Raw genomic sequence first — 72,089 nt, 5'->3', positions numbered from 1 at the left:
GATGGGCGTCAGTGGCACGATTATGCACTTGTTGAAAATAAGAACGATATATTAATTTTGAACTAAATCTGTTTTGTACAAATGCAGAAATCCTGCTACTCAAAAGTAAAGAAAAACATTGTATTAGAACTATGTTCATTTCGCAAGGTCATTTTAAATTCCTTTTATAGCTGACTATAAATGTTCATGAGCGTATGATTTGCCAGAACAGGAAATAATCACTGGGGACTAAGTCTGGGCTGTACAATGAAATCACCTACTCTACAGCCCAGACTTAGCCCCCAGTGATTATTTCCTGTTCTGGCAAATGAAATCTGAAGGCGCTTACAGGATGACGAGGACATAAAGACTGCCACAGAGGCGTGGTTAGAGGGCCAAACTCCGTTGTGTACAAATGCAGATATCCTGAAGCTCAAAAGTAGAGAAATAAATGTAATTCCTTTTGTAGCTGATTGAATGATAAATGTTCACGAACTTATGCTTAAACTCTCCAGTCAACCAGCAGAAACATCGACTCAGTTAACGTAAATATAAAACGTCAACAGATTCCACTAGGCGTAAAAGGCAAAATAGCTGTGAAAATTATTGGAACGGATCACTGAAAATCAGTGTGACACTAGGTATTCAGGGGTTAGCATGTCCTGCCCTGCCGGTAGAACTCGTTCATAGTGTACATGGTACACAGTACATAGTGTTCATAGTAGGAAAAGGGTCATAACTCAAAACGACCTATTTACCCGTGCAATTATTGCATAATATCAGCTAACATGGTCGAGTCTCATCTAAAATCACTGTACTGTTTATTTTACGACAACGTTTTAATTAAATAAATCATAAGGCAATCTATATTAACATCTTTATCGTGTTTAGGATGTACGAAACCCATGATAAGGGGTTCGAATCCTTGCTGTGTCCAATGAAAGTAAAGTCAATCTAATCTGATCCAAGCCTGCCATTAACAATTTGTATGTCAAACAGGAAACTCATTTCCATGATGGATCTGCCAAAGGTATTTATGACTTGATCGCTGGAGGCTGTTTTCACAACAAATTAATATATCCGTATAATTCCACTCCATCTACATAACGCATGATGTCATCTATGGCTTCGACTTGACTTCACTAAATATCAACATCCATGTAGTTATAACATGGCACTTTTCCAGCACACCAAGTAATAAATGTAACCAATATTACCACGCCATGTTGAGTGTTTTTTCGTCATAACCTGACAAGATTCTGGATGGATGAAACTAAATACACACACTATATATCGTAAAGAAACTGCCTTCCTTGTCAACAACAGAATATAGTTTTTTCCCAAATCCCTAATCAAAGCCAAATTTTGTTAATGGAATTTTAAATTAAACTAGTATTACCCCAGAGTATCGCCCATGTCTTACTTACTGCTACTTTCTGCTTACCAACATCGCAAGAATCTTTCACATCTTCACTCACACCATGTATGAGTAGGTTGCCCTACCTACTGAAGATAGGTATCTCTTGGAGTCCGTGGCATGTTGTATGTACTGTACTAATTTTGACTACTGTACCTTTGACTCTAAAAGGGTTTACTCGATGATCGGGCAACTGGTGTCATAGGTTTTGGCATATTTTCACAAACACTGGTGCATTGACAAGTTCACTAGATACCTCATTGGTCAAGATGACACCATTTCCGATAATTAGAAACACAAAAGGCAGTGCAATCAGTCGAAGGATCATATCTTTGACGGGTGACCCTGTCGAATTGAGGTCGTACAACACAATTCGCATGCTCAAATATTCAATTTTCGACACATATGCCTTCAAGTTATTTCTTACTGCTTCATAAATCATGATTTTATTTTCCTCCTCACAATATAACAACATCTACAACACTCAGATACCGGCTAACCCGGATGCCATACATTAATCATATAGAAAGGAGATTACATTCAAACTATTTTGCAACTTTTCCTGACTGTCAACGACCTTTTGCAACTTACACACCAATCAATAACTATAATATCTAGACTAGGTTATGTATAAATAGAAATCTCTGCAGGTAAAGTTATGACAGAAGCCTTCAAACGTTGCACTTATTATTTAGGAGATAAACTTTACAGGTGTACATTTGTACTGGTGCTATTCAGGTTTTAAATGGAGTTAACGTTTCTATTTTCTATCTCGGTAAGTCGAATAATATATTTGTAAGAATTTGGGATGGATGAAAAAGTATACTTATCAAGAAAAATATCCGAGCTGTGAAATTTCGTTGTTCTCCATGCTACATGTTTCAATGTGAATATATCAACAAAGATACATAACGTATCTTTTGCAGATGTAATTCTGTCTGCACCTAAATATCTCTTTCCCCTCAATTGAATAAGTATATCAGTAATCTACTTATGAGTTAATTCGTTGATTTAGACAATTTTCCCATGTGATAATGTACATACTAGAGCATTATTACTGTCAAGATGGGACACATATTGTAATCAAGGGTGGCGTAATGTTTGTATGTTTTAATTCGCCCACTCGTGAAATGTCAAGACTATCCATATTTCATCTGTAAACCTTTCAGCGATGGTTGAGACAAAGATTTTGAAAACTATGCAAAAGGGGAAAATAAACCTGTTGAACCGGTCATTTTCAAACAATCTGATGATAAACATTATTTCTTCTTCATGCAACACTAACGTGGAGACACACATAAGGAAAGCTAAAGCTTTGGATTTTGTTGAGTGAGTAAGTGAGTTGTGTTTAACGCCGCGTTTAACCGTATTTCAGTTATATCACGGCGTGTCAGCTTAATGTGGTAGGAAAGCCCGAAGTGATGCAGGTCTCAGACGTTTACCACTTCGGTGTAACCCACGAGTACGGGTATACTGCTGACAAACCTAGAAACATAATCGGGGCGAACCTGGATTCGAACCAACAATCATAGGTTTCTGGCGTGCACAAGGGATGCAACTCTGCACAGCAAATCGCAGCGCCTTAGACGACTGGGCCACCCATGCCCCCAATTTTGTTGAGCGCTAGCAATATAATATGTGATATATGCTTGACTCATCAAGGGGAAATACTCTCTTCATTGTAACTGCAGAATAACTGGATTGTGGTTTAGATTTGAAGCCAGATATGATTGTCAACATCACAAACATTAAAGAAAATGACATGTAAAGGTAGAGCTGTAATCTTTTTTCAACTATATCTATTTCGAAAAAGCTACAATGCAGGATATACATACTAACACGTTACAAAGTTGACAATCATGTTATAATATAATGACCGGAGAGAACGCTTCATTGTGTGAGTTTGGTTAATGACCGACCCTACGATAAACATAATAGTCGATAGCCTTTTCTACCTTACTAATGGAGACGTGTGAAACCACAATTTTGCCGTGAATTAGTATACTTGATTCTGATTGGTCACTTAAAGGTTTCAAATGACAGTAACATCCACTAATTGAAACTGTCAACCTACCGGCCACATTACCAGGAAGCTAATAAATTAAGAAAGTGCTGCTTTGTCAGTCGGTCGGTAAGCACATTTGAATGTAAGTTGCAACTAACATAAATGTTCAGAGCAAAATATATTGACAAAATTGCATTTGTCATTTCATGTCAAAACAGACGACAGGAATTTACAGGATGACATTCTTTCATCTTATCTAATAAGTGACGTGCATTAAAGGATTAACTAGATTCCCATTTTCGAATATACTTTCTAGCGAACCCACAACCAAGGGACCCTCGTAAATATCTTTGAAATATTTTATACCTCCATCATTTAAATTCATAACATATTTGGATGAGTGAACACAGTTAATGTTTATTTATTCAGAACGTATTATCTGCACAGTATAGAGATTTACATTTGTAACGCGACATATGTGGGCATATGGGTGAGTGGAGGTGAAGGTCAATATCTGTGAAATTGACCTCAGAACATCATTGTTCACAATGTCTGTATTTATGATTTGGATTCCACAAGATTTTCTTTTCATTTTGGGTGGCCTCTGTTGAAGGTCAAGGTCCCATGCATCCCAACATCAAACAACAGTCAATGAGAAGGCAGTTTCAATGAGTCAGATATTATATTCAGGTATGTCATCACCTGTCATATGAAATAGTGTTCGAGTACGTGACAAGAATACTAATGTGCGCTGTCAGGCAACTCAACAACCTCTTTATGCAAATTGTGTGTGGCGGGTGCTACCGGTTGGGCAGGACATGCTTACCCTTTTCGCGAATACCATGTGTCGAAACTGGCTTTGACGTTTTATATTTACCGTTATACCATTATGTACCAGATCATATGCCTCCTTGTATCATACTACAACTGATAACTCATTCGAAATTGACAAACTAAAAAAAATAGCTAATGATTAAAAACTACTCAAAAGTTTACATATGATATTATATATTTGTTTGGGGCTTGCAGCAGACTGGTGAACAAGAGTTGGGGGACAGTTTGGCAGGAAAAAATGTTTTTAATGTAGGTAAACACACTCGTTATGCTGTAACGTATGATATGAAAAGTGAAAATCCTTTATACTCGAAGTATTTTTAATAAGCATGAATGGGATAATATATTTCAGGCTGTCAATGTTGTTATATGATAAAGTGATTTCCTTGAATGCTTATTTGTGCCGATTGTCACTGACCGTAAATGATTGACTTCAGTCTGAAAGTGTAACAACAAAATAGATAGTTTATTTTACGTTTAATGAGTTATTTTTCTGATATCGAACGTCTACAATTCTAAAAGGTTTTCGCCAGCCATTGTGATATTCATCAATGTATAGACGATCGATGTTTTCATCTGCAAGGTTTTCTGCGCGAAGAGGCTTGTTCAATTTGAGGTGTGAAATACAACTTGGCACCTGATTTTAATCTTATTTGGACCAATTACTGTCAGGGTAAAATATGGTTTGTTGCCTGTAAAACAATAAGTTTACCAAGTGATCTACCTAAGACTTAAGCGTAAATCAAGAAATTAGAAAGAAATGTTTTTAACAATGTTGCCTGTAAAACAATAAGTTTACCAAATGATCTACCTAAGAATGAAGCGTAAATAAAGAAATAACAAAGAAATGTTATTAACAATGTTTCTATAAAATTCAGTTGGTTAACCAATCAATACAAATCACTGCAAAGGGTGGATGTTCAAATTTTAAATTAAAAGGCAGTACAATTACAATTGCAGTATAAAATACAATAGCAGGTTATAGCAATAAAGTCAGTGATAGTAATATTCACCTAACAACAACTGTGGTCAAGCTTTCAAAATTGTCCTTGGCTGGACATCTAGGATGAAGACACGATCTTCACACAACTGCTAGTCTTGGTGCAATTTGAGAGAGAGTCATGCTTTAACTTATAAAGTGTAAATACCTTCTAGAAAGTTCCATACCATGCTGGATTAGTCTACTGCAGTTCTAGACGATTCCATATTACACTTGACTCAAAAAGCATCCAAACATAGTAAGTTCCACACCACCTCTTACACTAAATGGTAATACATTCCTGACAACTAATTATTGTTGAAACACAATGTGTTGAACTTCTACTTAATCTTAATAGAGACAATATAATACAATTACAACTTTGTTTAACAATATATTATACTGCCATAAAGCATGTTCCAACTGTACATCACACAATGTAATATTGTCAGTGTGTCAGTCATACTATATTCCCTCGTTCGAAAAATAAATATACATATTTCTAATAGTAAATGTGTGGTTTTTGTCATAACTCAGTCAGCGAGTACATGCATATTGTTTTATATCCTAATCAGTGTGACTCTCGGGGAAATATGTTCCTACTTGTGCCAGAGACTACAGCTCCCGACATGGTAAGTACATACTTTCGAGTACATGTTATCTACTATAGTTTATTGTCTCGTTTTGAAGTGTCGAAATACGTAATCTTTCATGGCAGCAGTATGTAGATCTCGCATTTTCTATTCTATCAACAGTTGTTTGCATGGGTATTTCTGACAACTTGCTTCATCACATTGGTCGAACGTTTTCCAGCCAAGTTATTCTGTGCGGTTACACCAACAGGAAAAGAGCATTGTCTCTGTAAGCGGCCGTCCGAGTTCTTTAAGTAGGTCTGAGTAGGTACTTGAATCATGATGTGAAGTTTGTCAGTAACGTGTACAGGTCTCGCACATATAGTAACACTAATGCCACCTCTACATAGATGGATATAATCTCGTGCTGTGTAGAGCTGGTACATTAAGAAACAAACTTGTAGTATTAAACATGCATCGAGCCATTTACGCTACGATCTAATAATACGGTTCTAAGAGTAAACAGATATAGTGAAACATCGGGTGCGTTTTTCAAAGTGGAAAGTGTCAGCTGTAAATTCACCAGTTTTGTTGTTGGAATCAAACGGAACCAAATACATATATATGCTTTATCATATAATGGTTTATAAAGCAGGATAAAGCCAACGGATAAAAACGATATCTGTTGGTGTCATATGCGGATAGAGATGCAAATATCAAAGGTCAAGTAGGGACTACTATCACTGTTTATAAACAAACATGGCGTCGCCCTTGTCATTCGGCGATCGAGTCAGAATTAACCATCGGGAATCTGGATAAACTACAGGGATAATTGCTATCATTATCAAAAGAACAGTCTAATATACTGAAAATCTATGTCTAACTGTGACGAAGCTAGGGCATTTTATAAGTTTTGGCAACTTTGGAGATATAAATTTCGAAACAATTTGGCGAGGGCACGAGGCCTAGCCAAGCGGGATCAGTAGCCATATCTGTGCTTGTAGACCTTTTCGCCTTGAAACCTCCTCCAAAAATTAAAATAGTTGGATTTGGACGAAATATGTTTGAATTGTTACCTTGTTTCGTTTTGTCGCTATGTGTACATCTGACTACACTTCTTATCGTTATGACAGGACAGACCGACTGTCAACAACGTCTGACCGTGGCCGTGACGTCTCATAGACTAGGGTTAGAGAAGCTTTCCTTTGACAAAGGGCAGTTACTCTAACGGACAGACCGATGGATTGCCTCGAAAGGCAATTAAAATCAATTGTTGTTTTGCGTATATGTTGCTTCGCCATGGTATAAGAAACAGATTTCAGTTGGAACTATATTGGCTACTGTCACTGTCCGATTGACACATCACTTACCATGTGACGTAATAAATATTAATGCGCGCATTCCAGGAAAACTCGCAATGTTTCGGTAATGCTTATGAGAGAGGGAAAGCGATTTTGAAGCACAGAATTAAAGAATGACATTATATTATAAAGAGGTTATCACGCTTGTGTGTTTGGGGATGGTAAATATCCTGTATTAGGAATAAACACTATGTATTTAGCTCGCCAAGGCTCGCTAAATACAATGTTTATTCCTAATGCAGGATATTTACCATCCCCAAACACATTCGCGTGATAACCTCTATTTCCTAGTGCTGTCATTCTTAGTCGTGTCAGGATCCGATCCAAAATCATGTTCAATGCATTGGCACAAAATCACACCTGTGTTCCAAATAAAATTTGTATGAACGCTAATTCAGTAAATAAAAAAGAGTGAGTAGACGTATAAGATACGCATTACTGTACAAACGATAACAACAAAATAATACAGATCAATTAAATACTTGAATTTACGTTATAATCCATTTTTGTTCAAGCGGGAACTTCAGCAGAGTTAACATGTTATTACATGATTGTATAAACTTTCTTTCAGTGCAATTAACATAGGACTGAGTAAAATGCTTGTTTTGTTTGTTTGTTTGTTGTTAACGTCTTACTCAGCAATATTCCAGCTAAATGACGGCGGTCTGTAAATAATCGAGTTGGACCAGACAATCCAGTGATTGACATCATTGGCATCGATCCACGCAATTGGGACACGATGACATGCATCAACAAAGTCAGCGAGCCTGACCACCCGATCCCGTTTACGACAAGCATAGTCGCCTTTTACGGCAAGCATGGGTTGCTGAAGATCTATTCTACTCTGGATCTTCACGGGTCGAAAGCAGATGTAACACCAATCAAGAGGCTGTATGAAGATGCCCTATCCCCAGTGCCTGATCCAGCCACCGTTGCATACTTTGAAATTGTGAAATCAGGACTCTACCGTCACAGAAGCAAATGGTCCATGTCGGAAGTACAGTTGTGTGTGAATGATGGTGACGATGACAAGCTACTTGTGTAGCTACTAGGAAGCTGACACGTCGCACGTGGACGGAAAGTTAATTGTGTGTATCAATTGTGGGATCAGTCATGTGCAGTTCACTTTTTGGTGAATTCCGACCCAACTAGTCCCAAACACTTTTTAAATGGCCCCACCTCTTGAAGAAACACGCCGGGGATTAAATGTTGGCCAGCTGATGCACAAGTAGGAATGCACATTCCCCGCACCCTACCTTTTGGTTTTTGTAAGAATTTATAAGACGACGTTTGATGAGGGACTCCGGATATCTTTTCAGATGGTGTTTGCCCATAATTATAAGGGGATGTTTGAAATGAACATCGAGTGTCATGTTATCTGACTGTAGATAGGATCTGTGAGCTAAAGAAACACCGGTCGTGACCATGTACTCAAGATCTCATTAGAGTTTTTGATTTTGACAATTGCCCAATTGCTGAGTATTGGTGCTTGAGGATACTAGAAGTAACACTTTCATTAGAGAAAAATCGTAATGAATGCTTAGTAACATGTTTTTAATTCTTTCATCATGTCCAAGGTCTCCTCTTAGCCTTCTACTGGTATAAAAGTACAGAACTATAAAGGTATAGGATAGCGAAATTCAACGTGAAAGAAAATCTGTGACATATTATAACTGGTCACATTTTAGTGAACTTGACAAGTGATAAGTAATATTCAGGTTACTCCAGTTTGTCAAATTGTAAAATAAAACCGTGATATAAATAGTATCATTTTCATATTGAAATGGGGAAATGTTCTACATTCATTAAAACACCATGGAATATTTTCAAGAGCAAAGGAACACAATTTCTTTTTAAAATGTACACGATCATAATCTGTGTTTATACTTCAGAAATGTTCCACATTTGGAATTGAGAGAAGTGTGATATATGTTGTTCCACGTATGAAATGCCCTCAATATGAACGTCCTCCCTCTAAGCCTCACAACTGTGAGATAGCGGAAGAGGAAGAAAATCATGGCAAATATATATAGAGAACGCAATTTCATGAACAGATGCAAAATTCATATGTCGCACCTTTTCTGTCGCGAAATAGACTCTTTGTATCTTCTTTCCTGAGTTAGCATTTACAATCTGATGAGACCGTAAATATGTCAACACAAGTAGAAGCCATCTGATGTAACAGCGCAGGCGCAGAAATTGTACATGAGTTCCAGCGGAAATCGCCGTATGCCCCCTCCCTACAGTCATACGTTATCACGAAAGCATAAAAGGCTTAACTTGTTTCACGAACCTTCTCCAGAAAGAACGTGCTCCTATAATCTGCAAAATATCTTGGAATCACTACCATGTTAAAGATTCTTCTTTAAAAATGATATTGGAATTATTTATATATATTTATTCTGACAGGAATCCCAAACATGACAAACTAGCTAAAGTACGGGTACAATAAGACTCACATGAAAAAAACATTAAAGACATAAAGCGATTACTTGGATTCAACTTATCCCCTCTGCTTATATCATAGAAATAAAATTTTCCTAAAACAAATAATTATTTGAGTGCGGTACACTGCAATGGCAATTACATTTTGAAAGCTCCTTATGAGATACTAATGACCACTTGGAGTTTAACCCTCGTGTTGTGAAAAGTGGGACAGTATGGGCGTGTGTGTCAACACGACAACAAGCCATTGTCGCGCTTCTGGCCGTATTCCCTTTTCGATAGTTTATCACAGGAACACTAACTTGAATGAAAAACTATATTGGAAGGGACTGCACCTCTAAGAACCAAGCTAATGACGCGCAACCAATAACCTGCCCTCCCATGGCTACGTGGAGCATCGTTTGGCTAATAAGGACGTGTGTGATTCTCTCGTTAGGTAAGTTAGCATGCATGTCATCGTGTTGATATAAATCAGTGTAGTGTTAAGGGTGTGTGAGGTTATAGAAATAAATAAATCTATTTCGTATCCAGATGAATATTGAAACTTGGCATGGACTGAACCATGACTACTTTTGCAAAGTCCTTTTTTAATATTCTCTTAAAAAATCCACAATTAGCCAATGATTGTGCTTTCATGGACAAACGGCCTCTAAACAGACATATATGTGAAATATGAGAAGAAATTAAATGATACTTGACACAAAGTAGACTACAGCTAGACATAAGGACAACTTTTTTAGACTTGTTGGCGGATATATTGTATACATGTGATTAGCCTGCATAACAAACACCGCTTTCACATAGCTAAAATATTGCAGAGTGCTGCGTCAAACAACAAAACACAAACATAACAAACACAATCAACACACAGGATGTATTTACCTCGAGATGAGCGACTAATCATTTACGTTATATTTTCATTGCGTTCTTTTACAATGCTTCTTATATACACACACTGTTATAGGAAGTGGACAAAACACTGCACTAAACAAACCAACATGGATGAGTAGTACCAGGAGAGTACAATACGCCCACACAGCGGTAGATGGGGAGACTGACGCGTACAACGAGTCACTGACAATCCACACCAAGCTGAATGAGCCCAGTGCCTGGTGGAAGGTTGACCTTGAGACGGAGGTTCAGTCTCCATTGATCATCCTCTATTTCAGATCTGACTGTAAGTAATGTTGTGTTAAAGATCTGTCTCTTCAGTGCGTTGATAAATAAGCAGTTGATACATTCTGCCACTGATACCTGTAAAGTACGATGTGCATAACGATGATATGCCACTTCCATAGCAATACGTTTCTAAATATGAAGCATATTCGGTTGGAGTGTATGAATACTTTATTATGTTAATTTAGACTTGTTGTGAAAGAAACCAACATTGAAAACAAAACTTAGGGTTTTACTTTTTATGTGTCCAATGCTAGAATTTTTGTGATTAATGACTTTGGACTAATGAACTCGTTTGGAGTGTATAAATACTTTACTGAGTCGGGTCACGTTTTCACACATGTTTGCAACATCGTTTTAATCAAGTTCCTCGTTACGTTATTTAGAAGTTGCAACAGAAGCGAACCGTGAATGAAACACTTAGGGTTTACCTTTTTATGTGTTCAGTTTTAGATTCTTTTATATAAGTTACTAAGGCTAACATTCTGCGAACTGAATTTAAACAAATCATCAATATAGTAAGTGTATGTAATAATATTGTAAAATGTCATCGCCGTGAACAGCTGTATTACTGCGGCGTTAGGCAACATTCACTCACTCATTTCTCAAATACTTAGCTTTTACCTAAATATTTGTTACAATAATGATTTAATTAACTTGAAGCTTACATCCGTTGCAATCATACACGCATATCATAAATATACTGCATGGCGACTGTCATGTTTCTGATCCTGGCTATTACTGCCTGCAGGTTAAGATGACAAAAGAATATCGAACATTTATGACATCCAAGCTTTTGTAGAGTTGTGTTGGTCATTCCCAATAGTATATACATCACAGGCACCGACTGATGCTCTTTGTAATGTAAAGGAACATACTGAAAATTGTTTTCGTATGCATACTCACTTAGAAGAGTAAACAAGTGCATTATTTTCAGACAAGGCTCGCCGTAATGGGATACAATTTTATACTTCGGTTACAAATCCTGTTACTCCAAAAGACGGAAATCTGTGTTACACGGTCAGAGGACGGAGTGACGGCAGAGATATTCCTGATATTCTGAACGTTACCTGTGATGAAACCCTTCGTTACCTGACTCTATACACTGAGACAGCCAATGACCACAGTGGCCCAGTGTTAGACTTTGCTGAAGTACAGGTGTGGAATACGTACGAATCATACAGCCCTTTCACAGGAGATGACGTTGATGATACTTACACACAGTTTGCAAATATAAAGGCTTTGGGTAAGTAAATAACACATAAATTTCACTTTCCCATTCAATTTGTCTACAGTATATTATTATCATGCTTTATAGCTAGAATGGATGGCATTATCATTAAACCGCCCGCATGTTATCAAAAATGAGCAGGCCACTGTAACTTGATAATGCCCTCATATTGCTTGACCTCGGGCTTCTGCACATGATAATGCCCTGACAAATAGCGTTATCGTGATACCAACCTGTCGTGTTTGTGAATGGAGTTCTTGCATTGCATGCTTTAAAATGTGTTCCTGATTTAAAATGTTTGCAATCCTTCAAAAAAATATGCTGCAGAGCAAAAAACATTAAAACATGTTTAACACACGAAAGTAAATGACATCTGAAGTTTATTAAGAAAACAATACGTGAAAAATGTTGGACTTCTTCATTGCAAACATCAATGTCAAATTTGGGGATAATACATTATGGCAAGAAGTAGCTATCCCATAGGCACCAATTGTGCGTCCCTTCTTGCTGATTTATGCATATACATCGGAACTTCTACTCGAATTTTTAAAATCAAAACACGGTAGCAGATGTCCCAACCAGTCCATGAACACATCAGTATTCATTTCCTTATGATATTCACCAGGTTTCTTTTTCTCCACGAAAACATCCATCAATTAGCCCCAGATCACGAATTCTGGGGTGCAAAACATCACGTTTAACTTTACCTGACAGTATCATGGGTGCTTTTAGTCCATCTGACGGTAGCCACATTAAATCAGTGAAAGGAACACGTGAAGATTCGGGTGGGGAATAGGCCTTCAGCAACGCATACTTTCAGTAGGAGGCGGCTATGCTTGTCATAATACGAGGCGACTAACGGGATCGGATGGTCAGGCTCCATGACTTGGTCGATGAGTCATCGAATCCCAATTGCTTAGATCGATGCCCATGATGTCAATCACTGGATTGTCTGGTCCAGGCTCGATTATTTATTGAACACCATCAAATAGCTGAAACAAACAAACAAACAAACAAACAGTGAAATGATTCTTATTCATCCAGGTCCCATCAAGGTAAATGATCTCGAAGCCATGACCGCAATATAGGCATGGATGGTGCGGAGATAATGTGACATCAAAGACAGGATGGAATATTTTCCCCTGAAAACTGCTCAGTCATCGCCACGTGCAGTGTTTCGAAATCCTATCTTGTGGAGAGCAATAATTGATGTAGTCCGTGAAACTTTGTATCTTAAATTTCCTAAAGAATTCTACTACAAGTCGGAGAACCTTCTGCCCAGAAAGCTTGTAAACAGTTCGCCTTATAACCTCTGTTTGAAAGCTGTCTTATATCCTTTTCTGTCCCGGTTTTGTTTTTGGGACGACCCCTTCTTTACTTGTTGGTATAAAAACCCGAGAGCTTGGTCAGTTCGGTAATACACCCTACCTCAACTTATAATTGGTTCCCCTCTATCTCTCTCAAGTATCAAGAACTTATATATATTTCCTACTACAGGCTCCGTGTTGTGCACCATGGCTATGGCAACATGCATCATTGGAGCAGTGTTGTCAAAAACAAACGCTTTGTCGTTATTTTTCCAAGATGCTAACCTAGAATTTTCTCCAATTGACTTTATTCTATATGTGTACTCACACGCAAAAGAAACGCAAGTGGTTTTACGCAAATAGGTAACAAACACGGAACCATCAATTGATACGAGTTTTAGCATGTAGTGAAGCCTGATGGTGTTATCAATATTTTTGGTTGCATTTTGGAAGCCCCGAGTAAAAACGCAACATAAAAAAACGAATCGCAAAAACGCACCATTTCAATGACTATGTGGGTATCATGCACCCATTTTTTGCGAAATCGAAAATGCACGAACTGTCACGAACTGTCACGAACTGTAGTGGGTATAGAATTGTGGCCGATTCTTGGAACTACCACTCCTTGGTCAACAATGCCACGCCTAACTCAAATTCAGAGAAACCAGGCTATCGGACGTTTGTAAGCTGGAGAGTGTGTCCAAGATGTTGCCCGTCATTTCAACGTTAACATAACCACAATTTACTGTCTCCTGCATCGATACAATGCAACACAGACCTTCCTCGGAGCGTTCGTCCTCGGGTCACCACACCTCGACAAGATCGGCAGACACCAGCGACATCCGTTCCTAACTGCAAGTGAAACTGCTCGAGAGACCATAGGAACACATAATCGACACATTAGCCGGGACACTGTGATCCGACGTCTCCGTTCCAACAACCTCAGATGTCGCCGACCAGCACGTCGTCCTGTTCTCCAACCACGGCATCGACAAGCACGACTTCAGTGGGCACAGGGTCATCAGGCGTGGAGGCGTGACATCTTCTCTGATGAAAGTCGCTTTTGTGTCTCCCATGCAGTCAAAAGAGTCAGAATGTGGCGGCGTCGAGGTGATCGTTTCGCTGACAGAAACGTTGTGGAAAGAGATCCATGGGGTCGACCTAGCGTCATGATATGAGCCGGGATTGGACCCATGTGCTTTGTGAATGTTGGTCAAGGTCGGGGATACGGCGTCACTGTTCAGCGGTATATCGACCAAGACCCCACGTTGTTCCATTTTTTGCACAACATCAACAACACATTTTCCAGCAGGACAACGCTCGTCCCCATGTTGCCAGAGCTACCAAGGCCTTTCTGCAACAACACATCCGTGTTCCACCGTGGCCAGCCCTCAGCTCTGATCTGAACCCCATTGAACACTTGTGGGATGAGGTTCAAAGGCGTCTGCGCAATGTGCCCCCAGTCCCTACAACTGCCGAGTAACTACGCATAAATAAGATGTATACTGCATACTCGACTTGTGTTTCTTTGCGTGTGGGTATATTTCGTTTCAGACTTCCCTTATGTTGACTTACAAAAAAACTGAACTTGCTGTTTTCGATCGTATTTTTTCCACCTGGATTTTCGATATAAATTATTGTAACTGAAAAACTTCAAAACATCAATAGTCACTCGATATTTCAATAGCAACAATCTGTGAAACATTCTTTTCATATGATTATTGAAATGATTTATTTATAATTTTTGTTTCTTGTGTACCGCACCCAGAAATAATCCAGCTATATTACGAATGTCTGAACGAGTCTGGACCAAAAACCAAATACGCACGCCTGACCACACAATCTGGTTAGTCGACTCTTATATGATAAACATGTTTTTCAGGTGGCTGCAAACATGTGGTGGAGAAATAGAGGAGAACAATAATTTACATTATTGTCATGTTTTATGGTTAATAAAGTTTTGTCCTTAACTCTTTATGTATGAAAGAAATATATATTGCGAGTGTGCGCAGTCACAGGTAATGGCCGAAACGTTGCACTGCATAAAGAAACATCGATGAGCAGTACAAGGAGAGTTCAGTATTCCCGGAGAGCTGTTGACGGAGTAACTGATGGTAATGACGAGTCAATGACAATACACACCAAGGAAGACAAACCCAATGCATGGTGGAAGGTAGACCTCGAGATGGAGGTACATTCTCCCTTGGTTAGACTCTTCTTCAGGTATGACTGTAAGTAATATTTCATTGAAGAATCAAATATAACGGTTCTTGATATGTATAATTGTTTGTAATTAATATTTACATCTGTATCGATTGAATGTTGTGACAAAAGTATCAGTCTCATCAAGCATGTCATGTGTAACACAAATACTCACATTTATTAGATATGAAACGGCGTAAAGGCATACAGTTCTACACATCACAGACGGATTCCCCTGATCCCAAGGAAGGTGATTTGTGCTACACTGTCACAGGACGTGCGGATGGTAGAGACATTCCGGATGTACTGTATGCGAACTGTTCTGGTGCCTGGCGCTACTTGACCGTCTATACAGAAACAAATAATGATGGAGGTGGTGCTGTTTTAGACTTTGCTGAAGTAGAAGTGTGGAGTAAGCATGTTTTATGAAATTTCAATTTACTTCCAGCAGATTTGACTGATATAGCGATTCACTTATAATTCTATAACGGTTGATACTATGAAATACAATTATATATATATTTCATGTTGGCATCCATATAGAATCAAATCTAATAAATAGAAACAATGTTGCTGGTTGCCTAATTTAGGACATAATGTCCAAAACTGAAAATACCTCAAGACTTATAATGACAACCGACAAACCTCATCTGCAAACCCCACTGTCCTTGAAAAACATCTTGCATGGCATTTTGATGAATATTTTTAGTTTGAGCTTTTTAGTTGCATTCTAATAGTCCTTGGTATTTTTGTTATCATCATACATTTTAGTTAACATTTCGTTGTTTCATTTCTAAAAAAATCTGTTTCAATGTGTGGATGATTCTCGGAATACGTCTTAGCGGACGTCATTATGTTTATTTAGTTATAACTGCATGATCCAAAATTGAAGAAAATCAAAATACATTTCCTCCATTTTTGTCATATTAAATGAGACAAATAGCACAATCTTACATCATTATCAGTCACGTTTTTGCTTATTGTTTAATAGGCTAAACTATTTGGGGGAGCATGCATTGTAAGCAAAACAGCAAATATAGACCTTATGAAATAGGACAATCGAGGATGTGATCATAACACCGTAATACTACAGACCAATCAACTTGTGCTCTTTCAACCTCATCTATACATAGGGTTGTTGTAGGGTTTTATTCCCCAATGAGTTTTTGAATGTTTGATCCAAGATAATTTTGTTAGGAGACTAAGGTTTAAACAATACAAACAGATGGGGTTAGAAACTTGCTCAAAGTTAGTTTTTGTCCTGAAGGGTTAACCATCGTCTTTATTTCACAATGTTATATGTTCAGCTAGTTGCAAGACAGATGAACATGTCCGATAACTTTCACAACATTTTTAAAATAGAACAATGTCATTTCCAGTTGGCTCAATAGAGTCATTATATATTTCAACTTATGAAATACGTTAGTTGTTATATTTAGTTCCAAAGTCAACGTTTACGACAGTTCTCCCAGGCTGTGCGACAGGACAGAGGTATGGACCTAATTGTAGGAAGTCATGCATTGCTCGACACTGTAAAATGGTGTCCAGTTGTGATGTGACACAAGGTGCGTGTGACGGCGGATGCAAGGCTGGATGGCGTGGAACAGACTGCACACAGGGTAAAACTGTCTAATTATCAGCAGGCATGATTTTGGTTGAATCACTGGAAGGCAGCATGATATGACATTCACTTTTTGGAATTCATTTCTGGAACTTGTTTGTGAACTAGTGAAAATGTAAGAGTCCTTCCGAAACTATGTGAAATTGTTAAATGTCAGTTTTAACAGGAAGTATACAAATAAAACTAAAAACACATGAAACATGAGTGAACAAAGGGTCTTCAGGTAACAAAACACATTTTGGAATGGTAGTCTTATGTTTATTAAGTACTATGTCATAATTATGGTTCCTGTAATAGCTTGACTTTTGTACAATGACATTAGTCACACATGACCTGTCGACAGGACCACTGTTGTGCGGCGTAGGCAACAAACAGTTACGTTTTGTATATGGCAGGTGTGAGAGGCAGATGCTACTGTATATAGCAGAATATCCTTACCCTGTCTGCGAGCACCTGGCGTCATCACTAATCTTCAGTGCTCCAATCATGTGGTTTTCACCGCTGTTTTGCCTTTTATGCTCAGTAGTCTAGCTGTTCTCTGGCTTTGGGTTGCATATTAACCCTGTAAAACTAAGTAAATTTACTATGATGTGCCTAGTTTGCCCTGGTGGTGTCTACGGTGTCGACTGCAGCAATGCCTGTGGTAGGTGTGGTAACAACAGTTCGTGTCACCACGTGACCGGAATCTGTCCAGAAGGATGTGAGACGGGGTGGCAGTTGGATCTATGCAAAGAAGGTGGGTTAATAACCGTAACCTACACAACTCACAGTTTAGTCAAAAGCTACAAACAATTGGTTTTGCTAAGACTGAACATGCCAAACCTTGCTCGTCAACTTCAAGCACATTCCATTTATCCACTGGTATTTATTTCACATTTAGCCTGTCCTAAAGGGAAGTACGGAGTGAACTGTCTATCTGCCTGTGGTCACTGTAATGGGACGTGTGACTTGGTGGAAGGGAGATGTCTTCACGGATGCAGTAATGGATACATCGGTCCTCGCTGTCTACGCGCCATTGGTATATTATCCATTTCTCTGGTTTTCCATTGTAACTTTGTCTTAAGTCTGATCAACTTCGCAACAAAGGAGATCATTCGTATTGGTAATGCTCGTTGAAAGTTGTGTCATCAACATTTATTATTGAATGCCACACAACTCGCGATCTAGACTAAGACCACAAAAGTGTGTCTCCATTAAGACTTATCAAAACGTACACGTCGACTCTAATTTCATCTCATATATCAACTGGAACGAGGAAATACTTTCGTCAACTGAAATATAACAAAACTTACATTTTAATCCATTATGGATCACATTCAATTCCATGTACCCATCGAGAGAAACAATATGTGCACATGTATATCAAATGCGTGTGGCAGTGAGGTCAATTTGGTTACACATATTTATAATGTCCGATATAACTTATGTGACAACAGTGTTTCACATTTAGCCTGTCCTAAAGGGAAGTACGGCGTGAACTGTCTATCTGCCTGCGGTCACTGTAATGGGACGTGTGACGTGGTGGACGGGAGATGTCTTCACGGATGCAGTAATGGATACATCGGTCCTCGTTGTCTACGCACCATTGGTAGAGCTCACGATTCTCTGGTTTTCCATTGTAACTTTGTCTTAAGTTTGACCGACTTCACAACATAAGAGATCATTCGTATTGGCAATGCCATTTCAATGTTGTGTCATCAACTACATATCATTTAATGATTGGAAGAGTCAATCTGATATATATTTTCAGAAACCAAGAACATACTTCCCAACAAAGCGACACAATCTTTTACCAACATAACTGGTTTGGGGGTTCTACTTGGTGGACTTGTGGGTATGGTGCTGACACTTCTGCTAGCTGTTGGAGTGTATCTATGTGTACGCTGCCGAAAAAGCGGGTAAGTGTGATAAAGGGCAATGACTGAGGGTATCACGCGAGTGTGTTTGGGGATGGTAAATAACCTGTATTGAGAATAAGCGTGATGACCTCTTTATCATACAATGTCATTCTTCAATTCTGTTCTCGAAAATGTCTTTCCATCTCTCACAAACATTTATACCTAAGCATTGCAAGTTTTCCTTGAATGTACCTTAAAATATATATCGACAGAGGGTAAGTGATTTCACAGTCGGACAGTGACAGTAGCCAATATAGTTCCAACTGAAACCTGTTTCTTATACAGTGGCTTAACTACATGTGTTTCTCCCGTTTAACATGCAGATTGCATTTGAATCGCAGGTCTACGGAGGAGGAGAAGAGTAAAGACACACATGAATCGCATACCATTAACAAAAGAATCGAGACCCGTGTCTAGAACATCTGAAGGCATCCACTGATAGCTATGGGAACTGCAAATAGTACAAGCTGACAAAAGAAGAATTCGTCAGGAATTGAGGAATGTTGAAACTGACAAAGCATGCATTTTATGTAGACATCTCCACCCATTGTTCTAAAACAGCATACTTACAGGTCATGCCATAGTCTGTTTCTCGTCTCGAAATGTTTCATTTACATAGTTTGCTTTCACTGACTGGTACCACCTTGTACCAATTCCACCATGTTACTGCATGTTCCTCATTATAACGTATACCACTAGTCTTAATAACACAGTACTGTGTAGTTGTAGCCCTTGGTCGTACCATCATCTGCTGATCAGAGCTTCAAATCCCAGATTCCCCCTATGTACTTTTTGTTTTAATGTTAGTAAAATGTTATATGAATACCATATAAAATATGCGTGTAATAAAAGACAATAAATTAGTGTGCGCACCGTATTATTTCTTGTTACAAACTATGGCTATGTCCAGTCTATTCTGATGTGTCAAACTTGTGTGCCGTCAATGTTCTTATGAATATCCATTCAGATTTACTTTCCGAGGCATTATACTATCTGAAATGTAAAGCAGCACAGATTCAAAATATAAACATGTTCTATCATTTATAAAATAACTTCTTACTAATTACTTCAAATTGCATGCGGACACATATGCCACATATTATCATTCGTTTTATATGGTTTGCAATATTTCAATCTAAAATGTTCGACTGTGATATTTGAAATAGAAGCCACAGTTTATGGAGGGACAGCATACATGTATGTACTATAGTTACGAAAACCTCTATATTTTCTGACATGCACGGAGAGGGGAAGGAGGAGAAAGGACAATAAATACTATTTTTTTAAGTAGGCGAGGTAAAGTGATATGGGGTTTAACGTCACAGTCATATGTAAAGTGCATGTATTTCTATGTGTGTCTGTATGTAGTAGTCCAGATTAACACCACCAGCCAAGCAAGATACCATGTCTCATTTTAACACGCATAGTCTGTAAGGATAGGAAGCCCTAAATGGCAGACAGTACAAGTTTGTATGCTTCTGGTACGCAACAAGTCGCCCGATACAAGATCCACACTGGTGACAAGACGCACAACACAACACACGGACATATTAACATACTGAATTGTCCACCAGGAAGGCTACTGGCATTGCTATAGTCGCGTGTACACCGCAGTGGACAGGACAATGGTGTGTTTCGCCAAGGATACACCCAACATTAGAATATGCAGTATAGGGAAATTTATCCTACAGGGCTAAAAGTAGGGTACAAATATGCCCCGACATATTTCTTGTCAATGACCTCCACTCAACCGATTATCAGTCATGATGAAATAAAATGATTTGAACCTTTTGATGATCTTTCTAATGCTAAACTAAAGCGTGTCTAGTTTAGAGCAATAATAATGCGATTTATAAATTGAATTCATAAACCATTAATTGTGTCACAAACATATGTAATTAGATATTGCGAAATAACGTGATATGCGGGAATAGAACGTATGTATAAAAACCAATTGAACATAATGACTAAAAGAATATTTGACAAATGTCGATCTTAATTTGGAAACTAAAATATGTTAACCCTAATGTTGCCTTTATATAAACGAGAAACATACCCATAGTTATAAGAACTTTCCACTACAAAATCCCCACTATATGTACAGGTATGTGTCTGTAAATTACTTTCAGATAGTGATAATACCAGGTGTTCGCGAAAAGGTGCACGTATCATGTCTCACCGGTGTCATCCGTCACAAACACAAGCAAGGGCAAGTCAATTGTCCACCTGAACACATACATGAATGTGAGTTGAATGCCTTTTGTTGACAATTTATACAATAATCCATTTCTGCATCTCAATATGAGTATGTCAATGTGTAGACAAAAGAATGTGCTTCTTCAGAAAAATAATAATGGATACGGTTTAAACTTAGTGTTTTAAAAGGAAATATGGTTGTGCTTAATTATGTTCTAGGAATATATATATATATATATATATATATATTGAGAGGTATAGACAAAGTTCTTCCCAAGCCATCTTATGAGTGAATGAGTGAGTTGGGTTTAACGCCGCTTTTAACAATATTCCAGTTATATCGCGGCCTTCTTATGAAATAATTGACATAGCTTTTGCAAATAATGCGAAACACCCCTTTCCATAATCGTACGAAAAACTCCAACTGAAAGCAGAGTCCGTTGTACGATTCCGAATATGGAATACGTATATGTTTATGTATCACAGAGGTGAGCTTATCATGCCCCGTCACAAACACGTGCAAAGACATGTTTATTTACCTGAAGGCACGGACACGTTCAGTGCAAGTCCAAATAGAGAATTTCAACTGACATCATTTGCTGCTGATGCGTCAAATTTGCAAATGGGCCCCACAAAATTAATGTTTGCCATATACGTTTTACGTTTTATAATAGCCGTACTGATGCCTTGAATAGGCAAATAATCGTTTAATTCAGTTATTTTATTCATGTGGCTATACTCAACGGTAACAAATGAATTACTACCGTAGAATGATTAAATCATATATCATTGCCTGGACGATCCTATGTGGCCACATTTTGTACGACAATATTATAATTCACGTTTTGACTCAATGTAATCATCAAATGTAATTAGGACAATACCCTCGACAGAACATCGCTTCGTTAAGTAAGTATTAACGCATTAGATCGACTGCTGAAATATATACCCGTTTCTCTTAATCAGACAGTAGAGTGTACCAGCTTTTCCCTCGACAGTGAATGCATCTTAGTTTCAATGTTAGTTTTTCAGGGCAGAGTGAACATAGAGAGTTTTGCAACAGAACCTGAATTTCGCTGGTGAGTGTGCTCTTAAAAAGAACTGGATCGCGCAAATGCTGTCGTGAGAACTGATCCATGTTCATGTAGGAACGTGACTGGTGGAATACTCGGATGTAATATATTGGTCATTATAAATTAGTCATTAAATAACAACATCGCAGTGCTTGACGGTGCCAAGGTCATTCATGCCTAAACTCCACTATAAAATATTACGACCAAATTGCATAAATTATTTTTTTTTATTGCAAAAAGCAAAGAGTGGCAAATAGACACATTGATAGTAAATGACATTTCTGATATATATAAATATATCCAGTGAGCAATACGTCACATTTACAAATCAAACAATCTATTTTTGGCCAAGCAAACAAAAACAGAATTAATCAAAGAAAATACAACGATTTGATGGTGATGATATTTAAATTATATTTTGGTTTCAATATCAGTACAGACTCATTTTGACATCTTAAAATAGAAGGTTAACCAGCTAAAACACACCTTTACACATCATCATCCGGAATATTACAATCTCTCGTATATCGGATATCTTACTGGAAATCGGGAAGGAGAGGCAAACTTCACTTAAACAAGACATCAGATAAGTTTACAGGCTTGGGCTGAGGTGTTCGGAGGGATGGGGGGTGGGGGTGGTCGTTGGGGAGGTGCTGCTTATGCCCACATCTATACGTACATCTACTATGTACATCCATGAAGAATGTCATTGATGTTGTGCTTACATGACGTACATTATTGATGTGCATAAATAACGTACAAATACAATGTGCATACATTATATACATGTATGATGCATATATACATTTGCAGGGCATTTTATTTTACCTAGTGCAAACAAATGTTAAAAATGTTGATAACCAATCGAAACAGTAGAATGATGTCGGCGTCAATATGTGAACTTATATACATCAATGTTGATGAACAGTTACTTTATACCATTTGTAATAGCTAGCGACAAGATATTTTGTTCAAATTTAGATGAGGGTCTTGTTGGTACCCCATTACAGCATACTGTTCATGACTTTATATTGACGAAGTGTGTAGCTACAGAGTACGTTTGTATGTGCAACTCTGTGGAAGTAGTACGAATGAATGTGCACTTCTGTGGAACTGGTACGAATCTATGTGCAATTCGGTAGGACTAATACGAATATATATGCAATTCAGTGGAACTGGTACGGTTGTATGTGCAATTCTCTAGAACGAGTACGGTTGTATGTGCAATTCAGTGGAACTGGTACGGTTGTATGTGCAATTCCGTGGAACAAGTACGGTTGTATGTGCAATTCAGTGGAACTAGTACGGTTGTATGTGCAATTCAGTGGAACTAGTACGGTTGCATGTGCAATTCAGTGGAACTAGTACGGTTGTATGTGCAATTCAGTGGAACTAGTACGAAATTATGTTAAATCCTGTGAAAGAAGTACGCATCTATATAAAATTATGGATTCCTTTAAAATGTTTATGGATACTTAAAAGGTGATATTCTTTCATTAGATACCATGTTTTGGAGTCGTATTATTTATGGACAGAGTTCGTTTTATACTAAGTTTTTAAGTTGTATCATAGGCATGTGTTTATGAATCACAATCAAATCGTGATGAAACCATGCAGGTGTTTTAAAAGTGGCACTGGTCACGTACACATGTAAAGCCAAGCTAAGTGTTCACACAAATAATTATGGAAATATGTGATACAAGTCAAAATTGGGAATTGCAACACACATCATTTTGTCATTGAAGCGTCAATTCTTGCCGTTTGACCTTTAGTCACTGAGCGTCGTGTCGTAAAAAAACAGGATGTTCATGCCTAAGACTACTCGTCTCCCTATTGTGTCCGTGAGATTTGATTAAGTGATAACAGCTTCATGTGATAAGAGGTGGTATAGTTTGCAGTGAAACAACACAGATAAGACATTTGTTGCAGAGTAACATTGTAAGAATGCATTATGATAATGACACATATAAGATAATACACAACTTAAGGAACAATATAGATAATTAGCAATAATACATATAGGTTAATGGTTTTGCATAGGTAGATGAGTTTCTGTCTAAATAAGAAGTCCATTATTCTCAACTCATATTGAATATGCTGCTAGTCAAGATGCTTATAAATGTGATCATACATGTACAAAGCATCGATTTCTTGTAGAGTCTGTATATACTAGTCTCCGTGACAACACTGGCAATCCATTCCTTTGATTCCTTTCAAGGCACTGTCACTGCAGTAATAATTGTTATAATAATACTATATATATATGTCGGAAGCTATATACGCATATTTAGACTAATAAAACGTTCGTAAATAGGCATCGGTGTTAGCGCACAGCATGGTTTGGTCATTAGTTCGGACCATAGGTGCTGGTGTCATGTGGTCCATTGAGTCAGTGTGCTGTAAAATTCAGATGTTGGCATAGGTATTTGCTGGGTCTGTTCTCAGAATACACTGCTGGGCGAAGTCATGAAACATCTGCACATCACTCTGGAAAAGCAAAACCAAATTCTGGTTATTGAAAGTGGTTTCATCAGACATCTTATGAATTTCTTCCGTTGAACTGCTTTATATTAGATTATTGATGAAATGTATGGCCATAGATAACACTACATTCTACCATGGTTTGAAGCATCATCAAAGGCTACGGCCATCTTGTATTACACAACGGATAGTGTCACACAAACTACACACATGAGTTATCAAGTGGATGTACAAACCACTATGCTCAACATTGAAACATTAGGAATTATATTCGTTCGTGGCATTCATATTCCAAGAAGTTTACAAGTACAGCAACTCTTAAATCTGTCTGTGTCACATCTGTTATCAACTCAGTGTTCCTGGCACTTTCCAAAGCGTACTACGCTCCATTTGCGGGTATACATGTCCTTCATTATGGTCATATTTTGGGAATTCCCATTAACTTTCACTTCAATGTCAATAGACAGAATGAGAATCTTTTGCAGTGGATCTGACTGCACTTCTCAAGTAAGGGCAAGGTCACGTTACCAACGAAATACTTGTTATTTGATTAATATAACGGATAACCAACGTTAACCAGCTGTTTAATGTATTTGAATCAGATGCACGGCCCTGTTTGTGGATATGTAAGAGTAATAGCGATGAAAGTCTCATAAAATCAATTATAGGAAAATAAATGCTTTGCTAGAAATATGTCTGTTGTGCTTTATATCAAAGCTGGGCCCCGTGTTGGATTACACGTGACATATTTTATTTCGTAAATAGAACATATCGGTCAAATGAAGACTCCAGTGTCTCTACCTGGGTGAACTGCAGGCCAGGGGAACATCTGAGGAATGTCCTCACGTGACCGACGACGTCAACACGAGAGTCCTCACGAATACCAGACAGAATATTACCCATAATGCAGAATGAGACAGCAAGCTTTCGGTCATTGTCGCTGCAATTGAATAGATACATTGTAAGTACAATTTCCTGTTGTAGTGTTTCACAATTAAGGAACTGTATATGTAACAGAAAAAATGATATGTTTCGTGTCTGCGGTCAGTCTCACCTGTGAACAACAACAACAGGGTGGGGTTGAGTTGATGCTTCTTGCAGTTGAGCGTGGTTCAACAAGTGTGATGTCATAACTTCCATAGTTAAGTGTGCATTAACGTCGACCATCTTCACTTGCCTTGGTCCGCCTGCCTGTGTAACACATTAGACAAATACATACCAACTATTTAGCATTTATGAGGGCAATACCACGTTTTATGAACCCAACAAAAATCCAAATATCAGTTTCCACGTACGGTCCATAAAGCACGATATTGACTGAAACTTGGTCAATAATTGTTCTATAACTAAAAATATAAATAATATTTCAAATTCAACGATAGTTGAATAAGTGGTCACGGAAAGTCACAGACGATTATGAGCCGCAACAAGCCACGCGTTACACTCTCGCTGATTGGTTAAAACTATTTCTCACCATTGAATCCATTGGCTTAATCACACAAGGCAAAGTATTATTGATTGCTGCACGGCAGTGTTGGTCTCCGAGCAATATTAAGGAAGGTCATGTAACCCTTTCTCAACCAATGAAACAACAGATATAAATTGTAAATGTTATAAATTTCCTTTGACAGAACGGAGTGAACTTCCTTGTAATATACATCGACCGTGCTGTTCATCTACATCAGGATTCGAAGAACCAATTCATACAAATAAAGAGGTGGTTACTTATCAATTGGTAACCTTCGTTAAGTGGCAACTCATGAAGGTTTTACTTAATGCATTCAACTTGGAACCATTCATTTTACCACAAACATGTCAGATACGAACACAGACTGACTAAAGCTTATGTATTGAGCATGAGCTATGTGATATCGTTCAACATTTCCTTCATAAGAAAGCGGTAAAGGTGTCCATATATACTGAAATCATGTTATCAGTAGTCTAATGATGATGAATGCAAGCAATACTCGCCAATCGACAGTGACCAAACACAGTATTCAGTTAACCGATGTATATACTTAATATAACTCATTTATTTATTTGATGCTTGTGGTTAGTCAAGAAAATCTGTCAGTAGACTCGTGTACTAATACTGTAAGCTGATGGAATATTACTTTTGTAGCTAGCTGCAAGTTGTTCATGGTGACGTCTGTCGACAGGCTGGTTTGACTCGTTGTTGTCACAGTAATCTCACCGTACGTCTTTGACCTGCCCTCTGCTTGCACAAGCCCCATCTTAAACAGAAAACCTTCCCAATTTCAGTAACCTCCCAACAATAATAGTAACATCGACATGTATACTAACGGAATGAATGTTCAAACAAATAAAGTTGTCTTCATTCCCACATGGTGCTGGTTATAGATCCACGATAACGTCAGCCAAGATACACACAAAGCTTGTCATCAAAACCGACTTTAAGTAAACATCAAATCCAGAATGAATGACTTTTTACTGCTGTGGAGTTCACGATCGTTCAATCTAGAAATTGATGTACAAGTTTAAAGAACATCCTTCTTAAAAAAAATCAAATTCTCCAATTTACATACATCTGGAGTGACGACGATGATATTGTGGACATCGTTCTCTTCTACCAGTTTCCACAACAACTTTACCAATCCCGGCGGCGGAGCAGTGGCTTGCAGGTACCCCCTTAGACACGTCAGTGACTAGAAAGAGGGATATTTACAGATGCGATGGACAGAAATACATGCGACAAATATTCTCATTCTACCCTAACAGCTATACTGTGCGTGTTATTTCCATGTGTTGGGTCTATAATACATATGAGAAGAGTCATTTGATCAGAATTTCTTTCTTTGAAGTGAAATGTGCATTCAGTTTTGTCTTGCAACTTTACAAATGTCAGTTATTTAAAACATGTTTAATAAAACTATGTTTGGGTGAATATAAATGAAAATATTTGAGATATTGCTGTCGCACATTGTCCACTTACCGGTCCTACACGGACAATGAAGTCAGGGTTACCATCCACCCACATTCTGTGTCGGGTCGGAGCATCTGCAGAATTTTGAAACACAAACAGTAAGAATACAAGAATTGTATAGTCTCCTCAAATAGTTCTCTGTCAAGGAAATGGCCCAGATAGTCTTGTTACCAATAAATACAACGATTTGTTTACATGAGTTCATCGCATAATGGGGCTGTGGGCTAGTCTAGTGGTTAAAGCGTTCGCTCGTCAGACAGAAGGCCTGGGTTCGATTGCCCTCATGGGCAAAATTTGTGAAGCATATTTCTGGTGTCCGCCGCCATGATATTGCTGGAATATCACTAAAAGCGGTCGAAATACATGCTCACTCACTCACTCATAGTGTTATATGTACGTTAACTGTCAACAGAAGATACTGTCTACTAACATATGAATTGGACGATCAGACTTGATTCCATGAAAGTAATTCTTTTCATCTGTTGATGAAACTGTTCTGCAATACGCTCTACGGATTTCCATCGGAATTTATCCAAGATTAGCAGGACACGTCTAAAATCGCTTCGGCCATCCCTCCTACATTAAGCTGATTCGCCGTGATATAATTCAAATAGTGTTTAAATTGCGTTGAACCACACTCACTAAATTGGGGAAAGGCACCTTAACATGAAAAAGCTTGAGATTCTTGAGAAATGGCAGTTTGCACAATAACGAACAATAACATTTGAAGGTGGTGCCAGATGAGCTTTAGAAACATTTAACGAGTCCTTGGAGCTGACTTCATAGAATGCTGTTTTTATCAGATTGAATGTTTGCATTTGACATCATGTGTGTACTGACCTTCTCGCGCCTCTGATACCAGCATCTGTGAACATAGATATATGTACATGTAAACTACAACTTGCTTTTATTATGCATATGTGCAGTTGGAGAGTCACTGATATAGATTGGAAACGCGGATACTATTTTATTTATTACTATACGTAGTTGTATTTACCTTTTGTTTACCACGATTACTTTATCGCGACTCTTTATGATGCATATATTGACTATATGGCTTTGAAACAAGTCTAGACCTTTGTGTCTTGATTTAGTAAACACTTCTATTTCTAACTGGGGTCTACACAAGCTTACATGAGTTAAACGATACTCACTCCTTTCAGAAGCTTATCTCCTTTTGAATTTTAAAAGAGGGTAATTACGATTAAAATTATATTGATTTGGTTACACGCTGACTACCTCTGACAATTGTCTGAACGTCTTTCCGTCCATGGTGGTGTCCATGCCACTGCAGCTGTAGCTGTTGGTGTAGTTGGAGACGTCCATGCTGGTGCAGCCATATTTTGTCATCTCCACCAGACAAAGGAAGACACACTCGTACTGTGCCTGTGATTGTGAAAGACCACACAAATGAAGCGTTGTTATTCCCTTCGTTAGACAGCATTGTAACAACAAATATTTACCTTTAATAGAATACATTTTGGATTTTAAATCTTTCCATCAGTATATAAAGCAGAATGTATAAGTTATGAGGGGCTTATTATAATCACAATATATTTCTCTGTCATGACAATTATAACTGATCAATACACCTACTGGAGTCTGTATCATGTTCTTCCTCTGTCCCCTCATGACGGACACGTACCCCAGAACATCCACCACCCCCTCCCCCTGAGCCTGGTCTACCAGGGAGTCCACGGCGATGTATGTACCTGTACGTCCAATACCCGCGCTGAAAGAGTTTATAGGTATACACGTGTGTTATTGTACATCATATACCGTCTCTGATTTGTTTGGTAAATATGAATATATTTCTTATCAATCTTACCGAATCCACGAATATGTATGTATGTATGTATGATCCAGGCATCATGTCATTTACCGGTGCTGTATGGGGGATGTCTACTGTGGATTTGTTTATAATCTTGCGTGTTTTCCAGACTAATGATCCAGACTAACGAGGCATCTGTGTACGTACACACGACTTAGAAATAGTATCCGTTACATTTCCCACTTTAGTGTGAAGACTGTCTGTCCCCCCCTAGAGTGTCCGAGCAGTGATCCGAGTGACAATCTAACTCAAGACTGCCGTACCTGCAGTGGACGAGCAGTGGTCCATCTGTCTCTGCAACTGTCTGTCTGACCAGCCAGATGTAGTTGACGAGAGCGAGGGTGTCGGGAACACCATGGTCAGGCCAAGATGTGAAGTGGAATTGCACAAGTGACCGACACTCTCCAGTCTGTGGTATAAGATGTGTATGTCTTTAGTGACAACAAACATGAAACAAATGTCAATCATATGTTGCAGTTGCTGCTCGCTACTTTATTAATTTAAATGAATGTAAATATCAACGACAAAAAAAACAACCTTTTTATAAGAAGTCCTTGCTAAAGCAGAGTTGATTGTACGGTTCTGATTCTATTCATAAGCAGGTGTTTATGAACACCTATCAAGTATTGATGATGAAAGGTGTTCTCGAAGAAGCGATTACTTTTCAAAAGCACTCACCGGCAAGTCAATTCAAATAAATAAAAATTAAAATATGGGAACCCATGGTCCAAGTCAATGAGAACTGAATGTGGCATCATTTTTGCCCCTGATTTATGTCAATTTGCGTTCTTCATGTATCTATCATAAAAAAGTTTGATCGCATGACGCTCTTTCAAATCTTCGTGAAAGGCGCATGTTCTATTGTACACATGGAGATACCAAAGCCTGGATCTGCTGGAATACTGCTTGACATAAACTGGAAAGTTGAAGATATTCAGTGTAGTCGGTTTTGTCAGCACTCACTGTTTTGGACGTGACTTTCATGTGTCTCGTTGTGAAGTTCGCGCGGCTTTGTGTTACCTCCACCTCTATTTTGAAGAGACCAATGTCCATGACGCCACCTGTCGGCCAGTATCGTTCACATTTGATCTAAAATTTAAAAATACTTGATGTCACCGTTTGCGTTTCTATATCTAATTTGCTTTGATATTTTGGTTTGGTCAAATTTGAAATTTTAATCTGACATAACATTTAATCTTACCCTAGACTCCTCCACAAGACCAGTCAACATGACCACAGCGCTGCAGGAATGTTCCCAGATCATTCTCCAGAAGTCTCCCACTGTCTTCTTGTTGGGAGCTAGATACATAAAATGGTGGGTGATTTACAAAGAGTAACGCTTTCAATTGATTGGTGTACTACAATACATTATGTCACCTCTTCTGTGATTTCTAAGAACATGATACACATCCATACACATGTCAAACATCCACTTAAGGCTTATTTCCCAATAATGATGAACATTTTAATGATAGTTAGGTATACTATTTTGCGTATAGCTTATACTATCAACAAATCAAGCAACTGTGAAATAAAAATAATACACCCTTACATACATGTACAAACAGCTCACCTTGAGATGCAATATATGTCTTCCTCTGGTTGTAGCTCTGAAACAAAGGAACAGGGCAGTCAGATAGTTAAACCTTGCAGCCATCCAAATGTATCGCCTGAAGATATATTGTACATACCGACAAGTCGCTGCTTTGATGAAGATCTTGTTTCAGGACATTTATATTCAACACGTTTAGTTGTTAATCCAGAAATGTGTTTGTCTCGATTACTTTTTCTGGTGTCAGGATTAACGAGTTCTCAAACGTATCAATATAGTAATTAGGATGAAATACCATTAAATGTAATGATGAGAACATATTAGTAACAATACTGACGTGCATGAGACTTGCGTTGATGTAATCAGACCCGGGAGTGTCTGGGAGGGGCGTCAGGCGGACTCGGTTATGATCGTCTGAAATGTTGAATTAAGCTGCTTAAACTGTTGGTTTCTACATTGTTTGTTTGAGTTTAACCTTACTCTGACTTCTTCCACGTAAATTCACCAATTTTAGTTTACTCACAGGGGTAGTAGCCTTTGAACTTGTTTTTGCCGCTGTTCTCAGATTTCTGGGAGTCTTGATACGGCGCTGTGAACCCAGCTGGTAATCGCTGTGGTGACAATATAACAAACAGAAAGTTCGGAGTCAGAAACCAATAACCCTGTAAAATATAACTTTGCTTCGCAGAGGAACATTGTGGGTAAGAAGTTTATCTTAACAATCCACAAACTAGGGACCCGTGAAGATTCCGGGGTAGATTAGGTCTTCAGCAACCCATGCTTGCCGTAAAAGGTGACTAAAGGGATCGGGTGGTCAGGCTCGCTGACTGCATGTGATCGATCCCAATTGCGTGGGTCGATGTTAATGACATTAATCACTGGATTGTCTGGTTCAGACTCGATTATTTACAGACCGCCATCATATAGCTTGAATATTGCTGAGTGCGGCGTTAAACAACAAACCAACCAACCAACCACAAACTAGGAATGAAATGCAATGAACTTACAGCCAGGAAATGCGCTCAGGAACTCACGTTATATTCTTTTTCAAATCCGTCTTTTCTCTCCTTAAGTGTTGCCACCGTCGCAGCTAGTTCTGACACAGCGACGTCTCTTATGGCGGCATCAGCCTCTGCGTTGTAGTAACAGTTGTCAGGAGACTGAACATCCTCATTACAGTCCTCTTCCTCCTGATCTTTGTCTTTAGAATAACGCTGTTTACCTGACGAGGCAGGTGTGGCAGGTTTGGGCTTTATTTGTGGTTTCTGATTAACTGCCCTTCTCTCATCTAGTGCCACGTTTTCATAGGTGCCGTTCTCTACAGGGATAGAAGGTATACAGTCATCATCACATGAACGAATTACGTCCGGTGGATTGGGGGAATTTGTTATGTTCCTTCATAAAGTCCGTGTGATGTTAAGATACCTTTAACGTGACCCATTACACCATTGAACAAGATATGCTTAAATTAATATTCATTGTCAACACTCAAAGTGCAGGCATAGTGATCTGAAAAGCAAATATCTCTTTCACCACTTCAAATTAAGACTGAGTTGGATTTAACGCCATTTACAAAGTATAACAGTTACTTTATGGTGTGTGAGTTTAATATCGGATGGCAGCCTGAAGTGTTGCAGGTCTCAAGCGTTTACAACATCGATAAAACACACGGGCACGCGTATGGTGCTGAAAAGTCTAGATAGTCTAGATAGTCTAGAACCGGGATTCGAACGTACATGTACAAGTCTATAGGTTTCTGATGACTGGGCCTACCGTGTCCTCTTACAATTAAGTTCAAAAGGAAGCGTGAAATATCCACTTAAACAAGACAGATATCTTAATATGAGTAAATAAATATATTATTATATGAACAATTTTCGAACTTTGCATGGGTAAATACAAATGAAAAACTGTCATGATCAAAAATTATATTTTCACTATTGTTTTTTTCTTCATTAACATACCTCTACTAGATATGCAGCTATTCTCAAAGACTTACCCGTGTTCACATATTTACAAATATATGCACCGAAAAGAAAGATCACACTATTTACTGTACATTTAGTGCACAACTTGCATTTCAATGAACATTTTTCAATAAATTTGAAAGACATAGTGGATCCCTAAGGGTTTTCATTCCCAGCCCTCTTCTCACCTTGTGCTTTAGGGTGAAACTCTGCATCTTCTTTATTGATGTCGCCATCGTGAAACCTCTGCCTTCTCCTGCATCAATAACATATAATGTATGAGGGAGTGAGTTGGGTTTAACGCCGCCTTTAACAGTAATCCAGTTTTTCACGGCGTGTCAGCTTAATGTTGGAGGAAAGCCCGAAGTGATGCAGGTCTCAGAGGTTTACCACTTCGGTGAAACCCACGAGCACGGTTATGCTGCTAAGAAACCTAGAAACATTATTGGGGAGAGCCAGGATTCGATCACAATCATAGGTTTCTGGCGTGCCCAAGGGACGCAACTCTGCACAGCGAATCGCGGCGCCTTAGACGACTGGGCAGTGCAAGTGTAGGATAATGAATGCACAACACTTTGGGAAAGGGTGTTCAAGTTTTTGTGGATAGGATTACAAAACACTCTCTATCAAATAGTCACGGCGTGACGCCTTAGACGACTGGACCACCCGTGCCCCCAATAATATATAAGAAACAACATGCAATTATAAACGTTTATAATTCCTGTGGTGATATCTTTAGCTGTAACGTCTCCACTGTACTCCTCATAACTGTTTTATCCATCTTGAACTAAGTGTAAAATTACGGACTGTACTGACGAGTGGTCTAATGTGAATCTGAGGCATATACAAGTACCGAAAGCCTTCCGACGTGGGTTGGTACATACACCTGCTCAATATATGGACTGTTTAGGAATACTGAAAGCAACGTGAATGAGTACAAAAACATGTACCAAAAGCTCAAACCCATGGACCAAATAACTAACAGTCCCTCACTATTACACAGTTGGTGTGTTCATATTTAATTAATTGGAAGGGCTAAGGCCTATTTATTTGTGAAGAATAAACATATGATACACATGATGTTTTGTGTTACAACAAAAATACCATGATTGTGCTTTCTGCTTGGAGAATTATTCTTAAAATTATGGTCATAACCCGGTTACCAGATTTGACTACATATAATGTTCTTAGTGATGTGCATGTATGAAGGCATCGCATATATATACGATCATATGACATGTTAGTAAACACAAATCATGCATGATCGGTGCAACAAACGTGTGAACAAACTGGATATGAATACATGTATGAAGCCATGAGTGGTGTTTGCACATGATTTCCTGAGTAATTACCTTCTCACAAGGACAACAACAACAATGACGATAATGGCAACAAGTAAACCTGCGACTGTTCCCACCACAGCTGATACTGGAAACTCGGATCGATCTTGTCCATTTAGAAGAGCTGAAATATGAACTGTCTGCCATGTGTACCAGGATATTATGGTGAAATTCAATTATAACATGTAATGTCACCACTGCCAATAGTATCCTTACAAAGCGAAACGAGAGTAGGAACTATTACACATATGGGAACGGGGACAAAGGTTAGTATTATTACAACAGCCACTAAATGCCGATTGGCTGTTTTAGAAAGCCTGTAATGTCACTGGTTAATGACGCATTGCCGGTGTCACGAAATGTATTTGCCCCTAGAATAAAATCCCCCCCCCACCCCCGGCGAATTTATACCGGTGCAGTTCCGCCCCTCTCGAAATAAACTCTCCCCCAACCTACGAAATAAAATCAGCCCCACCCCCCCACCCCACCCCACCCACCCCCCACCCCCCAGGATATTTCCTTCCCCGGTCGTTTTATGAATACTTGCCATTCAGTTCAATAGTTGCCAAACACTTCTGATAGAGATGATGTTGAGAATGTGGAGTGAAAAGGGCTTCACTTTGAGCACTGTGTTTTCTTTAACTACCGCAATATGAGACAATAAAGTGGTATATAGGTAGATATAATATCAGTCGTTAGATATGAAGAATGTTTAGTAACTTAAGAAGTTCTAGGACAGATATTAACACGTGTGGTGTCAGCCCTATGACATTCGCGATTGTCCACTTCCAGAAAACATCCTGTGTTGGTTGAACATGAATAAGTAACGGTTAATTAGGGATACCCATAACGTTAATTATTGAAAGACGAGTAGTAAAAACACTGTCATTTCCTGCCCAGGACATCACACCCCTACACGCTAAGGAAGGTGAGAAACATTCTCATATAAAAAAACCACGCACAGTCAAGACTGTTAGAGGCTTAAAACGTCACAAAAAAACACCCAACATAAACAATTCAACCAACCCTACCGAAAAGGCAAATAACCTAGCAAACCCCTCCTCGGCCATAAGCAGCAACAATAACTTCAGCGAAAAATTCCAACAAAAACTTAAAGCAGAAGACAAACCTACTAAAGAACCAAATAATGATAACCTCGAAATAAACCAACCTTACTCAATGGAAGAACTCCAGTACGTACTCCAAAATAGGAAAAAGGGAACTGCCCCTGGACTAGACCTAACATCCTACCAAATAATCAAAAAACTCCCCCCCCCCCCCCCCCCCCCCAAACCTACTCCAGGCACTACTTAAACTATATAACCTAATCTATCAAAACGAACAGGTACCAACTCCCTGTTTCGGGCACTAGTCATCCCTATCCCTAAACCCGATAAACCAACTAACCAGGCAATTTCTTATAGACCAATATCCCTAACCTCAAACCTATGTAAAATAATGGAATCTATGGCCAAAAATAGACTACAACACTACTTAACTCAAAATAACATCATAAACACAGATCAAAGCAGTTTCACTCCTGGCCGCTCAACCTTAGATAATCTCGCCCGACTAGAACAGGACATCAAGACAAGACAACTCAACAAACAATACACAACAGGCATCTTTCTGGATTTCTCCAAAGCATTCGACATGGTTTTGGCACCCCGGGCTAATACAAAAACTTTAAAAAATAGGACAAAAAGGACAAATAATAAACTACATTCAGGACTTTCTAAACGAACTTAAAATAACAGTGGGGATATACCATACTCTATCGGACCAGTGTCCCCTAGAAAATGGCACCCCTCAGGGAAGTATCCTCAGCCCCACACTCTTTAATATAATGATAAACGATCTATTCGAGGGCCTATCCCCTAAAATAAACACATCCAAATTCGCGGATGATGGAGCCCTCTGGATCCGCACTAAAAGCATTAAAATGGCCCAAAATTTACTCCAAAAATCTCTTAATAAAATACAACAATGGGCTGACAAATGGGGCTTCTCCCTTAACTCAGAAAAAACAACAGGAATAATAGTATTCAAACATAAAAACATGAAACCCGCCTCCCCAATCCTCCAGCTAAACAACCAAACAATCAAATTTCAAAAACAAACCAAATTCTTAGGACTTATTTTCGATGAACATCTCACCTGGGATGCTCACATCCAAAACCTAACAACTAAATGCAGTAAAGACCTAAACACCCTAAGATGCCTAACTGGCTCAAACTGGGGAGCCTCCAAAGATACCCTCCTCTCACTCTACATGTCACTAATTAGATCAAAACTAGACTACGGCTGCGCCATATACAACACCCTAAACAACTCTCTATCTAAAAAACTTGACTCAATACAATATCAGGCTCTCAAACTTATTACACGCACCCAACATGGCACCTCCTACACTTCACTTCAGGCCTTAACAGGGGAAATGCCACTAAGTCTACGCAGGGAATAGCTAAGCTTAAATTTCTGGGCCGCATCCCAATCAAACCCTCTAATCCAAAACTTAAAAAACCAAAATGTCAGCCCCAAAAACCAAGCTCTAGCTCGTAAACACCCCTTACCTACCCCAATATCCCAAAGAATAACAAACTACCTAAATGAACACCAAATTAAAAATCTTAAACAAAACTGCAAACAATCAAATATCTTCACCCCTAAACTTAAAATACCCAAAATAGACACAACACTAGCTAGCCAAATAAATAAACAAACCGACCCAAACATAGCTAAAACCACCACACTAGCATACATACACGAAAATTGGCCAAATTGGTGTCACATTTACACGGACGGATCTTCAGATCCGACCTCCAAACACACAGGTTTCGGAGTCCATACCACACAACCAACTAAAACCACACAATCCTTCCGACTCCCAAACAACCAATCAATATTCACGGCAGAACTAATGGGCATGGCCTCAGCCCTCCATAGTCAAGAATCCAAAAACCACAATAAAATCCTAATACTTACCGACTCCCTAAGTGGACTGCAAGCCCTCCAAAACAAAAATACCAAAAAAACGACCTAAATTAATAAATCTAATACTTAAAAGCTCTAAGGACCTAACTAACGCAGGCAAACAAATAACCTTCTTGTGGATACCCGCCCACGTAGGAATATACGGTAATGAAAACGCCGATAAGGCAGCTAAACTATCCCTCAAAATCCCAGAAATAAGCTTAAACTTACCCATCTTAAAGTCAGAAATTAAAAGCGTAAATAAGCAAAAAATCACCAAAAAATGGCAAAAACCTAAATCTAAACTCAAAGAGCCAAATCAAAAAAGTACTCAGCAAACCACTAAATAAACCAAAAATTCTCCATCCATCAAAAAAAATCGAAAAGTAATCACTAAACTCCAAACAGGACACACAAACCTAAATAACCACCTAAAAAAATAAATAAACACACTACAGGTAACTGCCCACACTGCAAACAACTAGAAACCCCAGAACACGCACTTATCTACTGCACACACTACCGAACACATCGAACCGCATTACAAACCACCCTCAATCTAAACAAGGCTCTCAGTCTAGAAGCAATACTAGGCGTATTCTTAATCAAAACGGAACTAATAAAACGCATTTAAAAACACTATAATCCACCAAATCAAAATTACATAAACACACAAACATCCACCATACCCAGCTCCCTTAGTTCTCCTCCCCTACCCCATCGGCATCTATTCCAAATCTCAAAATTACCAAATTCTATATAAGCAACCCCTAAAGCCCCCTCTTGGGTTGCACAGACCACTTTCGCCCCTTTCGGAAACACATTAAATGGTACAAAATCTCCGGGGGGGAGGAGAACTTGTACGAGGGAGAGTTTACAACGGGACACCGGAACTACAATTTCCCATTCACTACGTTCATTCATCTTTTTCCACAAACCCATGTCTGCCATACGAGACTTGACATTTTCAACATAAAGCATTCTAAAAACTAGAATTATTCATTCAAATGAAATATCGTTCACACATGTTGTTTACGATAATTGAATACACGAAGCATTTAAACAAATGTTGAAATTTGTAGAATTGATTGAATAATCAATATAATCTGCTATAACCTGCATATATGCTTTTAATTTGAAGTTTACAGGATATACAGCTTTACAGTCGGACGAGAGGTCGGTCACCTGACCGCGAAATTAAAGTAATGAGAGTAAACTGTGTCTTGTCTCTTTAGCTTCTTATTTTAAAAAAGTGATGATGGGTAATAAAAACAATAAACTACTCATGACGAGGATTGACGGAAGGCCCGGGACTTTTATTTCACTCGGGACAGATAATCTGTCATTCCTCGTCACTCGTAAATTATTGTCTATTTACGCGAGCCCAGACAAACTTTGGTGAAACGTTGCTCTTGATTAAACCGATAACGGCGGAAGGGGTGTGACTCAGTTATAGTGGTTATCAACATGTGTTACTGATGACAATTAGAAGCGTTGGTACATTTGGAATCGCTGATCAGATGCACCTGAGAAATACCCTGGTCCTAGCTGCAGTGGAAGCATATCTCATTGACTTAAACCTGACACAACAGTGCAACCAGTGCATCACTTACATATGGCGGACAATTTGGCCCTGTCCACTTTAAGCCTTTGATTCGAGGTTCATACAACTGGCAGCATATACATGGTCATAAGGAAGTTGATATTTTGGACATAATTGCAAAGTTTGGGCACTTGGAGGAAATAATTTGTGTCAGAGTTTAGGTATACACTTTATGTTCAGGAACATCCTAAAATGCATCATCAAACTGCTTGTATATACCTTCATAGCAACAACAGTGCCAAGTAAGTTCTGTTATCTTGTCACTAGGACACTAGACATAAAGCATACGTTCAAGTGACCAGTTCAGAAAGTCCACTTCTTAAAAAGTAAAGGAAGGTTCAGTTTGTTGTGTGACTTGGTGTGGTCTAGGGCCACGCGGCAACTATGACCCCGTGGTAATTTGGCATGACGTAACGTCTAACGTCTATGTTCTTCGATGATAAAAGGTAATAATACATGGGTAATAAAAGAACAGGTTGTATTTCATGTTCGGCTGCAGTTCAGTTCAATATGTAATATTCCAGAAATATCAATTCTTCCTATTGCCTCATGACCGGCAGTTGATCTCTAAGGTTCAAATCATTTATTATGAGCTATATAATATAACTTACAAAGCTTCACCGAGCAGTGAGAACCATTGTATCCCTCAGCACATCCCCAGAGACATCTTCCATCAATGGCATCACATGTCCCGTTACAGTGGCCGCAGTCACTCACACAACTCAACCCGAATGTCCCATTGTCACAACCTAAGTACAAAACAAACAATCATATATTTGCAGAGACATTATACCTTGTATGGTGATGTCACATGTCAAAGTTTTGTTTCAAGTAGTTTGGGGTACAAGCAGGTGTTCCTTATTTGCTTCAAGTATGAAAAGATCAATAGAGTTCATACCTTTTTTAGAATAAGACAATATGTTACTTCCTGATGGTTCCACTCACCTTTCTGACATAGGCCACGTTGCCACCCTGCTTCACATCCATCGTGACAACTTCCAGTAACATGATCACATGTGGAGTTACTAGCACAATGGCCACAGGTTGAGTTACAGTTGATGCCATACGTTCCCCTGGGGCACTCTATTTTGAATTGCACATCGCAATTTAGATTCATCGCAACACATTTACACTAATCGACACGTAGGATTTCAAACTCGGGCAGTCAGAAGCAAAGTACGGGTGACTTATATTTCAGATTATTACTTGATTCATACACTACAATTCTTATTTTATTTGTATTCCTCTATAGAGATGTTATTAGGGACCGGAGTTTTAATTTATACACTTATCCATTTACTTTATATTATATTGGTTAGAACATGCAACAATATCAACGTGCAAACATTGGCCCCAAACATATTATATCCTCACTTTCAAAACGGAATACTTATCACACATTGTTTAGGGCTAACGATAATAATTTCATGTATCAATATCTTAAACAAGTAACCAATTCAATTTCCAAATAGGTTATTCAAATATCTTGCGATTATGGATCTTGTTAATTTACACTCCACGGAACAACATTTTTCAATACAATTTCTGGAAAGCCTCAAGGGGATACTTATTTGTATCGGATAGTTATTTGTATTTTGAATAAGCATCCATAAAATCAATCAATGAACGTATCTATTTGTTAATCTCATGAGGATATGACTTAAATTGTCGCTGGAGAATGCCTACACGTGCATACCGACTTCGATGAACAATTTCAGTGACAAGTTATTCCTGGGTCTAATCCATGGACCTTCACCAACTCACCAACAAGTGCGACTTTACAATGATTCCTGAGTGTCAGTTTAATTATTTTTTCTTTCTTCATGTTCATCGTTAGTGTAATTGTCATGTGATAGGCATGGGTTAAATGATTGAAGTTGTGGCGACATGACAAAGATGTCTTCGTTCGTTAACTGTGTTTAATCACTGTAATTGTAGCTTTGTACACGAGTGTGGCTGGTATCATTTGCTTGCAGTCAGCGGAATGTTCGTGAGGGTTATCTCCCCTTTTCTGTCTTTGGCATTTGAGGATTGGGCCCCTTTAGGGTTTAGCTAATACCACAAAAGTAACTATTGCATGTATAAAACTAATATGATTGAAAAAAATTGTTACCTTGTGTGCAGTCCCGTAAAGTCCATCCCGCCTCACATTCAGCGCTACATGCTCCGTCACCAAGACAGGATGTGCTGTTACAATGTCTGTCATCACATTTCAGGGAACAGTTGTTGCCATAATAGCTATCCGGGCAGTCTACAAAATTAGAACATCGAGCTGGCTTTACTCTTCATCTTGCATTTAAAGTGTTAGTGATATATCCTATTATTGTTCATTGTTATTGACTAGATCAAATTGCCAAACACAGCAGATTTATCTCCCAGTTATATATTTAGCGTTGAGCGTCGGACCATGTAGATATATGTGCGCTGCCAAGACAGGAATATGTTTAATTCAGTCTTCTGTATGATGCACCTGCATATTGTGAGAGACTACTCACACCTGATCATGACTCGTAACTGATAAGTATGTGTGAATAGTTCCACAATATGTAGGGAGAGTTTGATATATTCATAACTTGGGTATTAGTGCAGATGCCTTCATAATGATACACTACTCCAAACAAGTGTGTGCAGCGTTAACAGTGAGTTGAATCAACCCAACAAAAAGTGCATTTTGATATCTGTGTCTGCAAAATTTAAATGCCTCGGACAAAATCAAATTCAATTGTTGTTTAATCAGTTTTTATGTAAAAAAAATGAAATTAATGTAATCAACAGTTATTATTACACAAAACATTGGTGCCTTACTTCTGGTAACTTACTTCTGGAACAGTCTATTCCTGTCCACCCATCGTCACACCCATCTGGACACATTCCTGTCACTCTGTCACAGATGGAGGAGGGTTGCTTACAGTGTCTGACACTGCAGTTTCGGGCACAGTTAGGGCCGTACATCACATCGGTACACTCTGAATAAGGTACAATTGAAACTGATGTAAGTGTGAAAGAAATATCTAAAGTGTTTCTGTTGCCGCAGTGATGGTGGAATAATAGCATCTGTACCGTAAATGATAATACATAAATTACCACAAAACCTATCTTGGAACATAAACGTTACCTAACCTTTAACTGGTTGATATCACCAACAGACAGTCAAAAGAAGATATACCAATAGATCTTTTAGAAATCAACACAACAGACGTTCAAGGAAGGTTAGTAGGTTCCAACACTGTTTGGGACAACTTAACGAATAAAAAAAGCCGCAAATGGTTGATTTTAGGCGACGTCGTACGTGTCACATGACTCACGAAGCAACAGTGTCACACAATACATCGCCGACAGTGGGAACATGGTATCAGGACCTACCGACCAGTCAGAGGAATGACGTTGATAGAGGCCCCATCTTCGGGGTTTACATTGGGTACATCAAGTTCAACGCTGGCAACGTGTGCTATTTTCTGGTGAAAGCAAGTTCCAACTATTTTGCGCCTACGTCAGAACACCGATCTACTGACGTGGCAAGATAATCCGACGGCGTTCCAATCTTCCAATGACATCATTCGTCGCCTAACAAATTAATCTATGTCCAACGTGTATGTTGGCTCGTTTTGTCGTCCAGGACAAATACACTACTGAATCTTTCACATTTATAAAATGACAGTAATATGATCATGTTCATTTACACTTCCTCCTGAGTGTTCTTATGTGAAATCGCTGAACGAATAAATTATTGGCATCAAGTGTTACCCATATGAAATATAAGGGTTATGACCTGCATCAGGGCAACTCATCAATGAATATGCATACGTTGTAAACAGTCGCGTCCCATGGAACCACTTTCACAGCCACCAGGACACATCCCAGTCTCGTGATTACATGTGTCAGATCGTGTCTTACAGGGACGACTGCTGCAGTTCTTGTGACATCTTTCTCCGTAACTCCCAGTAGCACAGACTGAAAGGAATGATGAGCATTGTGTTTACTCTACTATATTTACTACATTCTTAACAATTCGGTATTTGTATTTTCTTGATTCATTTACTTTAGGATAACCAGAACCATTTCTAAAGCTCTGATTGACATAAGAGTGACTAAACATTTATTCATAGTTATTGTTTTGCAAACACAAACGTTTATGTTCTCTAAAATCGCTAGTTTGGGATGTTAGGTAACTGTATCAAAAATACAATAAAGCGAACTACAACTTGTAAAATCAAACTTTCTTGATGTTTCGTTTCTGACATGAATTCGTGTTGTCAGCAAAACATGGAATTTGTTTAGCTAAACGATATAAAAACTTTTGTCGCAGGGCGTGAGAACAGATTTAACACAGAACTCATTCGTGAATATTACTGCTGTATGTTTCTAAAACCCCGTATTTGCGACATTGTGTGCCGTCCATTTACCAACATGGTGCATGGTAGACACAAGTTGGAAAATGGAGGCGGGTTTATGAGAACCATTATTAACGAATCATGATACCAGATTGCCCCACGCAAAATAGATGCATGTATCCATTGTAATGCATTACTTTCAGTCAGAATTTATATTTAATCCGATTTTAATCTTAGCTGTATAAAGCCATACCGTTAATACACAGTAATCTCGTATAGGGATGTCATTATTATGATGAATTAATGGAGCGTTGCCGCACCGTGCATATCAGAACGTGGCTCTTGACTTGATGTAACACGATGGTTTCAGAAATTATTTTCTATATTGATCCGCATACTGTAGTCACATATCCACAAAACTTAAAATAATATTAATGTAACATTTTGATTATAATTACAATAGACATGAGATTTGAAAATGTGAAAACGAGTATAAACGATACGAGAAGGAACAGTGTAATTGCTCATAGCTGATAGTGTAACAGAAAACCGTGGACGAGTCCACATTTTAGCTTAATAGTATACTATCAAGCAAGGTAAACGGTCCATGATATATAGAAAATGCAATGACTGGACAAACAGTAAATACACGATGAAACATAATGCGTCATTACTACGTATAAAACATTACCTTGCGTACAATCCGTTCCCTGATACCCATCCGCACATCCACCGACACACTGCCCTTGCATCTTGTCATCACAGCTAGAGTCCACCTTGCAGTGTCGTTCAGCGCAAAGTTGGCCACAGCCGGCTCCATAATACTCAGGAGCGCATGCTAGTATATAAAACGGCCATAATGAAGTTGATGTGGTTGTATGACTGGTTATGTGATGCAAAATATGTGACAAGTCCCTTTCGTCTAGAGGGTAAATATCGCGATTATTTTGTAAGTTTCCCATTAATAGGTTTGCACATTTAAACAGTGACATGGGCGGGCGGGTAGCCTAGTGGATAAAGAGTTTGCTCGTTATGCCAAAGGCCTACTTCTATTCCCCTTGTTAAAAGTGGGTCGAGAAATAACTTAGATTATTAATTTTAATTTGTATGGTTCAATTTTAACTGCACGTTGTCAGAATTTGTGGATAAATCTTAAAAATGAATTATGTAGAAATATAAAAGAGATATGAACTGGGTAGGTCCTTGATATTTGCGTCTTTCCCCTCAGTGAAGGTTTCATCAGACGCAAAGAGGAAACATGATATTTAGGTGAAATTCTCCACAAGGTTTCATCTTGTAAAGAACTTAGGGTTTAAGGGTGCCTAAAACGTAATTTGGCCAATTTCGCATTTTATTGCATTGATGAATGCATGACTCATCCCATCAATATCACGGCGGAGACACTAGGTATGTGCTTCACACATTGAACCCATGTGCGGAATCGAACCCAGGTCGCCTTCGTGACGTCAGATGTATGGAACACATTCTACATGTCCAAAAAGAATTGAATGACTTTATGATTAACCTTTAGAAGTGATAAGGGAGAAAATGCATTTTTCCACACACAAAATGTTAACATAATCTTAACTTTTACACTTGAAAATTTTGTTCACATCACAACACAATAGTAATTGAGTAGAAATGTAACTATAACTGATTTTATAACGTGTGTCGCTGTATCTACAAAAATGTATTGAAAGTGTATTGAAATGTATTGAAAACACTGCTACTTCGTGAGCAAGCATTTACTAGTACCATCAACGAAAATGAAGGGGATATTCTCATTAACGTTACCAAACACACCTGTGCAGTCTGTTCCTGCCCATCCTGTTTGACATTCTGAATTAGAACACGCCCCCGTGTCAGAAGCACAGGACTCCATAGGGTTGAGGCAGTGGCGGGAGGAACAGTTCTTGTTACAGTTGTTTCCATAGAGCCCAGAAGCACACGCTAGAATAAATGTTTAGTACATTGAAGTCAAATAGTTCTTAACATCACTAGTTTATTTATTACAATGTCAACACTGCCCCGTCTTTTTTTCTGGTTTAGGCTATTGTCACGATGGTCAAAATTTAAACTGGTTAATGTAGAAGCGATCCGATATCTTTTGTCACTTTTGAATATGGTATGTTCGTGTTCACCCTGTCCAGTGGGTACGAACATGTCACAATATGGATCTGTACAGCTTCCTGACGATGTGAGGAAATAATCGTTGAAGTTCATGATGACAAATGTTCATTATTGTAGTTTTGATTATAATACTGACTCCAATTCAAAATGTTCCACAGTAATATATGATTCCACATACTTGCACAGTCTATTCCTGACCAGCCTGTCTGGCACTGGTTTCTACTGCACGCACCGTTGGCAGCATCACAGTTCGAAGTCGACAAGCAGTGACGGGAGTTACAGAACTTGCCACAGTTGTCTCCATAACGTCCAGAGGCGACGCACTCTATGCGATATAAGTGCAAAATTAAAGGCAGCTACGCCAGAATTATATAATATTTATTTCTAATTATCGTCGTATTGTGGCGGTTGATATGTATTATCCAAATCCATCCTCTAAACCTTTGGGCCCCCGGGTCAATCCCTGGATCCCACAGGGACATATATGTCCCTCCTCCTCAACCCTCACTTTGACATCAAATACAATTCACAATACATCACGCACACAAATACACTTCACAGTTGAATTCTGTTCTGTGATATCACCCGCTGACATTTTATGCAAAGTCATATAACTTAAAACGACCTCAGAAAAATAGGTACATCGTATCTAGCCAGTTTTTACGTACTACTACATCACCATTCTTGGCTTTATTTCGTATATGTTTTGAAATCTAAATATCGAATGTTTAGTCTGAGGCATTGAGTACCAACAATGCATATTATTGATCAAAGGTAACTGTAACTGTAAATCACTAACGGTCATTCTAAAACATCGCCTATTTTCTTAGAATCGTTTAGAATGTTTCATCAAAGTTTCATCAAAGTCTTCGCCATATTGGAGAGTGTTGGAAACAAAATCACATTTCATGTATGCCGGTTAGACGCCTATTACATCACATATAGAGAGATTACCACACGAGTATCTGTCAGATACCATTTATCTTACAACACGTTGTCTCAAAACAACTAACGAGTGAAAGCGAGTTGGATACGCTTTGAAACAATGAGTTATAAGATAAATGGTATCTGACAGGCACGAGTGCAGTAATCTGTTTTTTACACACTCTAAAATCGCACGTTTTTAGCATTGAACCGACGCATTTTGTCTATTCTCATGATCGCAGTGGCGCATTAATAAATAACACTACGGTCATGATAGACGTCATTCGACGTACTGCATACTTCGCATCAATATTGTGACACTACACAAAAAGGTTTACAAAATCAAGGCGAAGATGATAGTGCAAACTAGATAAAAATATAAGAACACGCTGAATGCCGAGTTAAAAGTTTTCACCTCGACGAAATGACCAATATGTACAACTTCCGGATGACATCACTACCGGTGACCGACTTTCATAAAATTGTGCGTGTTCACTGATAACACAACACGGGATTTCAAGAGGATTTTCGTTGATTAAGGTGTCGTTTTTTACATAAATGTGACATGTAAGTAATCAGAAACATTCTGACATTCAGTGTACTGTTATTTGTTTATGTTTATTTAATTGTGTTATATCTTTCATAGAAACCAACGGCAATAGTCAGGAATTCCGATAAATACCTTTGTCGTTGTGCGTGATTTTGCGTCAGTCATGGCGTCACACGCAACGGAAACTTTGACAATTTCTGTTTAAAATATCAAATCGGTGCAATGTATATATTTTTAATTTCCTTATTCTTCCTACGATTCTCCTCCCATGCATAATCTGAAATTGTTGAGCTAATGTATTCAATGAATAGATAAATGTGTTATGTCAGTAATCAGAATCATTCTGACAATCAGCGTACTATTTTTTGTTTTATGTTGGAGAATTAGTCAGAAGGTAATTACCGTCGTCATTGTGCGTGACTTTCCGTCAGTCATTGCGCCACTCAGGACGGAAACTATTCCGATTTCTGTGGAATTTACTTGATCATTGTAATGTAAATATTTTTAATTCCATAATTCGTGCTGCGATACTCTTCCCACGAATATTCTCAAACGCGTGAGCCAATGTATGCAATATTAAACGAATTTTAGCTCTAATAGGAGAAAAAGCTACACAGTGCAAAATCTGTATTTTGCCTTGTTTACATTTCAAACAAGTACAGTTTTCTGAGCACAGTGTTCATTTCCACACCTTATTTATTTCGTTTAATTTCATCGAGATAATTTGTATTGGTGTCCATGACCATATGTCATTAGATTCTAAAATGTATCAGTCATTCAGGGATGCATGTATCGCTGATGAGTTTGAAATATACGTGATCTCAGTGAAACGGGATTTTGTAAACACTCTGCAATATGGCGGAACGTACAATTCGGCGTTTGTTTTTGTGTATTTTGCAAACATTCTAAACGGTTCTAGGCGACGTTCCAAAATTATCATAAGGAATTTAATGACAAACAGACTTCGACTTCGAAGTGAGTGTTGAAGAGGGAGGGATATTTATGTCGATGTGGCATCCAGGGCGTCGTTTACAAAGCGATATTTGTGCTAAGGTGATCGTAACTCCGATGCATGAACATAGACTTACAACAGTCTCAGGGCTAAGGTTGTGCTGAACAAAGACAGCCAGGGGGTTTACACTCTAAAAATCCAAAACGTTCAACACAGACGTTGGTGAACATTCCGCTGAAGCACGAGCAACTTATCAATGACTTACAATCAGGAAAGTTGTCCGTCATAATCCGACCTCAGGTCATCACAATGGAGTAGCCAATCACGGGCCTATATGTACTCCTACCAAGGTGAAGGATTGCTTTTCAGTTATGTTCCATTCATCAAAACAGGTAATATTTTAGCATTAAAAAGGTGTTGTAATGCACGAAAGGGTAAATTTATAGGATTATTTACGTTAGATTTCACAATACGAGAGATAAGATATTCGACATTGACAATGGTATAGACATTTAGTTGTATTAAATCAACAAGAAAAGATTATTAGTTATATATCTGAAACCATATGTTGCAAACAAGCCCGTTCATAGAATTGCAAATTAGAGATTAACATTTATTCGAAGTGAATGAATGAATGAATGAATGAATGAATGAATGAATTGATATATTCCATATTTTAGTAAGTTATCAAGAGCAGCGATCATATTGTTATGAATAGATTATGAAATTAATACGAATGCTCGATTCATTAGTTTTAACAGTATATCATTCACAACTTCAATCATTTCAAATGTGTTACATATCTTAGTAATCCTAACGCTTATAGTTTTTACATACAATTTATGTTATGTTTTAATTAGACTCTTATACAATGCGTCAAGGCTTAACAACATAAGTTCATATTTATGTATCTGATACATTCGTTATACAGTTTTATTCCTGAATGTGTATGGGAAAAACATATCTTGCTTAATATATCAAATTATAGTACCTTACCATGACAACTGATTCCTGTCCACGCCGACTGACATCCACTTCGACATATGCCTATGACAGGATCACAGATGTCACTTCCTTGTTTACAGTGTCTCGACGCGCATTCCTGTCCGCAGTTGGTGCCGTATTTTTCATTTGCACAAGTTGCGTTAACTGAAATGAGATATGAGGTTGTGTGCTTTTGTTCTGCAAACAAAATACCTAAATACCCAAAGCATTCACGTAAGATATGAGCAAGACATTTTTCTATTACAAGTTAAAAAACATTTATCAAACATAATTTGCCTTACGCATTTCGATTCATGAATGTTCTTATCTATGACTTCATTACACTTGTTGCATTGTATTTACGTTTTCTTCCAACTACTGGCTTAACATAGCGTGATCAAATTCGATAAACGCCACATATAACGTGACTTCTATAAGCTTAAACGGACCTTTACTCTAATAAGCATAGCGCATACATTGAGTCTCCTTATATTGTTTGCAATTATACTCTGTAATAAGGATGGTCATAATTGTAAGCAAAACATTAGAGCACAAATATTGATACAACTGGCAAATATATTTATAAATATTGTCATGAAGTCCAAGTTTCATATCATCTGACATGAAAAAAAACATGGCACAACATAGTATGGTACAACTAGGATCGGTTTCTTTTTGGAACATAAGGTAATTCAACACAGTTCTCCAACGCGATGTGTGTGATGTCGTTTCGGTATCATTCCCATCAATATAGCGCCCGTTTGAACAAAACAAAATACATAGAAGCAAAACTGATCTGAAAAGTATGCTTCTTGTAATTATTTTTTTACTGTGTAAAATGTAGTAAAATATATATAACTTTTAAATGCCAAAATGTAGTCACTACATAGTTATGTATAAAGTTTTCTTGAATAGATTTACGGATTTACGCTGAAAAGGATGCTTACCCCACACCTGTACTTCAGCAAAGTCTAATATAGCGCCCTGTCCATCATTATTAGTCTCTGTGTAGACAGTCAGGTAGCGCCAGGATTCAGAACAGGTTACACTATATATATCCGGGATGTCAGTGCCGTTAGCATCTCCTATAATTGTATGACACAATCTGGGTTGATGAGCGTCATTACTATTTTGCAATGAAGTGTAGAGCTGTATACCGTTGCGTCGCCATTTGTCTGGTGAAACAAGAATTGAATTTGTTACATTTATATGTACAGATGATTGTTTATATCGAGAGTATATGTTTGGTGCGTACTTATCACACAGTACTTTCAGAAAGTGTGCATATTCTGTTTATCGGCAATAAATAACATAAGACGATTCATACGGGTAAATACGATTTACTTCAGAACTAGTAAAGATGACTTAAAGTTAGGAGGAAATGTATGTAAATAACAGAACTTTGGCCGGGTTTAAAGGATTTTGGTCCTGGCTTGGGCTTTGCGTTGGACGTGTAGACGGCATTTCCAGGTTTGGCGTATCAATGACCAAAATGATGTCTGATGCAATTCTCTGCCTTTTCGGGTGAACAATTGGCTTGGAATCGGAATGAGCTCGCGTTTTTGCGAGCACCAAGTGTCATCATTTATTATGATGAATCATGAAACATGCTCCTGATGTTGTCGTAATCGTGCAGTTGGCGCTACTTTTGGTAAGAGTTTCTCATGATAATTGAAATGCTAATGTCGCTTTCGTTGACTGATAAACATGAAAATATATAATGTTAGTGTATATGGTCATGTAATTAAGAAACAAACGACGAGTGAGAGTTGTTTATTGTACGATAAACAACGACCACGACTCGTTTATTTCTATATGAGATATCAACATTACTTACAGCCTCTTTGACTTGCTAATTATTTTTTTATATTCATGCTGGCTCAAACGATCTATTGGTTTGATTTATCGTTATGGTATCCACAAAATAAGTATGATCCGATTTTTTCCGTTTTTGTTGAAATAAAACTGAATTACATTTGCTGTTGACGTATCAAAGTTTGCCAAATTGTTACAAAATGTTTGCCCACAGCAAGGCTACGTATTCCCAACATATTGTGCTAGGCACAGTATAACTGGACAGAGGGAGGGCGGTATTCCTCCTTGTGGGTCACCTGCTTGGCAATATGGGACGGGAAAACTGCAGGGTGTGAGGGCAGTTAAGTTGATGGTACAGACAGATAAGAGAGATCATTTTACAAATATGAAACCTCATTCCACAAAGGAAGAGGCGAAAGCTGAAACTTGGTGAGGTTTACAGAACAAAGGCAGTTATTTCTAGTTACTGACTCTCGAGGATACATTTAATAAAACAATTAATGTGTGTGTGTGTGTGTGTGTGTGTGTGTGTGTGTGTGTGTGTGTGTGTGTGTGTGTGTGTGTGTGTGTGTGTAGTGAAAGAAAACACTATAAGTGAGTGAGACCTCAGTACAGGCACAGCCAGTCCTCCAACCCAAAGTCTGCATGTATCAATACTCATACTTGCCACATCCTCCACCACTTAACTTACTCACACATTCATCTCACAACATGTCCGCCAACCCTCGTATCAAAACGCATGCACGCATGCACGCATGCACGCATGCACGCACGCACACACACACATCACATTCTTCTTTCCCCACTATTATGTCTACGTCAGCCATCATGGATCCATGCGCATGCTTTCATACATAATCCATCCTCCCACCATTCCCCAACATCCATTGAACTGTAACTATATCCGCCCTCATGGGACGGGACTCAACCCCAAAAAGTACGAGAATCTGTACTTTACTCAGAAAGTGTTATCCCAATTATAACATTTGTTGTCAAGAAAGCACAATAAATGTATATTCGGCTTTGGATGGGTAATAATATCACAGACATTTACGGATATTGATGATGACTTGGAGGAGTTTCGTAACTCAATTCAGGGATTGGTAAATCAAAATGTGTGTGTGTGTGTGCGCGTGCGTGCGTGCGTGCGTGCGTGTGTAAATGTCGGCCTGATGGATTTTACATAAAACATTCATCTTGAGCAGGATGGTAGTTCGAGTTGGATTAACATGTTAACTATATGATCTTCTTGAGGTAGAGATTGCCGCGCATGAATGTATTAATGAGATTCCTAGGTACATGGGGCCTTTTCGTTACCAGGAATACCCACAGTGGAGACTTCAATGGGGTTAGGGTGTACACAATGTGCTACCTGGTAGATTGTGTATCATCAGACCGGACAACGTTGGTTTTTGACTGATTGTGGCGTAAAACACACTTATTCATTTACTTGTATCGGAAATTGAATGTTCATCTTAATTGTCATTGATGAACACGTAATATATTTTTAAAGAAATAAAACAGTGACATAATAACTACAACTTTATGTGAACACGAGTAGCTCTATTGGAATGAGAGGAATAAGTGTGTGGGGGGGGGGGGGGGGGGAGATGATAGATTTAGCAACAAGTAAGGTCATCTTGAGTGGGACGGTATTCGCAGATGGTATAGCATATGAACTATGATTATCTTTAGGTAGAAAATGCGGATCAACAATGTTCGACCTGGTAGAAGTGTGTAATCAAACCTAGCAGCATTGGTTTTTGACTGATTGTGGCGTCAAAACAAACTCATTCATTTACTTGAACTGAATGTTCATCTTAATTGTTATGGATAGTCACGGGGCCATGCATGATCCAGATCAGAACAGAACAGAACAGAAGTTTATTGCTCGTAAGAAAATCACACAGAGTGATTACAGAGCATACATGAGGTTGAATATATACACAACCACACCAACAATAATATCTAATAATATATACATACATGAATACATACCTGCCCCCAATCACGCATAATGCATTTCTGTAATACATGTTTGATCTGCATAACTACACACGTGAACACATAAAATATACACATATATTTTATTGTAGAGTGAAATTCACAAATTTTAACGTCGCAAGGGCAATTTTCCAGCCATAGATCGACGATCCTATGATATTTAATTATGTAAATAATGTTAAACCTTTTTTACAGAACTGAGCCAGTTTTACTAGAATGGGTTTGTATGAACATTTCATTAATTGATTGTATTTTAGAGTGGAGGGATATTTAGTATCCAGAGAACAGGGTGTCATTAGATAGAAATAAAGTAATAATAGGATTACCAGAAAAACGGGAAAAACGGGATATAACACCCAAGCCAATAAACTTCGCTCATTAACACCAGAATAAGTCAGGACAAAATTGAAAACTGCCCCATAATTATGTATGACATGCTTGCCGGGTATTGCAACATGTATATGTGAAAACAAAGTTATTAAAATTAAGAGCAAAACTGATGAAAGTTACCAATAAACGTGTATACATGTAAGTGTTATATCGTCAGTGTTAGTATTAACATTCCAATACGTTATATCTGTATTAGCGATAGTGTCTACGTTCCACCGGTGAGTCAGCGTTAGCCGTACTATCTCGTAGTATATATTATTGTATTTCTAAAGACATCACGATACAGTGTTTACGATGTATCACGTCTGCACTAGCGCTTGATAACAGCCTTGTGTTTGGGTGTTTCAGTAGTTTAAATCGCTGCTCTTGATATTGTTGGTTAAACTTTGATACTATGAACATTATAATGTTATATGAGAGGATGACTTTAGAACGGTAACATAATATACATAATTTATCATGAATATATCAACGGATCCGTTCGAGAAAATTCAAAAAGTCAACGCTTATGAGAGACGAGAGTTCCAGAGATTTGAAAGCCCTATGACTTTGGAAGAAGCATCTGGGACGTCTTGTTAGTACATACTGTGAAAGCAGCTTGGAGCGGTAATTCGGCAGCAGAATTAAGGCTATTGTTTGTGAGGTACAGGACTTTGCAATACAATGTAGGTCCGAGCATCTAGTGGCAGCCATCGGAGAGATTGCAGCACGAGCGTTATGGGTGCAGATCGTGAAGTACCGGAGATAATCCCGGTGCTGTGTTCTGGATCTTTTAGTAGCACCAATCAGGAGGCTGTTGCAATAATCTAGTCTCGTTAGGACCAGTGCACGGACCAACATGCGTCAGATGTAATTAGGTACATGATGTTTCCAATTGTTTTAAGATGATGAAAGCAGGATTTTCACCAATAATCGACTAAAATTTCCATTGAAGGTTCCTCATCCACGTACACACCGATATTCGTAATTTTTGTTTCCAGGTAAATCAATGCGTCCCCAAAAGTTATCTCCGTTTCTTGAACTTGAGCCTCTGCCATGTGCCAAGCAACATCACCTCAGTCTTTGTGTCATCCATGTTCTCGCGCACATCAGATTGCATGTGATTATATTTATCCCTGGAACTAGGAAGTGCAGTTATGTGTCATCTGTGTAAAATTAGACATCTCTCAGACCACTCGTGTACAGAGTGAATATCACAGGGCTGAGGACTGAACCCTGGGGTACACCGCATGTGCTACACGTTTGTTGTTGAATTCTTCTCTCCTTTATTTTTTACAGACTGGAATCTGTTAATGAGATATGATGAGAGCCTCCTCAGTGCCATCACTATTGATTCCAATTTGTTCTTCAAGTCTCCTGACCAGCAGTTCGTGGTCTTTGGTGTTGAATGACAAGTCCATGAAGACAAGTGATAACACATTTCCACTGTCCATAGCACACCTAAGGTCATTTACAACATGTACAAGAGCAGTCTCCGTACTGTTATTAACACGATATGCAGATTGGTATACACCAATCAGACTGTGGTCCTTTGACAAGCTTTGAAGGAATTGGGTCAAGATGACATGTTATTTCTTACAAGAGATTATAATTTACTCATTTCCTTTTGAGTATACGGTTTTATTGAATCAAATATGTTTGATTGATTGTTTGTCAAGTAAATCTGTTTCTGATTTTGGCAATTTTAAGCTAAAGTTATGATGCAAAGAAATTAGCCAAAGTAACTGTAATTTCTGCATTGGGGACTTTAGCGTCACGTTGTCTGCCAAGCAGTGATTTCATGAAGTCATCTTGAGACCTGATGGATGGATTTAAAGTTATAAATTTATAATGAACAGTATTTTTTCTTTGCAGAATGAATACGTCTTTGGACAACATTTCTCGGTTTAGGTAGATATGTCTAGGTCCGATTTACGCCATTGCCTCTCAGAAGAGAGGCGTCGACGTTTTCCCATACGTATTTCCTCATAATGGCACAGGGAACTATGATTTCCTTGAATAGCACTAGCTCGTGCTTATCATGGAGTGTACATAGAGTTCCGTAATATAAAACTGAATGTCCATTGCTATCATCTGGCCGTTGGCAAATAAGTCTTCAATCCATGACATGTCTATGAAATTCTTCTGTATTAATCCCGGGGCTTAACCAGGCCCTTGGTGTCGAAACCACGATTGAAAAGTTTAGTTGTAAAGAAATGTAATTGCTCTGAAAAAAACAAAACTAGTGGGTTGTCGATGAGAATTTACATAAGCATCGACAAAAGCCTTTAAACAAAATATGACGCTCTATATGCTCACAAAATTTGTTTACACCGGAATATTTAACAGGGACGTATGAGAGGCATTGAAAGCATCTAGCACGTGAACTTCGTGACCTAACATGAGGTGGGCACCCCTATAGAAAAGTATGCAACCCTTACAAAGGTTTTGTTCTACATCGAACGTCACTTTTATGACGTCACGGGCGTATATAAAAAGCGCCAAAATGTAATATTTCTCTGTTGTCCTTAAAACTTAAAATGCATTCTCTTTGTAGATTTCTATTGTGTTTTCTGCACGATATGTATTGCCACATCTCTTGTGAGTATTGTAGCAACCATAACGTTTCATATTTTAGCCTATAATTGTACATATAATTATCTAAAGATGCCTACCAGCAATGACTGTAAAAGAAGTACTAAATCGAGTGTTTTCCAAGTTCATTGTAGAATATCGATTACACCCACCCCTACCGGCAACATTAGTATGCCAAGAAACAGTAAATCATCAGCAATTTTACAAGAGCTTTTGAAACAGTCTGACGATGTTAATTAACTCTACATCACTATGAGTAACTTCGCACTGAAAAATGATGAGATCGTTGTATTTATTCCAAATCAATGTAGGTAAACATAATGCTATGGGTTATGGAAAGTGTGATAGGGCCCCTTTCAGGTTATACGAAAAAGCCAGATTGCTGCAGTTACATGAATGCAAATTTCCAAACGAGTGTTAATCAATGCTGAAATTGATTAAAGACTATTATCAGTTAACATTTGCTTATTGATTTATTTAGGTGTCTATTTTGATAAAACTAACAAATATTATTTGTTGACAGGCTGCTAATATAATGATAACCACATGCCATGGCGTTCAATGAGTCATAAATGAATGTATTTGATTAATTATGTAATTAGTCTAAACTTACAGTCTGTTCTAAAGTACAGGATTACTAGTGCTGACTGTACTTGGGTTTGTAGATCCACCTTCCACCAGGCGGACGTTTCACCCGGTTTGGTATGGACTACATATCTGTCGTGGTCTGAACGTGTATTTCCATCGACAGCTCTACTGGCGGGATGATTCATGTCCAATGATGAGCTCATCACTGCTGGTTTGTGCAAAGCAACGTTTGTTCCAATACCTGATAAATAAGAAAAATGTAGAATCTGCACATGGAATATGATAATAGCTGGTGATGATAACATCATGGACAGACGATGTTCGTTAGTAGTCGCCCAAATATGAATTATTAATTCAAGGATAGATATTTTGAGTTTTCAAAGGTATGAGCTTCAATAAAGCCATCAAAACAAAGGGTTTGAAACAATCGGCCATCAAACATTGCGAAACGTATCAAACGGTTTTACGTACAACGACACAATCCACCTGATCAACTGAATGGCGGCAAGAGTAACGGCTTTCTGCGATAGGGACAGTCGGACTTGGTCAATACAATGATACACTGACATATACGCAGTAAGTATTCTGATCACCTAATGCCATTCAACAATTTCGAGTACAAATACTGATATCACCGCATGACATTTACTGTGACTTTACCATTTTTATCAAAGTTTTCTCCCTAATAAATAGTAGTACACGTAAATGCAAGAGAACAACCATTCTTGATCATCCGCCGAAACAGCCTAAATTTCGTGTAAGGGTAAAATGGCTGTGGAAATGATATGGACGCTAAGTGTTCGTAAAAGGATAAGCATGTCCTTGTCCGACTGGTAGCACCGGCCATTCACACAAATTGCATTAAGAAATAAGTATGCATTGCACAGCTCCATATCGCAGTAGACCCGTGAAGATTTTGGGGTAGAATAGAACTTCAGCACCCAACGCATGTCGTAAACGGCGACTTACAGGATCGGGTGGTCAGGCTGGCTGACTTGATTGATGCATGTCATCGATCCCATCGATCCCAATTGCGTGGATCGATGCTCATGATGTCAATCACTGGATTGTCTGATCCAGACTCCAGATTATTTTCAGACCGCCGTCATATATATGGAATATTGCTGAATGCGGCGTTAACAAACCAACGAACCAACCATATAGCAGAACTCCTGCCATGCGACAGCAGTCTGTAAACAAACCAGGCAAACAAGTGATCAATAAACCAGACGATCCAGTGACACGAAAGTTGATTTTGATCAAACTAATAAAAACGATATGTTAATTTGGAATTAACTTTGCTGTGTACCACAGTAAGGTGATATTTTCAACTGAGAAATATATCGGAAATCGGAAAATGAGATACACTCTCCACTCATTGCATATATGTTTTGTTTTTATTTCTTGTACATCATGTAATAGTGCAAATCGTTTCAATACTTTTATTTAACATTTCATTTATCTAAATACCTAACTGGTTCAATATGTTTCCAAGTGCACCGAAATTCTATGCCCTTTGTCTGTTTAATATATTCAGCAAACATTCGGCGTTCCCCTCTTATCATAAGCCCCTCCGGGCAGGACCCTTAATCTCCAGGGCTATCTATAAATTTCAATTAACACCTCCTAACGTCGCCGGATCTTACATCTATACATACACGTGGGACAATGACCTTGCCACACGTTATGTAATACCTCGCTCTACAAAACCCGACTGACATGGTCAGTCAGGGAGACAGCTAGAGAACAGCTAGAAGGTAAGTGACAGAACGGTTCTCCCACCCGGGAACATTGGCCACTAGGTCCCGGTGTGCGTTCTGTCACGTTATTATCAACATGTACCATTTCGATTTATTCCAAACCATCAACAATAAACATGGCTGCTGTCGTCTTAAACTTCACCCCTGAGTTTTGTCTTCCGTCATCACCCTGAGCTACCATCCGAGGGCCGAAACATACGCCCTTGGACAATCATTTAAACACACTGACTGCTCTGCGAAAAACCAACCTTCCCAAACAAAATAAATGCCTTCTTTAAGGGTATGCTCTACGTTCATTGCATTATTATCATGCTGTGTCAAAACTGTTTGCACACCTGTGATATTTGTGTGACTATTGCCTCAGACGATTTCGCCACATCTGTAGTGGTCTCAACGGAGGTCAAATGTTAGCTTTTGCATTCCGTCAACTATTTACGAAAGTTTTCTTTCCTATAAACTGCACACCAAAACCTGATGGAAAACTTCACTGACCGTACTGTCAGAATTGACATGAAAAGACACACTTAAAGCCGCCCTGATAGCGTCTGCAGTAGGCGAAGTCGTGAAAGTGTTTGGAGGCATCTTCAATCCCAAAATAAATAAAGAGATTTCATCAGAGGTACACAAATCAACAACCAAGCCTGGTCTTGTGAAATTGAGATCGACAGGGGTCGAATTTTGACTCATTAAAGCAAGGACACATTTGAAAGAATGCAGATGATGTCACTAAAAGAGAAATTATCCTTAATTATTGCCTCAATAAACCTTCCCAGATTGAGAATACTTGGTATTTCAAAGACCGGATGTAAGGAGCGACTACATATCGAAATCAATTAAGAATTGGCCTTCACTTTGTATGAGTTCATTGGAGTGTGAACCCTCATAGAGTGAGGGCCAAACTGTATGAATGTCGGAGCTTGCAATCATGCAAGCTCTCTGACTCTCCTCAATGCATACTGAAACGCTGAAACCAAGATTAAAGGTTCTAAAAGATCAGAAAGAACGCTTATGTATATGTTTTCGTGCCAGGGACTTCCCAGGGGTTTCCCCAGGAATGTGAAAGTAGTCCGTTAGTGATTACGTCATTTAAAGAACACAATCTCGAGGAAAACGTATGAACGTCAAATTGTGTCGTTCATACGCTTATGAACGTCAATTTCGCGGTCATGTGACCGACCTCTCGTCCAATGGAAAAGCCGAATATCGTGTGAACTTCAAATTATTTATTTTTTACAAATTATATCTATTTGACACAGTTGAATCTGTCAATGACTTAAATATAGCCCTAACATTTTATGACTGTGATTGTGAGTATCTCACTCAAACCACAACAGTAAACTATAAATTGTTTGCATAATTTGAAAATGGATTTCGGAAGATAGACAGTAGTTGTGTGCAGCAATACAAGACCACTCCTTGCTTCTCATTGGTTGGTTTCTGTGATGACGTCACTTTCGGTTTCGGTTTGGTCACGTGACTGCGCATGCGCGAAGAGGGCATTGTGGGTCATGCGTGTGCATCCAAGATGGCGGTACTTCTGGTTCCGGTGGCGTGCGCATCCAAAATGGAGGCACTTCAGGTTCCGTTGGCGTGCGCGCATCCACGATGGCGGCCCGGCGGTGAGAGGAGAGAGGCCGGGAAGGCGGGAGGGAGGAAGAGGAGGAGGAAGAGGAGGAGGAAGAGGTTTTATTATATTTCTTTTTGGTGGGTGGGTGGTGAGAGGGTAGTCAAAGCAAAGGATGAAAAGCATTCTTTCAGGAGAGATGGCTGGCCCTGAAAAGGGCCGTTTGATTGTGAGAGACTAACTCTTCGACCACATAGGTGCTGTGGTGCAAAGGTACGGATGGCCCGCCACCTGTCTCCTGAAAGGACACTGACTGGTAGGGCGATTGCTTGTGGAGATGATAGATCACTGAGACGAGCTTATAATACACAGTCGACGACCCAGCAACGATCATGTTCGTGGAACGGACGCCTGAATTCTAAAGTTGAACCGACATGCACAGACATGGACGTGGTGTAGGAATGCAGGGAAGGGTCAGATGTCGAACTTTGTTGCTAGGTTGACGTCATATCGGCGAAGGATCTTGCAACAAAATTCCACAAATGACATCATCGGGTATTATGATGTGATTGTAAACTTTGAGGTGTAAGGTCTCGTTCCACATCGCGATCGTATTGTAGCGTCTAAGTTAAAGTAGGTGAGTGGCGATCACCTTAGGGCTACGATCATGTTGTGGAACGGACGCCTGAATTCTAAAGGTGAATCGACATGCACAGACATGGATGTGGTGTAGGAATGCAGGGAGTGGTAAGATGTCGATGTTTTGTTGTTTTTTCTGGGGTGTGCATGCTGATTTCCCCATCCTAAAAAGACAACACAACACGTATTTATTTTCAATTTTTTAATCCCCCGCTCACACGAACCAACACAACAAAACAAAAGTCACAGGATTAGGGGCGTCCCTGTGATTTTTGTAAACACTTGGGTGACCACTGGGGTGTGAACGTCGGTAAATTCCTAAAAACGTAGTGAACAGGAAACTTTGTCACTAGGAGTGAATAAGATACTCGACTCTTCTCTTCTGGGCTTCTTTGGACACAAGACGTCTGTATTTTTCGTTCACTTCTCCATCAGGACAAGACACACACAAGTATTCGCAAGGGACTTTGGCATGTTTCAGATGTTCTTTCCAGGGTTTGTCTGTGGCTTCCCATTGGCAGAGTGTCACACCGCTGCAATAACAGATAACACAGTCACCTCGTCCTTGATAAAAATAGCCAGGCATGGCCATGTCATAAGGGGTCTGGGTCATCTGTTTAGGCCATGTTTGAAAAGTCCTCAGACGTTCTTGAAATGAATCATAGTTAGGATGAGAAGGATGACACATGGTGTAAGAAGGAGAAGGTCCCTCCAGAATGTCACTGAGTCGCCGCCATGTGTCATCCATAAAGAATGTGTCGTCCATAAAGAGTGTGTGTTTTCTCGCTTCTTCTCTCCCCTTTTCAGACACCCGCTTGGTATCGTGACATCTTGGGATGGTGGCATGGCATTCATAGACCATCTTTGCCTCATGGTGACTCTGACTCAACTGAAGGAATGTCTTAGGGTTCGCCTGCTTTTATGAAAGTCTCTACATATCAGAGGTTCGGCACATACACGAGGGGCATCTCGGATCTCAAAAACAGGCGGGCGCGTACGCGATTGTCTTGCAACGTGGTGGGTTTCGAGTTGCCTGGAAAGGTGGTGGGTTGCCTGGAAACACATGGCGAGCCAGACTGTCGATCTGCGATGCATCTCTCGGATTTTTACAGAGGACCATGTAGTGAGCAATAAGACTGATGGTACGATGTTTCGGCGATTGGGCAACCAAGTTCTGAGTGAGATACATCACGGATGTGTTTCGATGATGCTTTTTCTTGGTGAATCATCACAGCACTTCCGTTTCTTCTTCTTTTGTATTGTCGCCCAGCAAATCATCAATGACCAACCACTGCGGGGTCACCCCTTTTTCTGGCAAGGCACGATCCACTTCTTTCATGCTCTGTGCAAACTCAAGAGCAACCCCTAAGCGGTCTGCCATCTCTTCCAACTCATGATGAAGCGGTTGCCATTCACTGTACACTCACCTGACCCTGTGGGTCCCGCAATGAACATCGTAAAAGGGTGGCTTGGGGTCAAAGGTTAGTTCACGACCTCTTCATCATCATCATTATCATCATCACCACCACGTGACGCCATCCTGTGTTCGGGGTGACTGTCACACGGCGAGAGTGGCAGTGGTGGTGGAGGAGGGTAGCTTCCCGGAGGAGAAGTGTTGTCCTGACGGGGTTGCAGAGGTTTATGGAACGTCTCCGATGTCTCTCCATATCATCATGTCAAGTGAACTGCCTCCCACATTCTGAACATGATGTCTTACATGTCACTGACGATGTGATAAGACTCTATCATAAGTTCTGGGTAACTGACACAAGGCAACTGATCTTTCAAGTATGGTCTGTCTCTTTTATCTTTACTTTTACAATGAGCATGTGCACAGATATGACAGACAGACAGACAGCGTTGACGACATCTCAACTCAGCCTCTACCCTCGGTTTGACACCCTATTGGATCAATCAAGAGACAAAGAGTCAGTCTTACAGGGTGTACAGTCAGTCTCACATGGTTGTTTAGTCATTATAACATGTGTATACAGTCACTCTTAAGGGGTATACAGTCAGCCTTACAGGTGTGTACAGTCTGCCTTACAGGGGTGTACAGTCATCCTTACAGGGATGTACAGTCAGTCTTTCATGGTTGTACAGTCAGTCTTAAGGGCTGTGCAGTCAGCCTTACAGGGGTGTACAGTCACCCTTACAGGGATGTACAGACAGTCTTATAGGAGCGGACCGTCAACAGTGGGAGGTGGGCGTCAGCGAAATTCACTTTCCGATGACATGGTACAACGTCGCCCCACCCTTTGACTGCTTTAAGCTGAACCTCAAACTGAAAAAAAGACTACCTTGTGTATCTAAGCACAGGAAGCGCTATACCACAGCCACAGTATGGTGTCGTCCATTACGAAAGCAAGAAAATTCCTATCGAGAAAGGCGTCTATTCATCTGAAGATTTGGTGAAAACCCACAACCGTTTGATTCAGGAACACATTATTGGTGTCTTGAAAGAACAGCCCTCAAAGAGTCCAAAGTGATGGCAGACAATTTGTCATTGATGTCCAGTATCCCCAAGATAGTCTTAGATTTGACATGCTTGAAGATGGAAAGGTGCGATTCCAAGCCCCTCAAGAAGTAGCAATCAATTATCCTCCCATGGGAAATATTGGTGGACCACTCTATTCCACGGAAGTGATCATGCCAAGTCCACTCTGGAGAATGCTCGGATTTGTTCAACTTCCGCTCCTCGGCGAGGAGGACTTTAAAACCTACACAGAGACGCCCATTACGTTGAGTGCTTTGGCCCAGTGGCAAGTGGGCGCTACTCCCATGACAAGTGGCTATGTAGAAATACAAAATACAGGTGATACAAAAGCGCATCGTCTGTCAGGATTTGATACTGTGTATATTTACGCCAACCTGGTCGAAGATCAAATTGTGGGCAATACGATGGCTCCCTTGCTGATCTACGTGCCTGTGTCAAAGAAGATGATGCAAGACAGTGTGGTGATTAAAAGCCCTCAACACATTCACTACCTCGGTTCCTTTGACGGTATTAAACTCTATCTCATGGACGACACGGGGCGACCCATGCCATTTCAAATGGGAAAAGCCATCGTGACACTTCACTTCCGACGTCGCTACTAACACAGAAGCAACATGTTGGGACACGCGTTGGCACACCCAGATGGATCGAGGACACTTTTTAACCAGTGTGGGAGGGGTATCAAAGTATACAAAGGACGGTATCATCAACGTGGCAGTGGTATCTTGAAGATGGCGCGCGTTGCCTTTCCTTAAATCTGCTGGAACATCGGTGCTCAAGATGGGTAAAAAGATCCTACCAGGGTTGGTGAATGATGTGGTTGCAGGCAAACATAAATAGTCAGAGAGCCTGAAACATCATGGCCCTGATGGATGTCTTGGAGGAACGTGAGGAGCCGAGACCCTCTAAAAGACGTAAAGCCGAAAAGCTGTACACCTCTTAAGACTGACAGTACACACCTTAAAACTAACAGTACACTCCTTAAGACTGCCAGTGCAGCACTTTAGAGTGAATGTACGCTCATATAAGACTATATGACTGCACACCCCTGTACGGCTGACTGTACACCCCTGTAAGGCTAACTGTACACCCGGGAAGACTGTGTACACCCCCTGTAAGACTGTCTGTATACCCCTTAAGACTGACTGTACACCACTTCATAGTGACTGTATACCCATGATTGTAATATTCACTATACAACCATGTGAGACTGACTGTACATCGTGTAAGACTGACTCTTTGTCTCTTGATTGATCCAATAGCTATAGGGTGTCAAATAGAGGGTAGAGGCTGAGTTGAGATGTCGTCAACGATGTCTGTCTGTCATGTATGTGCACATGATCGTTTTGAAAGTAAAGATAAGAGATAAAGACCATACTTGAAAGATCAGTTGCCTTGTGTCAGTCACCCAGAACTCATGATAGAGTCTTATCACATCGTCAGTGACACATAAGACGTCATGGAGTCCACATCATGTTCAGAATGTGGGAGGCATGATAATATGGAGAGACATAGGAGATGATTCCATAAACCTCTGCAACACCTCCTCCACCACAGCTGCGACAGTTGCCATGAGACAGTCACCCCGAACACAGGATGGCGTCACGTGGTGGTGATGATGATGATGATGATGAAGAGGTCGGTAACTAACCTTTGACCCTATGCCACCCTTTTATGACGTTCATTGCGGGACCCACAGGGATCAGGAAAAAGTTCCTTTGTGAAATCATGTATGGATGGAGCAGATGCATTGCCCCGAGGTGCTGGATACGTCACCCCATCGCAGTGAATGGCAACCGCTTCATCATGAGTTGGAAGAGATGGCAGACCGCTTAGGTGTTACTCTTGAGTTTGTGCAGAGCATGAAAGGAGCGTATTGTGCCATGCCAGAAAAAGGTGTGACCCCGCAGTGGTTGGTCATCGATGATTTGTTGGGCGACAATACAAAAGAAGAAGAAACGGAAGTGCTGCGATGGTTCACCAATAAAAGTCATCACCGAAACACATCCGTGCTGTATCTCACTCAGAACTTGTTTGCCAAATCGCTGAAACATCGTACCATCAGTCTGATTGCTCACTACATGGTCCTCTTTAAAAATCCGAGAGATTCATCGCAGATCAACAGTCTGGCTCGTCAGGTGTTTCCAGACAAAGTTCTTTTTCTGCGTGAAGCCTATGAAGACACCACCAGAGAGCCTTACACTTACCTGTTCTTGGACTTGCAAGACAATCGCGTACGCGCCCGCCTGTTTTCGAGATCCGAGATGCTCCTCGTGTATGTGCCGAACCTATGAGATGTAGAGACTTTCATAAAAGCAGGCGAACCCCAAGACCTTCCTTCAGTTGAGTCAGAGTCACCATCCCAAGATGTCCCGACACCGAGGGGGTGTCTGAAAAGGGGAGAGACACTCTTTATGGACTACACATTCTTTATGGATGACACATGGCGACTCGGTGACATTCTGGAGAGACCTTTTCCTTCTTACACCTTGTGTCATCCTTCTCATCCTAACTATGATTCATTTCAAGAACGTCTGAGGTCTTTTCAAACATGGCCTTAACAGATGACCCAGACCCCTTATGACATGACCATGCCTGGCTATTTTTATCAAGGACGAGGTGACCGTGTTATCTGTGTGACAGTCTGCCAATGGGAAGCCACAGACAAACCCTGGAAAGAACATCTGAAAGTCCCTTGCGAATACTTGTGTGTGTTTTGTCCTGATGGAGAAGTGAACGAAAAATACAGACGTCTGGTGTCCAAAGAAGCACGGAGGAGAAGAGTCTAGTGTCTTGTTCACTCCTAGTGACAAAGTTTCCTGTTCACTACGTTTTTAAGAATGTACAGACGTTCGTACCCCTGTGGTCACCCAAGTGTTTACAAAAATCACAGGGACGCCCCTAATCCTGTGACTTTTGTTTTGCTGTGTTGGTTCATGTGAGCGGGGGATTAAAAATTTGAAACAAATACGTGTTGTGTTGTCTTTTAGGATGGGGAAATCAGCATGCACACCCCAGAGAGAAAAAACAAAAAAACAAAATCGACATCTTACCACTCCCTGCATTCCTACACCACGTCCATGTCTGTGCGTGTCGGTTCAACTTTAGAATTCAGGCGTCCGTTCCACAACATGATCGTTGCTGGGTCGTCGACTGTGTATTATAAGCTCGTCTCAGTGATCTATCATCTCCACAAGCAATCGCCATCCGTGCCTTTGCACCACAGCACCTATGTGGGTGAAGAGTTACAATCAAACGGCCCTTTTCAGGGCCACCAATCTCTCCTGAAAGAATGCTTTTCATCCTTTGCTTTGACTACCCTCTCACCACCCACCCACCAAAACAAAATAACAAAAAAAACTCTTCCTCCTCCTCCTCCTCCTTCCTCCTCCTCCTCCTCCTCCTCCTCCCTCCTTCCTCCTCCCGCGCTCTCTCCTCCTCCTCCATCCCTCCTCCTACCTCCCGCCTTCCAGCCCTCTCTCCTCCAACCCTCTTGGATGCGCATGCAACTGGAACCTGAAGTGCCGCCATCTTGGATGCGCACGCATGACCCACATTGCCCATTTCGTGCATGCACAGTCAAGTGACCAGACCGAAACCGGAAGTGACGTCATCACAGAAACCGACCAATCAGAATCCAGGAGCGGTCCTGTATCGCTGCACAAAACTACTCCTAACAATTTCACATTTCGGATTTTCTTCACATCAAGATCTGTCTGTGTTGGATTTTTCATTTCTATTTTCCTTCAAAGTATTATCCTTGGGCATTTCACATCTTCACAGCTTTCAAAAAAGCATATTACTGAATAGACGGAAATCTTTTATGGACAAACTTTATGGAACATTGTTTTTCACGGAAGGAAATGTCAAGTGCTGTGTCAGATGAAACGGTCGATGAAAGCCTTATTTAGTTCCACGTTAAGTGTGGCCCCTTCCACTTCATCTGTACATCAATGATCTTCTTATGTCTGTTAATCTCTTGGGGAGGAAATCAACATTATCAGCATTTAGCTTATTCAAACAACATCAGTTTTAATCGCAGAAAATGATTAAAATATGAATATAATACTGGACTGTCTCTATGCGTGGTGCCTGGATAATAGAATGACCATCAATGTAACAAAATCCCGATTAATCCACTTCAGAAACCCGTCTGTATGCAGAAACCACAAGTACGTGTATACACTATTGCCTAGAAGTTCATTCCCCTTACACGCATGGGCAACGCGTTACGCAACCAGTGTGCATCGGGTTGGCCACGCGTGTGATACCCGTCTGCCACTCGTGTGCAACGCGTGACACACTCATTAGAGGGGGAACAAACTTTTGACCAAAGGAGGACCCGTGTTAAGCTGAACCTGGAGGTTGTAACAAGGAGAGAAACTTTTGTTATCCTGACGAAAAATGATAATACACATGTATTTGCTAATGTCTCCTTTCTTTATGTGATTTTGTGGGAATAACATGAATACTGTTGTGATTAAATAGATCTGTCTTGTTTTATACGACCATTGCTTCTAAATCCAATGGTGTTAAGAGAATACATGGTCCTGGAACATGTCATTGCAATTGAAATGCTTTTATTGTGATTTGACAATAACCGTCTGTAGTACGACTTTCAGTGACAATATGTATGAGGTTTGGCGGCGCATTGTTTTTATTGGACCCTAATTACTTTATGATGACTTGGACTCTTTATCTCAGTTCCATAGCCGTGAGGCTGGAAAAGAGCAGCATGCAATTAATGAGGGTGGGTTATGTCATGGAGGATACACTTGATGGAGAGAATACTAATTACCGTACTACAGGAAGAGACCTGTAGACGTAAGCGCGGGGTTGTGTTTTAGCTGGCCGTTCGATAATGGCCACCAGGAGAAGTGAGCTTTGACTGCGTCATCTAAAATAAATAATTAGATACAGCAGTGTTATTTTCACGGGTATGTTGAATAAACTCCAAGCACTTCTACTTGATCCTTGATACATCATTTTGGCATTCACAATATATAGTATTTCAACGTACAAAGGAGCACTGATCTAAAGCAATTCCGCGGGAGTAGTTGTTACCTGTGCATTACTGTATTTTCCCAGTGTGTACCCGGATGATATACCAGAAATCTAGACTTGTTCGCGACCTGTGCTCGTCATTCGTAAGCGCATTTTTATTGATAGTAGAAGGACGTATGGTCACATTGATCAACAAAAATGAAATACAGTTTTGGAAATGTAGGTATATTTGTGGGGAGCATCGGTAATGGTGATGCAGTTTTGATAAGTCACTTGCTTGGTAATTGTGCGATCTTCGTGTACACTATTTTGACTTGCAACACAAAGTAAATATTTCATCAGAACATTGCTTATTTTACCGTGTGTATATGTTTACATTCAAAATGTAAACAGAATTCTCTAAGGAAATTTATTAAACGCCTAATATTAAGTTTATTTTTCAAATTAACTGAAAAATATGTCCATCTGTATTAATATGATAACGAATTCCAAATATTTGTTTATGTTTAATATCATCACCAAGTACAGTTCTGTATTGTTTGGCTTCTTTTCTTAGCATAATTAATATATTGTGATGTGTTTAAGCTCTTTTGATCGTCTTTAGCATTTTTAGTCAGTCGGTTAAATAAATGAATGGATTATTCAGTCAATTTGTAAAATGACTGAAATATTTAGATATTTAATAAATTGCCTGATCATATTTTACACATTCACTGTAACATATACACGCTTACAAAAGAAAATACTTGTGAAAACAACGTCTATCGCGCATCGAAAAACTTCCCAACCAAATTGAAAGGAACAAGAATGATTCTGTTCAAAGCTGCAGCGAATGAATGAAAACAAAATGCAAACATCATTATTACAACCTACCAAAGTTATGATGTATCCGGGAATATCAACATAAAGGAACAATATCCATTGCGTCTGCAGCTGTACAAAACAACTTATTCGATGTCAAATGTCTATGTGAATATAAAATACTTTAATAATAATTATTTGGAAACAATATTTGGAATATATATGAAATATATCAAAATATTTAAATATATCATTTTTAAACGTTATTTAAATGTATCGAATATTATAACCCGTGTTTGTTTCTTAACTGATCACTTAGTTTGTTTCAATTGTTTCACATAGGTGCCAAGTTAGCTGAGAAAGCTACTTACTTACTTACTTTGGAGATTTAACGTGCGCTTTCCGACTGATGCGTATTTCGCACACGGGCCCGGTCAGGCCATTTAATGTTTCCGAAAGGGGCGAAGGTGGCCTGTGCAACCCTAAGAGGGGGCTTTAGGGGTTGCTTATATATAATTTGGGAATTTTGAGATTTGGAATAGATGCCGATGGGGTTGGGGAGGAGAACTAAGGGAGCTGGGTATGGTGGATGTTTGTTTGTTTATGTGATTTTGATTTGGTTGGTTATTATGTTTTTACATGCGTTGTTATTAGTTCCGTTTTGATTAAGAATACGCCTAAGGCCTTGAAGTTTTCTAGTTTATTTTGTGGGATTATTATTGCTTCTAGAGTGAGAGCCTTGTTTAGATTGAGGGTGGTTTGTAATGCGGTTCGATGTGTGAGGTAGTGTGTGCAGTGGATGAGTGCGTGTTCTGGGGTTTCTAGTTGTTTGCAGTGTGGGCAGTTACCTGTAGTGTGTTTTTTTATTTTTTTTAGGTGGTTATTCAGGTTGGTGTGTCCTGTTTGGAGTTTAGTGATTACTCTGTCGATTTGTTTTGATGGATGGAGAATTTTTGGTTTGGTTAGTGGTTTGCTGAGCACTTTTTTGTTTGGCTATTTGAGTTTAGATATAGGTTATGCCATTTTTTGGTGATTGTTTGCTTGTTTACACTTTTAATTTCTGATTTTGAGATGGGTAAGTTAAAGCTTATTTCTGGGATTTTGAGGGATAGTTTAGCTGCTTTATCGGCGTTTTCATTACCGTATATTCCTACGTGGGCGGGTATCGACAAGAAGGTTATTTGTTTGCCTGCCTTAGTTAGGTCGTTGGAGTTTTTAAGTATTTGATTTATTAATTTAGGTCGGTTTTGGGTATTTTTGTTTTGGAGGGCTTGCAGTCCACTTAGGGAGTCGGTAAGTATTAGGATTTTTTTGTGGTTTTTGGATTCTTGATTATGGAGGGCTGAGGCCATGCCCATTAGTTCTGCCGTGAATATTGATTGGTTATTTGGGAGTCGGAAGGATTGTGTGGTTTTAGTTGGTTGTCTGGTATGGACTCCGAAACCTGTGTGTTTGGAGGTCGGATCTGAGGATCCGTCCATGTAAATGTGACACCAATTTGGCCAATTTTCGTGTTTGTATGCTAGTGTGGTAGTTTTAGCTATGTTTGGGTCGGTTTGTTTATTTATTTGGCTAGTTAGTGTTGTGTCTATTTTGGGTATTTTAAGTTTAGGGGTGAAGATATTTGATTGTTTGCAGTTTTGTTTAAGATTTTTAATTTGGTGTTCATTTAGGTAGTTTGTTATTCTTTGGGATATTGGGGTAAGTAAGGGGTGTTTACGAGCTAGAGCTTGGTTTTTAGGGCTGATGTTTTGGTTTATTAAGTTTTGGATGAGAGGGTTTGGTTGGGACGCGGCCCAGAAATTTAAGCTTAGCTGTTCCCTGCGTAGACTTAGTGGCATCTCTCCTGTTAAGGCCTGAAGTGAGGTGTAGGAGGTGCCATGTTGGGTGCGTGTAATTAGTTTGAGAGCCTGATATTGTATTGAGTCAAGTTTTTTAGATAGGGAGTTGTTAAGGGTGTTGTATATGGCGCAGCCGTAGTCTAGTTTTGATCTAATTAGTGATATGTAGAGAAAGAGGAGAGTATCTTTGGAGGCTCCCCAGTTAGAGCCAGTTAGGCATCTTAGGGTGTTAAGGTCTTTACTGCATTTAGTTGTTAGGTTTTGGATGTGAGCATCCCAGGTGAGATGTTCATCGAAAATAAGTCCTAAGAATTTGGTTTGTTTTTGAAATTTGATTGTTTGATTGTTTAGCTGGAGGATTGGGGAGGCGGGTTTCATGTTTTTATGTTTGAATACTATTCCTGTTGTTTTTTCTGAGTTAAGGGAGAAGCCCCATTTGTCAGCCCATTGTTGTATTTTATTAAGAGATTTTTGGAGTACTTTTTTGGCCATTTTCATGCTTTTAGTGCGGATCCATCATCCGCGAATTTTGATGCGTTTACTTTAGGGGATAGGCCCTCGAATAGATCGTTTATCATTATATTGAAGAGGGTGGGGCTGAGGATACTGCCATGTGGAGTGCCATCTTCTAGGGGACATTGATCCGATAGAGTTTGGTCTATACCCACGGTTATTTTACGATTGTTTAGGAAGTCCTGGATGTAGTTTATTATATGACCTTTGAGTCCTATTTTTTGTATTAGCCCATCGTGCCATACCATGTCGAAAGCTTTAGAGAAGTCTAAGAAGATGCCTGTGGTATATTGTTTATTTAGTTGTCCTGTCTTAATATCTTGTTCTAGTCGGGCGAGGTTATCTAGGGTTGAGCGGCCAGGAGTGAAACCGCTTTGATCTGGGTTTATGATGTTATTTTGGGTTTAGTAATGTTGTAATCTATTTTTAGCCATTGATTCCATTACTTTACATAAGTTTGAAGTTAGGGATATTGGTCTATATGAGTTAGCTTGATTAGCTGGTTTATTAGGTTTAGGGATTGGTATGACTAGGGCCTGTTTCCAGGGAGTAGGAACCTGTCCGTTTAGGTAGATGAGATTGTATAGTTTGAGTAGTGCCTGGAGTAGTTTTAGGGGGAGTTTTTTAATTATTTGGTAAGAGGTTAGGTCTAATCCTGTGGTTGTGCCCTTTTTCCTGTTTTGGATTACGTAGAGGAGCTCCTCCATTGTGTAGGGTTGATTTATTTCTAGATTGTTATTGTTTGATTCTTTTGTGGGTTTGTTTTCTGTTTTAAGTTTATCTTGGAATGTTTGGCTGAAGTTGGTGTTACTGCCAACGGCCGAAAAGTGGTTGGCGAGATTATTTGCTTTTTGGGCGGAGTTGGTTGGGTTGTTAATGTTAGGTTTTTTTTATGTCGTTTCAAGCCTCTAATGGCGTGGATTTTGCGCCAGACCGTTCTGGCATCTGTACGGTTGTTTATACCTTCGCAGAATTTTTTCCAGTCTCTACTTTTGGCTATTTGGACTAGTTTTTGAACCTGGTGGTTTAGTTCGTGGGCTATGTTTAAATATTTGTAGTCGCGTTTTGCTTTATTGAAGGCTGATTTACGTTTTCGTCTAGTCTGTTCTATTTCCTCATTCCACCATGGTACCGTCGGTTTGCCTGTCTTAGATGTTTTGAAGGGGATGTAGGTTTTGGCTGCGTTTATTATATAGTCTGTTAGGTTTTTACAATAGGTTTCTGGATCATTATTTTCTATT

The 72,089-nt window shown here is 39.3% G+C and overlaps 2 protein-coding genes across 4 annotated transcripts; one reads left to right on the top strand and one right to left on the bottom strand.

Moving 5' to 3' along the window:
- Window positions 1–9,816: 9,816 nt before the first annotated feature.
- On the top strand, window positions 9,817–19,895 carry LOC139478685 (uncharacterized). 3 transcript variants are annotated; one of them, XM_071261263.1, is made up of 11 exons: window positions 9,817–10,028; window positions 10,557–10,769; window positions 11,706–12,014; window positions 15,319–15,537; window positions 15,693–15,920; window positions 16,972–17,127; window positions 17,728–17,865; window positions 18,010–18,147; window positions 18,580–18,717; window positions 18,880–19,027; window positions 19,351–19,895. In XM_071261263.1, exons 1-11 carry the CDS (start codon window positions 9,899–9,901, stop codon window positions 19,442–19,444), a joined length of 1,911 nt encoding a protein of 636 aa, XP_071117364.1. In that variant the 5' UTR covers window positions 9,817–9,898; the 3' UTR covers window positions 19,445–19,895. The 3 variants fall into 3 exon arrangements, with proteins under 3 accessions (XP_071117364.1, XP_071117363.1, XP_071117362.1); XM_071261262.1 differs by having other exon boundaries at window positions 16,948–17,127; window positions 19,369–19,895; XM_071261261.1 differs by having other exon boundaries at window positions 16,948–17,127.
- Window positions 19,896–22,647: 2,752 nt separating this feature from the next.
- LOC139479511 (receptor-type tyrosine-protein phosphatase alpha-like) lies at window positions 22,648–58,170 on the bottom strand. Its single transcript, XM_071262356.1, has 29 exons — window positions 58,092–58,170; window positions 56,255–56,470; window positions 49,806–50,033; window positions 48,871–49,023; window positions 45,627–45,773; window positions 45,122–45,268; window positions 44,010–44,156; window positions 41,807–41,953; window positions 41,101–41,238; window positions 39,933–40,070; window positions 39,599–39,736; window positions 34,424–34,535; window positions 33,260–33,327; window positions 32,139–32,422; window positions 31,628–31,715; window positions 31,442–31,518; window positions 31,126–31,162; window positions 30,754–30,851; window positions 30,516–30,641; window positions 29,816–29,961; window positions 29,318–29,453; window positions 28,961–29,107; window positions 28,562–28,586; window positions 27,731–27,795; window positions 27,324–27,443; window positions 26,892–27,011; window positions 25,832–25,968; window positions 25,579–25,717; window positions 22,648–24,783 (listed from the first exon to the last, which is right to left on the bottom strand). Exons 1-29 carry the CDS (start codon window positions 58,168–58,170, stop codon window positions 24,703–24,705), a joined length of 3,684 nt encoding a protein of 1,227 aa, XP_071118457.1. The 3' UTR covers window positions 22,648–24,702.
- Window positions 58,171–72,089: the final 13,919 nt, after the last annotated feature.

This window comes from Haliotis cracherodii, unplaced genomic scaffold (assembly GCF_022045235.1).
Source record: "Haliotis cracherodii isolate W230 unplaced genomic scaffold, xgHalCrac1.p SCAF_4, whole genome shotgun sequence".
NCBI lineage: Eukaryota > Metazoa > Mollusca > Gastropoda > Lepetellida > Haliotidae > Haliotis > Haliotis cracherodii.
This window is presented reverse-complemented; position numbering and strand designations above follow the sequence as displayed.

Coding starts and splice junctions, on each gene's coding strand:
- LOC139478685 (XM_071261261.1), top strand. CDS start 9,899: ATGAAAAACTATATTGGAAGGGACTGCACCTCTAAGAACCAAGCTAAT. Junction 10,029..10,556: donor GTGTGTGATTCTCTCGTTAG/GTAAGTTAGCAT, acceptor ACACTGTTATAG/GAAGTGGACAAAACACTGCA. Junction 17,128..17,727: donor TGGAACAGACTGCACACAGG/GTAAAACTGTCT, acceptor TGATGTGCCTAG/TTTGCCCTGGTGGTGTCTAC.
- LOC139479511 (XM_071262356.1), bottom strand. CDS start 58,170: ATGGTAGCTCAGGGTGATGACGGAAGACAAAACTCAGGGGTGAAGTTT. Junction 56,471..58,091: donor AGCCATGTTTATTGTTGATG/GTTTGGAATAAA, acceptor CTTATTTATCAG/GTATTGGAACAAACGTTGCT. Junction 45,774..48,870: donor GACAGGAATCAGTTGTCATG/GTAAGGTACTAT, acceptor TATATCGCATAG/AGTGCGTCGCCTCTGGACGT.